The sequence below is a fragment of the Xenopus tropicalis genome, chromosome 1 (genome assembly GCF_000004195.4).
Source record: "Xenopus tropicalis strain Nigerian chromosome 1, UCB_Xtro_10.0, whole genome shotgun sequence".
NCBI lineage: Eukaryota > Metazoa > Chordata > Amphibia > Anura > Pipidae > Xenopus > Xenopus tropicalis.
The window spans coordinates 35,556,119-35,628,207 of NC_030677.2; the positions used below are offsets into that span (position 1 = coordinate 35,556,119).

Here is a 72,089-nt window from a genome sequence, read left to right on the forward strand (position 1 = left end):
AAAAAAAAAACACCTGCCCAGGTTCTAGTCTCTAAAATTACTGTGCTGCCATCTTGTTTCTACCAGCATTCAATGTGGTGCTGTCAAATCTCATTTAATGCATAGCACCCTGGGATTTGCTGCCTTTTTTCTTTTGCTTGGCCACCTTTCGTTTGCCAGCTTTTTAGGACAGGTCATTTACAGTTGGGTTTTGCCAACTGCTTAGTTGACTTGTTTATAGAAAATATATATATATATATATAGAGTATAGAATATATATATTCTATACTAGTTTATAGAATCGGCATCTCATTTGTATTATGTTCCTAGAATCGTTTCATTTGGATTTTCAAAAATAATGTTTTAGTTTTTATGACTCAATGTCAAAGATTTAGTATTTTTCTTATCATAATAAACCTAAAGGGGACCTGTCACCCTGACATACAAACCTGTATAATAAAAGTTCTTTACAAATTAAACATGAAACTCAAATGCTTTTTTTTTATTAAAACAACCATACAAGTTATAAATGTATTTAAAAATCAAAGCTGTCAATCATATGCCTGAGGCATGGAGGCGGGGCAGTCAATTACTTTCACTTTCCATTCAGCACTTCCTCAATGTCACTGCACTCCACTATAATTGTGTAACCTGCGCATAGACATGGGCATTCGTTTGTGGCGCTTGTGCTGCAACACTTGCCATAATAAACAGTGGCCACAAAATGGCACCGGTCTGATTGCAGTAAATGTAAAATGTAAAAATGTAGTAAATTCCATGACTGAAGAAAACAAGATTTCAATAATTTGCAAAGTAAAGTTTATTTTGCTCACTTTACATAATTGAAAAGGATTTGGAATTAATTCTTAGGGTGACAGGTCCCCTAAACTTTATATAAAAAATACAATTTTTGTCCCCCAGAATGATATGTTGTATAGGGTGCCTTCTGCTGCGTAAAATGAGGGTCTTACATTATGGTAAAGTTGAAAACTAGCTTTTTAGATCATTAGTCGCAGCAGCACATTAATGTCTGTAATGAAGCAATACAACAGGAAGAGGTTTTCTTTAAAAAAAAAAAAAAGGTGATTTAACCCTCTTAATCTATTTTTTTGAAAGGAAATGTAAACAATAAGTGGACATATTGTTTAATATAAGTATCAGCTGCATTATGTGTGTGCAATGCTGTTTAGACCCAATATATACAGTGCAGGAATCCATTTTGTTCCTTTTTCGGTATAAGATCTTTTAACATCTGGTGTCCAGATTTTGGGCAGTACAGTGGTTTGTTCCAGAGGAAGTGTTGCTTCATTTACTGAACACGCCTGCAAGTTTAGTATCGGATTAAGGGGAAGCTATAGTTAAAGTACCTGCTGACAGAGTATTTTGGAATATTCATGCTATTATGTAAACATGTATATATACATTTTCTTGTTATTTCAGAACTTCTAAACATACTTCCTTTTTTCACATGTTGAAAAATTTCTGAAAATAAAGTGCTCTAACCAACGCTCAATATAGATGACAGACTGTAAGACTCAAGACTTCCTCTCTTGTAACTCATGGAGCCACCAGATCCCAAACAGCCTATTGTGTGAATACCCAACTGTGGGGGCAAAGGAGATTGCTGCTTGCCAGTGTTGGCCTACAGAGTCTAGAGATATGGGGGCTAAAGAGTCCTGACTATGGCAGAGATGGGCAGAAACACCAAAAGAAAGTCCATGCATGTTTATCATACATAGTAATATGCACCAGAAATCTCCCAACTGCACTGTGTAGGCCAGTGATCCCCAAGCAGTGGCTCAGAAGCAACATGTTGCTCACCAACCCCTTGGATGTTTCTCCCAGTGACCTCAAAGTTGGTGCCCATTTTTGTATTTCTGTCTTAGAGGCAAGTTACATGTATTTTTTTTTATTGTTTAAACCAACAAATAAAGCCTAACCATAAGTACAAAACATATATAGTCACGTGTGGTATGTACATAGATTTAAGCTGGGACAAAGAAGATATATGAGCAAGTGCATTAAGTAATACATATATACAGTATGTACATATATATGTAATAACAGTGCTTACTGTTAGAGGGTGCGGCTATTCCTAACCCCCTGCCATGGGTACTTAGTGCCAATATAACAACCAGTATTCCCAAGCCCTGCTACTGAATTTTGGGTTCTTGTAAATCATTGATGAAGTATTTCAGATAAACCAATCTTCTTCCATAGGATGGAGCTGTGAGATAATCCATTCTTCTAACTTGTTCTATTTTATGTATTTAGTCCTATAGGGAGGGTGTGAAAGGGTCCTTCCGGCCTGCAGCTATTAAGCATCTCTTTGCTATGAAAATACAGTTTAAGATTTTTTGTGTTCTTTTTCCTACCCCATGGATGGGCACAGAGACACAGTTTTACTCCTGCAGATCAGGAGTCCACATGGGCCTACCAAATAGCCAATCACAGCCCTTATTTGGCATCCCCAAATAAACTTTTTCATGCTTCTGTGTCTCACCAACACTTACATCTGAGTGTGGCTCACAAGTAAAAAAGGTTGATGGTGTCAACATTATTTCCTTTCTTACTAACCTTGTTTTCAAAACTCTGATAGCCTTCACTCGTTAAACAGAAAGACGTAACACCACTGCCTAATATCTGTCTAATATTGCCCCAATTTATTAGCTAAGATACAACTAAAACACTCACAGGTATCCACTCCCTGTTTATTTCCCACCTAGTCTACTGCAACATGGCCCATTCCACTCTACTGCCATTTTCCACTTCAGTCTTTGTGAAATACTGGCAGCATGGAAGGTCCTAGCCAAATATTCCCAAAAACCTTATACATGGAAATTCGAATAAACAAGCAAATAAATAAATAAACAGTGAATTCACATTGGTAAAATGTACTCAGTATAATAGTGCAGAAAGCAGGTTCTTTAAATTATTCAACTTTTTTTGCATTGGCCTGTCATGAGTGTAAATCATCCGATTTTTATTTTTTTTTATTATTTTGGGCTCCTCTAAAATTCTTAGATAAATAAGCTCAAGGAGTTTGAGATTTTTCTTTTAATTAAAACCTTCTGCTATGTCATGCTTCTCTCCAACATTTTCAGATAAAAAGCACATATGCCTAGTAGCGTTTTCCAATGACCTAATGTGATGCTCATATCTAGGGAGATATCTGAATGTTGGCATCTGGGTTATTGCCTTTACTCGTGTCACTTAAGGGCAGCCACAGACAAATGAGTCACAGAATCATATAACTGATGTGGGAAAATAAGTTGCATGTATGCTGCTCCAGGGATCCCTAATAGGAATTCCTACACAGGGAAGTAATGGGGTTCCGCAGAGTGAGAAAAGTCAATGGGAATTCCTGCACTCAATACTTCTAAGTAGCAGTGTGGTGCTAGCATTGCATAAACATCTAGCTGGGTGTCACCAGCAACAGCAAAGCAATTAAAATAGTGATTGAACACGTAATGTATTACCATGCCCTTTGCCTATTTATTGGTGCCATGGAAGTGATCGAAGAGAGGGCTTGTCTCTTTAAATGTTGGTTTTCTTATGTGGTTCATTCATAACACAATAAGTAGACACAGGACCCTGCAATATAAAGTTTATGAAGATGCCCAAATATTTTTCTATTTGCTTTTGTTAAAATATAACTTTACAACCCCCCCCCCCCCCCGGCTGGTAAGGTTTGAATTAGAGGACAATTTTGCCATTTTATATTTATTTAATAAAGTATTTAAAGTATTTTAGGTTGAGGTGCCAGCTTAAATATGAATGACAGAAAAGACAAGTGGCAGTGTTTGTTCCTATTATGCCCTTGAATTAGACAGTGAGACATATCCATTTGAAAGATTTTATTTCATATATTGACCCCATGTTGGGTTCTGATAAAAGAAGAATTTGCAGATTTATGGCTGGTTTAGTTGGTTTTGATAGAATGGGCCCATGTGTATTGGACTGACCCCCACTGCCCCACTGAGGCAACAGGAAGCCATAAAATGTTCCTACAGTTCTACCATAAAATCCTTCTTTTAGCACATATTCAATTATCTAGCCCAAGGGCTGGTTTGACTATGAACATGTGACACAACCCAATGGCCCATGCATGGCCCACAGGAGATAGTATCCACCAGTGTTTTTCAGCTGTTGACGTGCCCAAGTCTAGAGAGAAGCCTGCCATTCATTTTAGTTTTAATCATGTGACTCACTCACGTGACCTGCCTCTGGCAATTATGGTGTCTCTATACCAGTGGAATATCCCTTAAGGAGTAATGGATTTATTAAAATGTGAGATCACATAAAAAATCAATTTTCAATTCATTCCTATGTTATTTTTAGATGCAGATTTATCAGATGGTGAACTCTATCTTTCCCCCATTGATAAATAATGCTTCTAAAATCCCATAGGAATGAATAGAATGTGGGTACATTTTTCTGTGGTGATTTCTAATCTCACATTTTGATAAATCTGTCTCTGAGGCTCCTGGAAGATTTAAATAATTGTGTGAAAATATTTTCTTTTAACATACTTTTTTTTTTTTTTTTACTATTAGCTGATGTATATATATATATATATATATTTATACATGTATAAATATATAACCCTTTAGTATATGAATGTTGTTGATAAGGTAAATAACATAGGAACGAAAGCACCAAATCAACCAAATTTGGACCCTTATTTGCTTTTATGAAAATGAGAAAAAACATAATTTTAGAATGAAATTTGGTCACCTTAAGTTGTCCAGAGTTTTAAAATGGCACATTTAACTTTCTGTTTGGCTGGACACACATTTTCCAGAGACTAAAGACAATGGCGCAAGTATTTTGATTTGTGTTTTTTTTAATAGTTTGTACTTATCCTGTAATCTAGCCATACAATGAGCCAGCTTTCTGCTGCCATCTCGGTCTGGAATAGCCATGTATGGGATCCAAAATGGCAGCGTCCTTGACTGATATATCAGGGATTGGAAGATATTTATTAGTCAATACCAAATTTAAACTGTACAAGGGTTGCATTATGCCATTGATATTGTCCTTTCCCTGAAGTCTGCATAGACCCCTATTATGGTCTAGTCTGATATTTGGCCTGGGGCTAAAAAAGTGGATCAATCTGATTTGACTTCCAGCCTGGGTGAGCAGATCAGGGTTACAAGTTGATATTCCTGTGTATGGCAAAGAGAAAGCAAAATGGGCACAATCAATATACAGTATATGGTTGTTACGTTCTGGCCTCTATACATTTTTTACACAAATAAAGAGAGAGGCCAACCAATCAGTTGGTGTCTGGACTGCTACTGTGGGTGTATGAGAGAGTGGGGGTAAATTGGGGTGACACCATAAAAAATAGGGTGAGTTCACATGTCTGAGATGACTAAATATTCAGTATTGCCAAGGCAGCATGTTATTGTTGCTGGGAAAGGCTGGCACCAATAAACAAGTGTCACGCTTGACATCCCTCTATTTGATAGCAATTTGGCTACAGCTAAAAAGGGCACTTCCTGGTATTTTCAGAAACTTCTCCAGGCAATGAAACATTGCGTGAATGCCTACCGTCGGGAGCCCAGCCTTAGCCACAATAAAACTATGTAAATACCATCTGGCTTCATTGAAATAAAACCATGTTATCACAGAACTAAGACAAGTAGTCACGAAGACAAAGAAAACATGTTTTAAAAAGATTAACCAGATTTCTTATCTTATATACACATTAGCGTGCCAACGTTTATGGGTGGAGTATGTGTTTGTCACTAGCAACCACAAGCACATTTCACTGATGTGATAAAGACACTGTGTCCCACTCCTAGTATAGACCTGCTATGGCTTGTGAATTATTTAGTCTATGTCATCAAAGTCTCACTGGTTACTTCCCCTTTGTAGTCAATGAGATATAAGGGACTGAATTGGTAAACTATAAATCTTATGCCTATAAATTTAACTCCTTCTCTGATTTTGGTAAATATCATGTTATTATTTTAGGCAAATAAATTCAGTAATTAGTCACTGCAGAGGAATATACAGCTAAACACCAAGAGATCTGGGTAACGTTCACAAGCAAGCAGCACTGCCCTGTGTTTATTGTTGGTTTAGGTTGATCCAACAGACGGGGCCCTGATACTTTTCAGTATAATATACCACCAGTTGTAAGAGTACAGCATTCCCTCTTCTTAATGGACATTGAAACAGACTATATCCAATAAGTCCTTGCTGGTAGACTTACTTAGGGGCCCATTTACAAAACCTTGATTAAGTATTTATGAGATAAAATCGTATTTTTTCTAACTTATCGAGCATTTTGTAAAGTCCACGAAAATGTAGTTAAAATTTCAAATTTTTTTCATGGTTTTCGCTAACTTCCACAAAAAAGTCATACTTTTCACAATGACTACGACCATTTTGGAATTCATTCAAGCTTCCTTATCGTGACTCTCTTTTCGCCACGTTGGATCTGTTGAGTGCCATTGAGCCCTATGGGAGGCTTCCAAAACCAGACATTGAAGGCCTCAAAGGCAGAAAGATTTTCGTGGTTGAACGAATTTTTCGGTAAGAAAATATTGTGACTTTCGGAACTCAATATTTTTGTACAACCGATAAAAGCATTTTTGGGACATTTTGGCTGGTTTGGGTTACTCTTGTGTCCAAAATGTCAGAGCTTATCCACCCCACTCTCCTTACCTGGGTATTTGTGCTTCCTGTTGCAGACTTTATCTACACTCATCTGTGAAAGAAGCTCATGCATTTGGAATGGACTAGTAAAAATTGCACACAATGCACAGTAAAAATTAAATGTTCATTTTGCCTTCATATGAGAAAGTCATATCCAAAACAGCTGTAATGTAGCCAGAAACTTTTGGGCACTGTACAAATTATTTATATGGGGCCCCCATGAACACAATGCACAGTACCAACATTTTGGCAACGCCCCTTGTGTGTGCATAATAAACAACTAATGTTACTCTATAATAAGAGTTTAATTAATTAATGTGATAATTAGAGGCAGTTCATTAACACTCAGTGGAGTTTGCCCTTAGTTTAACCCCTTCCCACCTACCTGCCCTTGTTCTGCTCTGTCATTGCTTGATATGGAAGTTTTTGCACAGGTTATGTTAATTGCATAGATTTATGGCCCCAATAGCTAGCCAGTAGTAGTTCATAAAAAAAGGTAAAAATATAGTAAAAAATAAAGGATCAGTTGAGTTTATACGTAAGTTACGGAAGTTTTTTCTTTAAAGTAACGTACGTTTTGGCACAAGTTACATAAATTGCATAAGTGTAGGGGCCCAATGATGTTGCTGTGGCCTAATAAACAGTCATTCCCCTGCTGAAACTTCATATAGGAGACACTGATATAATTCAGTAAATAAATCCCAATATAAACAGCTGGTGTTTCACCATAATAAACAGTTCATATAAATAGTTAAAATGAATAATAAATGTGATAATAAGTCTTACTTTAAGTTGTAATTCATTGGTGGTCAATGGAATTTGCCTCTGTCTGTCCCTTCTCTGCTTTTATCTTTTACTTGTACGCTAATTTCCTAAGATTCTCGGCAAGTTACGTCAGTTTATTGCCAAAGTTAATTTGCGCAAGATTTGGCGTAACATCATACGTAACTTACACAATTTGTGTAACTTTTGGCGAGGCGGCCGGAGCCCCCTTCCCAAGCTGATTTTCATGGGGCCCGGCACAAGTGTAACCCTCACCCCCCTTGATAGCGGCCCTGAATGTAGCGTTAAAAGATTTTTTTTGCTGAAGTAGCCACTTGGCATGGGGAACAATGGGTCCTGTTAAGCCTCAACAGGTTTGAAAGCAGAGTGACTGGCCTCAAAGCCTGAGAAAGCATGAAGTAAGGATGCAGCTGTGAGGTCTTTGTATACCAGGCTTTAGCCATTTATCAATCCCCATTCATTTACTGTAAAGTTCCCAAGATTGATAGACCTTGGTTTATACAATATCTGTTCATGTAAAATGGAAAAATCAACATGAACCAAATCAGCTGGCGCTAAACAACTTGCACATAACTAGAATCTGACTTCTGACATTAATTTACATAGGGATTTCCAATAAAATGATCCTATGAAATACCATATTCATTGCATGCCCATAGAAGTAGAATAGGTACAATGAAAACTGAAATTTCTTAAATAAGTGCCACTCATACTCATGAGAATCAGAGAGACATAAATCCAGTTTAACAATCAGTGTGCCTCCCCCTTAATAACAGGGTTGTGCAAAGATAAAATAGCAATGTAGGTTCCTGCGAGGTTAATATATATTGCTAATATATTCTAAACAATTACAGCCATTACAGTTTAATCCACTGGGTGTGAGGTTTGGCACCCAGCTTTGGCCAAGGATTCCTGTGAGAGTACTCACATTCTTTAGCAACAGCATGTTTTTAATGGTGTATAATAGAGCAATATTATTTCTTATGCAACGAGCAGCACTTTGTAATACAGTCGCCAGATGTCAAATGTAAATTACAATAACTAATTCTCTTCATCTGGCTTGGTGGAAATATGGGTGAAATTAGAAAAGCGACAGACCTGTAGCAGCACAAGTAAAAGTTCTCTCCTACTCCAGTAGCACATATCCACTGAGCAACATATCATTCCTAACGCTAGAGTTAATTGCTATGTATCACTGGGCAGGGGCAAATACTGTAATTGTCCATGAATGTGCGAATGTGGGAGTGAAAGACAGAACTCTGTCCATTAATTGGCTGATGGGACCTAACATGTACTGTATGTGTGCTCTTGGTTTGTTTGTGCACTGTGAATCCTATGATCCCAGGGGTGGCCTTTAGTAAAATGGCAATTTTCTATTTACTATTACCCAATGGCACATACTACTAAAAAAGTATATTTTTATAAAAATGGTTTCTTTAGATGAAGCAGGGTTTTATATATGAGTTCTTTTATGCAAGATATTTTTATAGAGACCTGCATTGATTGAGGGTATAGTTTTTCTTTTAACAGATGAGATATCCCTTTAAAGTTATCAAATGTATCCTGTCTTGTACAGATAAACATTTTTTTGCACGTTCAATAAATGTCTATTGTCAGTGTAGGGATGTGAGGCAAAGTAATTCATTGATTCTATCAATGAGTATAAATATCCTTACAACCTGTATTCATTATGACTTCTCTCTGGACAGTGAACATCTATAGTTGCTCATTTTGTTTTTACCTCTCACCGTGCCCATGGCCTGGCCGCTTTCTGCCTGGGCAGTGAATGGGGCACCTGAGGTTTCCTGTAACACTTATTGCAGGGTTTATCTAACTAAACTGCAATTTGTCCAGGAGTCTTGTGTCCATTTAGTTTAGATAAAGCCAAGTAGATCACCCTTTATCAGAGGTAAATAGAGGACTACAGTCTACATTTGCTCTATCATATCACTTGTTTCAATAGAGGACCTGGCCCTAACCTGGTAGATCTATCAGTAAAACTCCCCTACTGATGCTGCTGATAATCTCCCTGCATGATGGACCCCTGCATATCTGTGCCCTGGGAATCTTATAATCTAGTTTTCATGGAGTAGCTTCAGATTCTCTGTATTAAAGCTGGCCATACACACATCGATACTATCATACTCATTTCATACGATATTCAGTGCATGTATGTCGTCTTGTCGATCGGGCGGGTTAAAAGTTTTGACGTCGTCCACGCAAAATCTACGTTTAGGGCTGAATCGACTGGTGGAGGTAGAATACTTGTTGTTTCTACCTCCATATCTGGCAATTCAGCCCTCAATGTCAGTGGGGAACCAAACCAATGGTCGCAGGAAAGATTGTGTGGCCACCTTAACTCAAAAGCAAAAAGTATGTTATTAGCCCAAGCCCTTTTCATTGCACACATGTAGAACAAAGGGGTATACTGTCCCTTTGCAGATAAATGTATTCTTATCAAGGATCAGTATGGCAAGACTTACCTGTTCCACTAATCTCATTGTGGAAAATATCAGCAAACACATACTAAAAACCGTGACTCTAAAAACAAACTTGTTATTTCAAAATGTTCTGGCTGTAAATATATAATAATGAAAGGAGGAAAAGAAGCAGAAGAAGAATCAAAAACATGCCAGAAGCCATTAGGAATAAGTCATGCTGTTCTAGTTAGTGTGTGCGCCAGCCTAAACCTCTTTCCATCATCCTTTCGGGCTTGACTAAGAACTGGGTCTTCTCCTCTGACCTGATGAATACTTGGAAAATGTGACATGAAAAAAAAAGAAAAAAAAACATTAAACTTTCCATTTAAAAAAGTGTGAAAATAAAGCAGAACCAGGGAAAGAGGAGGGAAGCCACGCAGAGTCCAATATGTCATTTTACATTTCCTTTGGCTGCAGCAGCAGGAAATAATATACCCTTTATTGGGAGGTTTCTGCTTTTAAAGTAGGAAGGTGATGAATTCATTCTCGTGTTTTCCTGAACTAACAGAAAAAAGAGGAGGATTGCATTAAATGGTTTTTTCAGATCCATCTATGAAGGCTCCAAGTTAGCTATTTAACAGAGCGGATGACTTAATTCCAAAATTAAGGAAAAAAGATTCCAATCAGAATAGTTTAAAGCAGTGATCCCCAACCAGTGGCTCGGGGGCAACATGTTTCTCCCCAACCCCTTGGATGTTGCTCTCAGTGCCCCCAAACCAGGGAGTTATTTTTGAATTCCTGACTTGGGGGCAAGCTTTGGTTGAATAAAAACAAGATTTACTACCAAATAAAGCCCCCTGTAAGCTGATAGTGTGCATAGAAGCCCCTAATAGCCAATCTTAGCCCTTATTTGGCTCCTCCATGAACTTTTATGGTGCTTGTGTTGCTCTCCAAGTGTTTTTACATTTGACTGTGGCTCACGAGTAAGAAAGGTTGAGGATCCCTGGTTTAAAAGGTATATTTACCCTATTAGTATACACCAGTCCAGGTGCTCTAGCCTCAAAAACCTTCAGCCCACAGGATACTCCAACACAAAATATCTTAAAAATGAGAAAACACTAAGCTGGCACTAAAAGTGCGCGCAACATTTTCGCTGTTTTGCAAATCTTTTCAAAAACAAATTTTTCAGTGAAACCGGACAGATTCACTCATCACTACCTAATAGCTGAAGGAGGAGTGCGTATTTTGTCCCCATGCACAGCTATTTTCAAATGTTTGCTTTCATTTTTCTCTGGGTTGCTAGACTGGGATATACCAGCCCATGTTCCTATATAGCCTGTATCAGCTAAACTGAGTTGCAAAAGAAGAGGAGGAAAAATCTCATGAAACTCTAAAACTGTCAATTTACTGGGATAAAACTGGCTGGTTATGGTAAAGCTAACAAATCATATTATACCATGATGGGGTAAAATTTAGTTTTGGAACCTTTAAGCCATATCTTTGTAATATATCTGTATTAATATTTAAAGCATACCTATGGGACAGATTCATCAAAGTACGAGTTCGAATCCTGAAATGGGTAAAATTCAGATTAGATACAATAATTTCTGATGATCGGAAATGTCCCGAAAATGCTTATGAAAAAATCGTATTAGTCACGATAATATCGTATTGTCGATCCGAAAGTCACAAAATTTTCGTATCCGAATGATCGTAAGCAGCGGGAAAACCTTTCTGACTTTGATCCTTCTGTGCATGATTTTGGAAGCCTCCCATAGGGCTCAATGGCACTCTGCAGCTCCAACCTGGCCCAAGGAAAGTCTCCCATAGGGCTCAATGGCACTCTGCAGCTCCAACCCGGCCCAAGGAAAGTCTCCCATAGGGCTCAATGGCACTCTGCAGCTCCAACCTGGCCCAAGGAAAGTCTCCCATAGGGCTCAATGGCACTCTGCAGCTCCAACCTGGCTCAAGGAAAGTCTCCCATAGGGCTCAATGGCACTCTGCAGCTCCAACCCGGCCCAAGGAAAATCTCCCATAGGGCTCAATGGCACTCTGCAGCTCCAACCTGGCCCAAGGAAAGTCTCCCATAGGGCTCAATGGCACTCTGCAGCTCCAACCTGGCCCAAGGAAAGTCTCCCATAGGGCTCAATGGCACTCTGCAGCTCCAACCCGGCCCAAGAAAAGTCTCCCATAGGGCTCAATGGCACTCTGCAGCTCCAACCTGGCCCAAGGAAAGTCTCCCATAGGGCTCAATGGCACTCTGCAGCTCCAACCTGGCCCAAGGAAAGTCTCCCATAGGGCTCAATGGCACTCTGCAGCTCCAACCTGGCCCAAGGAAAGTCTCCCATAGGGCTCAATGGCACTCTGCAGCTCCAACCCGGCCCAAGGAAAGTCTCCCATAGGGCTCAATGGCACTCTGCAGCTCCAACCTGGCCCAAGGAAAGTCTCCCATAGGGCTCAATGGCACTCTGCAGCTCCAACCCGGCCCAAGAAAAGTCTCCCATAGGGCTCAATGGCACTCTGCAGCTCCAACCTGGCCCAAGGAAAGTCTCCCATAGGGCTCAATGGCACTCTGCAGCTCCAACCTGGCCCAAGGAAAGTCTCCCATGGGGCTCAATGGCACTCTGCAGCTCCAACCCGGCCCAAGGAAAGTCTCCCATAGGGCTCAATGGCACTCTGCAGCTCCAACCTGGCCCAAGGAAAGTCTCCCATAGGGCTCAATGGCACTCTGCAGCTCCAACCTGGCCCAAGGAAAGTCTCCCATGGGGCTCAATGGCACTCTGCAGCTCCAACCCGGCCCAAGGAAAGTCTCCCATGGGGCTCAATGGCACTCTGCAGCTCCAACCCGGCCCAAGGAAAGTCTCCCATAGGGCTCAATGGCACTCTGCAGCTCCAACCTGGCCCAAGGAAAGTCTCCCATAGGGCTCAATGGCACTCTGCAGCTCCAACCTGGCCCAAGTAAAGTCTCCCATAGGGCTCAATGGCACTCTGCAGCTCCAACCCGGCCCAAGGAAAGTCTCCCATAGGGCTCAATGGCGCTCTGCAGCTCCAACCTGGCCCAAGGAAAGTAATGATACTGAAGCTTGAATGAATCCAAAACCTTCGTACTCAATACGATTTTGCCGCAAAGTACAAAAGAGTCGAGCAACTTCACAGAAAAAAACGCAGAAAATACTCACAGTTCTATACATTAGAAAAAATAAGAATTTTTTGTATTCGGAAGCAATCATACTTAAATAAATGATAAATGTGCCCCTACGAGTTTCAAATGTTGTATTTGTTTTTGCATAATCAAGTAGATATATATTTAAATAAGAATAGATAAACCATCACACCTACTATCCAATATAAACATCAGTTCAACACAATAAAATAAAAATAATATAACATAGAATAAAATCATTTGTCCCTCTCAAACTAGAATATGAAAAGGGGGGGGGCTCACATACATAAATTGGTATCGAAAGTGAATGGCAGACACCATATAAAATCTGCACATACAGTAAATATATAGATAATGTCAGTAAGGAGCAGGTTTATCAAAATGTGAGATTAGAGTTCACTGTAAAAAAATTCATCCTCTTTGTGTTCATTCCTAAGGGATTTTAGAAGTATATTTATCAAATGGTAAACTTTTACTTCCACCTAGTAATAAATATGAATGAATAGAAAATGGGTGATTTTTTTCTGTGGTGAACTCTAATCTCACATTTTGAGAAATCTGCTCCTTAAGGTGGCCATACACCAGCAGATCCGCTCGCTTGGCGATGTCGCCAAGCGAGCGGATCTTCCCCCGATATCCCCACCTACGGGTGGGCGATATCGGGGACCATTTAGGTAAAAAAAAAAATAATCCGATCGTTTGGCCCTGGGGCCAGACGATCGGATTATGTGGGCGGCAATGGGGCAGTCGGATCGGGGACCGCATCAACGAGCCGATGCGGTCCCCGATCCGACCAGATTTTCTAACCTGGCCGATCGAGATCTGGCCAATTTCAGGCCAGATATCGGTCGGCCAGGCCGCTCTGCTCTCCCCATACACGGGCCGATTAGCTGCCGAATCGGTCCAAGGGACCGATATCGGCAGCTATAGTCGGCCCGTGTATGGCCACCTTTAGTCTAGAAGGGCAAACTGAGGTGTTAACTTAAATCTCTTTTTAATATTCACAGCTCTGTTAGATTCTAACTGACTCCATAAAATAACAAATGGTTTGACCATAAACGGTAGAAAACATCAATGCTTAATTCTCTACATTTAAGACTAACAGGCTCAGAAGAGGACATTTTTTAGATAAGATTTCTGGTATCCAAGGGCGACGCATTCTAAACTGTTGATCTCTCCAATTCTCAGTATAAATATTTATTAAAATGATTTTAGGATAGTAATAGTTGTTTGATAGTGATTGGTACCTACCTTTTTAAAGGGGATGGATATCGGAAGTAGATCTCCTAAAAAAAGATATAAGAAATTTTAGAAGGTTTATTTATGTCTGGTTCCTCAATTATCTGGTAACTTTCAAACAATGTTCATTTATGGCCCAAATATTCTTTAGTTGAAATGATGGAGAATAGATACATCTATCATTTTCTCTAAGATCATATAAAGATCTAATAGAATGCCTAACAAAAGTTATAGAATCTCTGGAGTCTCTTGGAGTCTATGGGGCTGATTTATTAATCCACGAATCCGAATGGGTATTTTTTGTGATTTTTTCGTCGCCATTACGTCTTTTTCGTAAATTGTCGCGACTTTTTCGTAGCCGTTACGACTTGCGCGAATTGTCGCAACTTTTTCGTAGCCGTTACGATTTGCTCGTATATTGTCTCCCATAGGGCTCAATGGCACTCTGCAGCTCCAACCTGGCCCAAGGAAAGTCTCCCATAGGGCTCAATGGCACTCTGCATCTCCAACCCGGCCCAAGGAAAGCCTCCCATAGGGCTCAATGGCACTCTGCAGCTCCAACCTGGCCCAAGGAAAGTCTCCCATAGGGCTCAATGGCACTCTGCAGCTCCAACCTGGGCCAAGGAAAGTCTCCCATAGGGCTCAATGGCACTCTGCAGCTCCAACCTGGCCCAAGGAAAGTCTCCCATAGGGCTCAATGGCACTCTGCAGCTCCAACCTGGCCCAAGGAAAGTCTCCCATAGGGCTCAATGGCACTCTGCAGCTCCAACCTGGCCCAAGGAAAGTCTCCCATAGGGCTCAATGGCACTCTGCAGCTCCAACCTGGCCCAAGGAAAGTCTCCCATAGGGCTCAATGGCACTCTGCAGCTCCAACCTGGCCCAAGGAGACTCTCCCATAGGGCTCAATGGCATTCTGCAGCTCCAACCCGGCCCAAGGAAAGTCTCCCATAGGGCTCAATGGCACTCTGCAGCTCCAACCCGGCCCAAGGAAAGTCTCCCATAGGGCTCAATGGCACTCTGCAGCTCCAACCCGGCCCAAGGAAAGTCTCCCATAGGGCTCAATGGCACTCTGCAGCTCCAACCTGGCCCAAGGAAAGTCACGATACTGAAGCTTGAATGAATCCGAAACTTTCGTACTCGGCGCGATGGCTACGAAAAAGTCGCAACAATTCGCGCAAGTCATAACGCTACGAAAAAGTCGCGACAATTTACGAAAAAGTCGTAACGGCTACGAAAAAGTCGCAAAATACTGATCATTACGAAAAAACGCATTCGGACGCTTTTCGGACGTTCGTGGATTAGTAAATGTGCCCCTATGTCTTGATTCATATATTTATATTTTCCTTTTTCCAAAAACAGGATATATGAATGTCTGTGAAGGTTCTCATTCATCCAGGTCATGGTATATCTCTATTAATAAATCAAATCAACTGGACTTGCTGTATTTTTTCTCTTGAAGATGTTTTGCTAGGTATCCGACAGGCTCAATTCAGAACAACTTGTACAGAGATCTTGCTGGAGTTACCTCCAGAAAAATATATAAATCCTTACAGAATCAGGGAATACATTAACATACTTATGTACATCAGGTGAGTATCTAATCTCAAAGCAATAAATCCACCAGTGACTGTCAGATTGTAGCTGCAAGGTGTGCAAAACTGACAGAAATGTGACACCGCACTTCATAAATAATCTGCTGAAGAATTTCTTTACAAAGTGTGTTGGTTTTAGGTTAATCTTTTTGTATCCAGTATAAAAGTATTACCTGTATATAGCTATACACCAATATACAGACTTATAAGGTGTGCCTATGATATAACCCCTAGAGTAGAGCTTTTCTAGAGTTGTGGGTTCAAGAGCTCCTGCATACCAGGAACATTGCGCTTTCAGCCTGCCTCAGCGTTCCCGAGTAGCCCCACTGTAAAAGCCAGCATCTTTCCATTATTTAATGAGGAAATAAGAGTTCATACCATATTACATTGTAAGTAGCCTTTAGACTGCACTCCATCTTCTGCTTTTGCTAGATACACAAACAAAAGTGTGTGAATTTCATAAAATTCCAGTTAAACAACCAGTATAACCAGTTTGGACCTCTAATGTAGAGTCCACAAAATAAGAATTTATTACTACAAGTGTACAACATGCCATTCCCACTACTTTAGTTTACAGTTTTAACCTCTGGCACATTGGGCTTCTTGGAGGCTCTGCTTGGAGTGAAACTGTGTCTCTGAGCTTCCAAAACTTGCCTCCAAGCCAGAAATGTAAAAATGGCACCTACTTTGAGGCCACCGGGAGCAACATCAAAGGGGGTGGGGAGCAACCTGTTGCTCACAAACCACTAGTTGGGGATCACTAGTTTAAAGAGAAGCAATTATCCAATTATGCAAATATGGTTCAGTCCCACAGATACATGCATGGGATCCATTATCCAGAAACCTGTAATCCAGAAAGCTCTGAATTACCAGTAGGCTATCTCCCATAGACTTTATTTAATCAAATAACTCAAAACTTTTAAATGATTTCCTATTTTTCTGTAATAATAAAAACAGTACCTTGTACTTAATCCTCATTGGAAGCAAAACAATCCTATTGGTTTTAAATAATTTCGAAACGATTTTTTAGTAGACTTAAGGTATGGAGATGCAAATTAGAGGAAGACCCCTTATCTGGATAACATAAGTCACGAGAAAATACCCCTAAATTAATTGGCAGGGAAGCTGTGCGCAGCTGTTGATGTACACCAGTTATGCAACTCTCAATAAAATTAATAATAAAAAAAACAACAAAACACAAATACAAGAGTATTGTAGAAATGATACCTATATTGGCTAACAATAAAAATACATTGCAAGCTTTCGGAGCTCTAAGGCCCCTTCATCAGGCAAAATACAAATGAGAACTGAAATGGCACAACATTTATACTTCTCTCTGATCTATCAGTATAAATGTTGTGCCATTTCAGTTCTCATTTGTATTTTGCCTGATGAAGGGGCCTTAGAGCTCCGAAAGCTTGCAATGTATTTTTATTGTTAGCCAATATAGGTATAATTTCTACAATACTCTTGTATTTGTGTTTTGTTGTTTTTTTATTATTATTTTTGACACTGGCTAACACGGTACTACAGTTTTTGTTTTGTCAATAAAATTAGAAACTAAATATACAACTGAAAAAACTCAAAATAAGCGTCTAAATTAAAACAAAATAAAGTGGAACAAGTTTGACAGAAGGAATGGTTTACAAAAGCTTCACACTGCAGCCCCACCCTGCCCTCAGAGCATCTAACGTTTCTGGTGTGGCCTCCCTAGGCACTTCGTACTACAAACCTTCAGCTTGATCAAGCAAGATACCAGCACCACAGATATGCACAAATACCCTTCTTACACACACTCTGGCAAGATTCCAGTTCAAAGAATCTTAGCGGTTAAAGAACTTGCCTTGGGGTCTGCAGTGATCATTTTGCCTCGTTTCAGGAAATAAGACTTGTGAAATACTTTATTGTATATTTTATGCAAACAACACAAATGATGGTATTCTTTGAATGGAGATTAAGGGCTAGATTTACTAATCCCTAGAAAAATTCAACAAAACTTCCTGACTAGGGTGATAGCAATTCTGTCTCACAATGTTGGGCTCTTGGACTTAATTCCAGCCTGAACACTATTCTGTATGTTAACTTGTGTGGTTTATGTCTCAGAATTGCCCCTGCTCCTTTCCATGGTCCAAAAACATGTTGGTAAGTTTAATGGCTTCTGATCAACCTGATTTAAAGAACTTCATAAAAAGATTTAATACAAAAGGTTATGCTTTATACCTGGCCATATGTCACTAGCATTCTCAAGCATGCCCAACTCCCTGCCCCTTATTCATGTTCAATTATATTATACATATAATTTAAATAAAGACTCCTTCCTGAGTTTTTGTGTCAAATAAAATGGGGGGTCATTTTAATTATTTACAAGATTTACCACAATGAGTCCCAAACCCCTAAATATGACCTTCCCCCTATTGGGTGCCATTCCCAAGGCTTCCCACAAGGTTATAGGGGCTTGTCCACACCAGACACACAACCCCCCTTTTACCTCAGTAGCCCTATGCTGCTGCTGCTGAAAGAAATCCTGATTTCCAACTTGTTGGCACTACAGGAGTCCTGTTTCTCCACTCCATGGCCAAGGGCCACTTAGATGGAAGCTGTACTTTTCAATGCAGATAAATGGAGCGGAACGGATCTGCTTCTCTGCACCTGCAGAAAAAAGTTCAATTCTCCGTGTGCCCATGGCCTGAGAGAGAGCAAGTTCACTATAATTTGGCATGCCTCTACTTAGGGTTAGGACAGACTGGGCTGTAATATCCTTCCCTGAGAACTTCTCTGATCCAAATCACACACAGAGATAAGGCTGAAAGGTTTATTTGCAGGATACTGTACCATTATATTAAGTGCATACATACAGCCTACCAGCCAGGAGTAACTTCACATAATGTTACAGATTGGTTGGTCTCTTAGCTGGTGGGGATCCGCACTTATGTGGAAGTTTCTTTAGAGTCCTGAGAACCCTTTGGCTTCCGTGCCCTAAAAGATCATGCTTTGCTCTTCAGAGTACACTTTTCTGCCACTGAGGTTCCCTACAAAAATTCAGCACAGTAAGGGATCTTAGAGCACAGGACAACTCCTCCTTCCAGCACAGAGACAACACAGAGGATGAGACAGGTATTCACAGCATCCTTATATCTCCACACAGAACAACCCTTTCAATGGCTTGACTATGACCTTTCAGCTAGGCCAACCCTTGTTCCCTATGGGGAAGGCTACATGCACCCTTCTAGGAGGAAACACTGTGCCCGAGAGTGACCCCCTATTGCCACCCACAGTTGAACGCATAGGATATCTGCCCTTTATAAAATTCGGATAAAGAGATATGAAGTACAGGATTAAGACTGGGATAGGTGGGGTTGTCAATGCAATACAAGAAAAAGAAAAATGAAAAAGACCTCCCTAACACATTCTGTGCTTAGCTGGAAAGGTACCAAACCTAATGAAGGGACAGGAACTGAGTCATTTGATGTGACATAGCATACTGACAATATAATTATCAAAATCATATGGGTCATCATTTTTCCTGTGGTTTAGATAATCTAACCCTTTTGTGAATATTAAGCGTATTTCCTGAAACCCTGAAGGCAGATTACAAAGCTATAAAGAGAAAAATATGTAAGTTTGGCAATAACTACATAACAATTTAGTAAGCCAGCCGAAGGTTAGAAACATATATGCCCTTAGGTACCCAGAGGGGCGGCAACATTGTGTAACTTTGTAGTACAGGTATGGGATACTTTATCTGGAAACTCATTACCCATAAAGCTCCATATTACAGAAAGGACATCTCCCATAGACTGCATTTTAACCAAATTTTTAAAAATTATATTTTTTTAAATTATTTCCTTTTTTCCTGTAATAATAAAACAGTACCTTGTACTTGATCCCAACTAAGATATAATTACCCCTTATTGGGGGCAGAACAGCCCTATTGGGTTTATTTAATGGTTAAATGATTCCCTTTTCTCTGTAATAATAAAACAGTACCTGTACTTGATCCCAACTAAGATATAATTACCCCTTATTGGGGGCAGAACAGCCCTATTGGGTTTATTTAATGGTTAAATGATTCCCTTTTCTCTGTAATAATAAAACAGTACCTGTACTTGATCCCAACTAAGATATAATTACCCCTTATTGGGGGCAGAACAGCCCTATTGGGTTTATTTAATGGTTAAATGATTCCCTTTTCTCTGTAATAATAAAACAGTACCTGTACTTGATCCCAACTAAGATATAATTACCCCTTATTGGGGGCAGAACAGCCCTATTGGGTTTATTTAATGGTTAAATGATTCCCTTTTCTCTGTAATAATAAAACAGTACCTGTACTTGATCCCAAATAAGATATAATTATTCCTTATTGGAGGCAAAACAATCCTATTGGGTGAGAAAGTGGTCATAGTCACACATACTGTATAAATATTCATTCCATTTGCAATTCAGTGCTAAGTTGGTTCAAAAGAGATAAGAGCAAAGACCTATTTAAAAGGAGGATTGTCTATTTGCCTACATATCTACATGTCTATATGTCTGGTTTCAGCTCATTGGTTTCAATGCTGCAGTTTAGACATAGTATTGTTTTAGTATACCTACTAGTCAGTGTCAATATTACTACATATACTATATGTCTATTATCTTTCTAATGTGCAGTAGTGTCCACTATTTCCTCAGTGCTTTTGTTGACTTTTTAAATATATGTGCACTTTGGTAATCTTGTTAATCAATAGCCATGGTCATGCCATGTCATATACTTTCTGGCAATAATATGCCCTGACTTGGGACTTCTAAACATGGTCTGAGTGCTTCTTTCAAGTTGTCCATTGAAGCCAACAGTTCCCAGAACCTCATTCAACCTAGAAATAGCTTGGGAGGTCCCCAGACAGGTCTCCCAATAACTGTCAAATACAGGATAGTACAACTATACATAGTGACACAATAGCTTTCCCTTAGCTGAAGTCCTCCCTTGTCTGTACAGAGCGGCAGGAAGGGAATGGGCTAGGTGTGGTTGCTTGATGACTCCCCTGAATTACACAAAATCATTCTTTTTCCTATCTCAGCCTGCTTCCTTTTGCCCAAGGCTTTAAATCCACAGTTTGTTCTTGGAACCATTCAACAATGTAGTCAGTGTTGACTTAATTACACTAAACCTGTTCTAACTTTCAATTAATTTTGTTGCATGCCAGTGAAGTAAACACAAAATGATTATGCTACCTACGCACAACTGATCCAGCTATGTCCATGGGCAGGAATTAATTAGATGGATTCATTTTTCACCTCAATATGACATTGCCCTCACATGCTTTGTTTATCATTGCTTTTTGGGTCAGGGGTGTCTTCAGGGGGCCAGTTGTTTCTAAGTGAAAAAAATGATACAAACATGCTCCAGTATGGTGAAGACACTGGTGAAGAACATCCATTCTAAAGGCATAGCTGACTAAATATTAAGATAATGCAATATGTGAGGAGATGCTCAGTTCATTCAGACAGATTCACTGTACCTTTGCTCCTACATTTGCACTATGTTTATAGATGAACCTCACTGAGTTTGGTTAGAACTTTCCAGCTATGAGCTGGCACAAAGAGTAGTGTTAAGTAGAGCTATGAGAAAATAATGGGTCCATTATTATATACAGTACCTAGAATGGTTCCTGTAGTTTTATGTGTAGTAACAAGGGAAATATTTTGCAGAGTCTGTGTTATAAATGAATCATAATAATAATAATAAGATCTTTATTTCTTCATTCATAAACCTGCATGCATGTCATTTAGCGATCAGCTGTCAAAATAGTGCCACTGAAGCCAAATCAATGATAAATGCACAGTGGAAGATAAAGTAGAGTAAGTATAAGTCAATCAAGTTCAACCCCTATAAAACCTCAGTGCACATATCTACACATACTTGCACAGACCTTATCATACACACATACGTATATAATTATATATACCAATACCTAAACTAACTAACTGTAGATCTTAAGATCACAATAGCCTTGGATATTTAATTCATCCAAGCCCCTCTTAACGGCATTAATAGAAACTGCCATCACAACATCACTAGGAAGGGCATTCCCCAACCTCACTGCCCTCACCGTGATAAACCCCCTACGCTGCTTCAAATGGAAGCTCTGTTCCTCTAATCTAAAGGGGGGGCTCTGGTGCGCTGATCATTTTTATGGGGAAAAAGAACACCCCCTATCTGCCTATAATCCCCTCTAATGTACTTGTACAGAGTAATCATGTCCCCTCGCAAGCACCATTTTTCCAGGGAAAACAACCCCAACCTCGACAGTCTAACCTCATAGTTTAAATCTTCCATCCCCTTTACCAGTTTCTCTCTCCAGCTCATAAATATCCTTCTAAAGGACTGGAGCCCAAAACTGCACTGCATACTCAAGGTGAGGCCTTACCAGAGGCAAAAGTATGTTTTCACCCCTCGATTTAATGCCCTTTTATGAAAGACAGTACTTTTTTTTGCTTTAGTAGCCACTGCCTAGAGTTATACATCTTTTTTCCACAAAAATTCCCAGATCCTTCTCTTTTAAAGGAACAGTAACACCAACAAATGAAAGTGTTTTAAAGTAATTAAAATATAATGTACTGTTACCCTGCACTTGTAAAACTGGTGTGTTTATACAGAAATGCTACTGTAGTTTATATAAATACCCAGCTGTGTAGCCATGGGGGCAGCCATTCAAACTGGGAAAAAAGGAGAAAAGGCACAAGTTACATAGCAGATAATGGATAAGTTCTGTAGAGTAGAATGCTAAGTAATCTGTGCCTTTTCTCCTTTGAATGGCTGCCCCCATGTGCAACAGCAGCTGTGTTTATATAGTCAAACACACCAGTTGTACCAGTGCAGAGCAACAGTACATTATACTGTAATTACTTTTATACACTTTTGGTGTTACTGTTCCTTTTAGGACAGAATTTTTTTCTGCGGTGGATTTTTGCGCCCGTTTCACGAAGAAATCCGCCAATGGGGAAACACTGAAATTCACTGCAAATTCGTGCCTGGGAAAACATTTCACTTATCACTGCACATAAGCTGATACACTGAGCATTGGTTCTAGCAAGCAATATATATATGTTTTTTATATAATAAAATGCACCACATCATTAATCACTGCTCCTAATATAATAATTGAGTTGTAATTGTCTAGTTAAGAGTAATTTTCTTTGAAAGTTAAAAGCAATGTGTTTAAGAACTTTATTAGAGGCTACTCCCATAAGGCCTTGGGAAAAATGTGCACATTCTCAGTATTAAAAACTTGAGGCAACAAAACACTATATTATGCAATAAAAACAATGAGGTCACCAAACAGTGAGTTAAACAATTTCTAGCATGTTTTCAGCATCATCTCTTTTGTTTTTTAACTATGACTTATTTTTTCATGGAACAGAAAGACACAACTAGTAAATGCTGCCTATTGATTCACTGCACACAGTAAACATTACCCCCATTATTACAGAATTAGAGTTGATTACCAGAGATTGCAGAGGTAATTTTGTATACATTGTGCTTATAGGGCATGGCAGAGGGGAGACACTCCTCGAAAATCAGAGTGACCATCTTGGCCTAAAAACATAATAGGGTTGTTTCACTAAAGTGCGATAACGCATATCGCATGCTTTTTTGCGTTAAAATTGCTGCAAAAACGCGCAATTCACTAAAGTATTAATGCATGCGTGCGTTAAATCTCGCACTACCGCATGCGTTAATTTTAACGCATGTGTTAATTTACGCGCCGAAATAACACTAACGCATGATTCACAAACACTTAGACGCGCTAAATATCGCATTAGTCTATGCGAAAACTAACACCTACTTGGGGCAGGCGGTAATTATAGAAAAGTACAGTTAATGAGCTTTTGGCAACACAATATGGACTTTGCAGTGGGATTTATTCAAGTCTGTGTTGGCCCTAGAGTGATGCAGCCGCCAGTTTGCAGGGATATAGTCATTTTTAGTACAGTAATTTTCCGAAAGTAATGGCATGTATGGCTAACATGGCGTGCTTTTTTTTGCACGCGGCGATTATTTGTGCGCAATGCGTTGATTAGCACACGTTCCATCAAATACCGCACGAAAATAGTCTTCACGACTAAAATAACGCAAGCAGCATCGCGTGTAAATTAACGCAAGTATCCTTTTAGTGAATCGAGCGTTAATTCGCGAAAAATTAGATGCTAAATTTTTTTTAACGCATGCTATAAATAGCGCACGTTTTATCGACCTTTAGTGAATCGCCCCTAATGTTTCTTACAGTGAAATGTGTGCACTATATAATGGGAAGGTTGGACTGTATCGGGGTATGGGAAAAGGTGCATGTATGAAATCCTCTGAACTAATGTTTTGTTTATTTCAGAGCTAAAAGTGTGTGAGTACCAGTGGCAATGGAATTAGCCTTTAATAATCATATGGGACAGACTGTTAAATTTTAAGTAAAATGTAATTCATGGGAAGGAGGGGTCAATTTGCTAGTCAACCCCCATTGAATACAACCACAAAATATACAATTCTACTATACAGCACATGAGCTCAATCATGGGCAGATGTGAGAGGTTGCTGGAAATGGCAGTAACAGTGATACCAGGTCAGTGCTTGGTTTAGTGAAGAGAAGCACAATAAATTGTTTGCACTGGAGGCAGGCCCAGACCAAAAGATGGCTACTATTTTTTTCTTGGAGGTGCATTATTTATATGATATGAATGATCTACCCTTAAATACCAGTGTAATAGCTTTACATGTATACCAGTGCCTTCCCCATATGATATATATATATAAAGAGATGTTCTTTGGGTTTATGCTTTGGGTTTATGCACTAGCCCAAGGCTACCATATCATTTTAGCAGTAAAGATCTGTGACACAAAGTGACTTGACTTGAAAATTACTACCAAACTGAGGGGGGGGGGGGGGGTGAACTGTTCCTCGGCCAACAACTAAAATGCCTGTAGTCTCTTTTGTTATAGACCCTACTTGGCCCATGACTGATTTAATCATATTCTCCTTAGCCAGACTCTACTTTCTTCAGCAGTATTCTTTGTGGTGGGATCTCTTACTGATAATGTCTTATCTACCAAATCTGTGGTATTCCTGCCACAAGAATAGAGGTCTTATGGATCGGTGCTTGTTATAGAAGGTTACATTGTGATGCTAGGGATAGAAATTGTCTATGTGGGTCTACCGTAAAATTGTACATTATGTTTCATTATCCCTATAAACTCATAAAATGAGCTTAAATTCAACTGGTACACAAGTCAGTCAATACAGATGCTTTGATGAAAGATTACAGTCAATACCCATTTCTAAGGCCATTTAACACTATAGTCTGAAATAAATGGCCCATGAGAACAATGTGTAATGTTTAACTAAATTAAACTGAAATATTCAATATTCTATATTATATAATATAAAGTGCAAAGTTTGCTACATTTCAATTACATCACCCATAGCAAACAATCAGCAGGTAGCATTTCCTGGTCACCTGTTTAAAAGTTAAAATCAAATTAATCGCTATGGGTTACTGCTCCTGGGCAAACTTTGGGCCTTTTATTACATATTGGGGACAGTCTTATAGAAGAAAATTACTTTTATTTATAAAAATGTTTAGTACAGGTATGGGACCTGTTATCCAGAATGCTCGGGACCTGGGGTTTTCCGGATAAGGAGTCTTTCCGTAATTTGGATCTCCACAATTTAATGATGCTAAAAATAATTTAAATACTGAATAAACCCAATGGGATTAAATCTTAGTTGGGATCAAGTACAGGTACTGTTTTTTTATTATAGAGAAAAGGGAATCATTTAACCATTAAATAAACCCAATAGGACTGTTCTGCCCCCAATAAGGGGTAATTATATCTTAGTTGGGATCAAGTACAGGTACTGTTTTATTATTACAGAGAAAAGGGAATCATTTAACCATTAAATAAACCCAATAGGACTGTTCTGCCCCCAATAAGGGGTAATTATATCTTAGTTGGGATCAAGTACAGGTACTGTTTTATTATTACAGAGAAAAGGGAATAATTTAACCATTAAATAAACCCAATAGGGCTGTTCTGCCCCCAATAAGGGGTAATTATATCTTAGTTGGGATCAAGTACAGGTACTGTTTTATTATTACAGAGAAAAGGGAATCATTTAACCATTAAATAAACCCAATAGGGCTGTTCTGCCCCCAATAAGGGGTAATTATATCTTAGTTGGGATCAAGTACAGGTACTGTTTTATTATTACAGAGAAAAGGGAAATCATTTTTGAAACTCAGAATTATTTGCTTATAATGGAGTCTATGGGTGACGGGCTTTTTGTAATTCGGAACTTTCTGGATAACGGGTTTCCGGGGATCCCATACCTGTAGTTCTCTTGCTCCCCGGATCTCTGGCTAATCAACCTGAATCACTAAGCTTTATCAGAAACCATCTGACGCCTTAAGAAGTTTGGCTGAACACCATGTGAACCCCATTCCTATTACTATTCTTGTCTAAATACTTTCCCTTTTTTCTTGTATAAAAACAAACCATCAGGTACATAAATATACTTGCAAGAAAACTGCCAGAAACCTGCAATATCAAATAGAAACTTAGGTATACCTTTATTTTTAAATCTGTGTTTCAGTTAGCTAAAATTTGTGAAAGAATAGGTTTCTTGCTATTGTAAACAATCATTCATATGGCTAACCTGTGGTTATGGATTTTTCAAAAGAAAAAAATGTGCTGAAAATCAAAATTAGGCTAATTGTTGTGACACCTTCATATCACTATGCATAAGGGTTAATTATGTATTAAAATACCAAACAGGTATTCACAAAGATCCTTAAGGAGTTGCCCTGTCTCCTCCTTGCATCAATACACAACTCCACCTATTGCCTCCAGGGAAAAGGAGGGTAAACCAGAATCCAAACACACACACCCAGTGACTTTGCAACATTATATGACAATTTTAAGTCTCGGGGTTATTCTTCGGTCACAGAAATAAAATACCTTAAAAAACCCGTGGGTTGAAAACAGGACTTCACAAACTGAAACATGAAGCAGTGTTTATAGATCCTGTGTTTCATTGTGGATGTTCTTCAGGTATCTTACTGCTGTTATTTAATAAGAACTGCAAACATGGGAAAGGTTTAATACATAAGAGTGTAGCCTTATTTTTATACTCAGTAGAGATTTGTATGCTTCAGTAGGAGAATCAGTTTAGCCCTCAATTAAATCTAAGTAGGTAGTATTTCAGGGGTACCCACTTCGTATTACCGTATATACTCGAGTATAAGCTGATCCGAATATAAGCCGAGGTACCTAATTTTAAACTGGAAAAACTTATTGACTTGAGTATAAGCCTAGGGTGGGAAATGCAGGAGCTACTGCTAAGTTTCAATAATCAAATTATTTAATAAAATGACACTCAGCATGACCCCCTGTGAATTCTACATAAATATATAATGTTGGCAGCTGCAGATTAAGAGCAATCCAATGTGATTATTTCTTTATGCCTTTAAATACACATCAATGGTGTATGAACACTGAATGAATTAAACTGTGTCTGTTCAGAATTTAGAGCAGTAAAAATAATGGCATCCATTTTGTTGAACACACCTGCACACTAGCTTGTGCCCGAGTAGTTAGGGCAGTGCCGTATTATTTGTTCTACTGGCTCATGTTGTGTTTTTCTGTTATATGGACATGCTCTCTGGACTCGCACAATGCTCCCTACAAAGACGGAACACATGCTCGCTTCTGCTTCTGAGAACATTAAGGAATACACGTCGCGCACGGCGGATGCTCCGGTAAGACAGGTAATCAGCCATTGCACTTACTACTTGACTCGAGTATAAGCCGAGGATTCCTTTTTTAGCACATTTTGCGTGCTGGAAAACTCGGTTTATACTCGAGTATATACGGTACATAGAATTTCATAAAATGATCAGACTAAGGTATAAAAATACTTGTTTGTGTGAATTAAATAGCATTTACTTGAAAAATATTTCTATTGTGAAGCAGCTATTGAATCAGGTGCATTCAGCCACCTTGTAGCTATTCTCTAAATCAGGGATCCCCAACCAAAGTGTTGGTGAGCCGCACAAGCATGAAAAAAATTATTTGGTGGTGCCAAATAAGGGCTGTGATTGGCTATTTGGTAGCCCCATGTGACTGCTAGGCTGCAGTAGGCTCTTCTTGGAGTAGAACTGTGCCTCTATGCTTCTAAAACTTGACAGAAATTAAAAAATGGGCATCTACTTTAGGCCAGTGGGAGGAATATGTTGCTCATGAGCCTTTGGTTGGGGATCACCGGTCTAAACAAACACCTGGTTTCTAGTGATGAATAGAGCCCAGGTGAGTTCTTACACTCTCTGTAAGAGAGTTTGCCCATGGGCCAGACAGTTGCCTATTCTACACTGACCGTAACTAGAGGATGTAGGGGAGGAGACCTAAGATTCAGGAAATGTGGGCAGGCCTAAATGAATGCTGGGATGACAAGTGCTATAGAAGAGACACACCTACTTTCAGATTCTGTAAATGCCTGGTTTGGAGAACAATTAGAAATGAGTGATAAGTAAAGGTTTTTAACATACAACATTAATGCAATTTGGTATAGATGTTATTGTACTAATGGAATTTATTATAATAGTGAGAAAAATGGTAGGGTTTATATTTCATGACAGTTCTCCTATAAAGGAAAGCTATACTCCTGAACAATGTAGGTATCTATAAAAATATATTGCGAAAAACAGCTCAAATGTAAAACCCTGCCCCTATTTGTATTTCCATACAAATATACTTTTTTAGTATTATGTGCCATTGGGTACTCATAAATAGAAAATTGCTATATGATTCACAGAGCACACAAACAAACCAAGGCACACATACAGGTCCCACCAGCCAATTACTGGACAGAGTTCTGCCTTTTGCTCCCACACTACTTCCTGTTACAGTTAGAGCTGCATTATTTCCTGTCAGCTGATCTCTGACGGAGCACACATCACTAAATGGCGGCTCAAGGGAAAATGTAAAAGGGCAATATTTACTGATATATTTATTCCAGTTTGGTAAGATTTTTAATAGGTCCCGTGATATAATATAAACTATCTGTGAGTTAAGTATTCATTCTGGGGGTTTTGTTCTTCATTTTATTGTATTGTTCCTCATATAAAAAAACCTTTTATATGAAGCCTTTGTGATAATATTTACTCATCTCAGTTGTGTTTATTGAACATTTTTATCTGGCAATAAATATCTCAAACCAAAATGTGTAACCAATACTATGGTGTGAAATGTATAACATATTTATGTCAAATTTGTTTGTACAGGTAAAGCAATAACTTTTGAACAAAAGGCAAATCCATCAGCAGTAACACTGCTTAAATTATTTTACTATTATCCAGTGGGAGATAAAAGGGCTCCTTTTCTTGCCCCCTGTAGCCCTCCTTTATCATGGGCAGGTAAATGAGTGCATGTTTCAAGGCCTGGATTTAGACATGGCCTTCGTATAACATTATCTCAGTTAGTAACAGAATGTTTTCCAGCTCCAAACCACAGCTGCCTTTCCCTGGCTGGGTACTAAGGGCTATCCCAAACCTGAGACAAATGGTACAAGTATACTTTAATGATCCCATTTACAGGTAAGAAAAATATGGTTTAATGCTTTGGTTTAAGACATGTGATCTATAGAAATGGACGGCCCTAAACAAACAGATGAGCTAAATTCAGCTGCATATGTTCTTCTGGAGTTCTTCTATTTATTCTTTAATATGAAATCTTACTACAATATGGCATGGAAGGCAGTGGGGGTTGGTGGTTTATGCTCTGTTTCTTATTGTGAGTGCTTTGCACGTGCCGGTAAAGCTGCACAGAGGAGGCATAGTTATACTGAATGGATGACTAATAGAAGATAAGATAATATCGAGGTATCCTGATGAAAGATGAGGATGATTGATTGTACAGTAGAATTGAGCTACAGGATGCCCTGTGAGATAAGCATATGGGGTCCATACTCAGCACTACTGCACACAGCCACTGGCTGATAACTAACCTTGATTAGTTTTCTATATGATTGCTCTCAAAACATTCTTCACACCCTTTGATGGGTACCTCTACAGGCCATACCTGAAATGCAATAACTATAGTGCAACTATACAGAAGCGCATGGAGCATGTTTGGTTGCAAGAACCTTTAATAAATGGCGTCAAAATATGGAATATTTGTGGCCATTATAGTGTGACAACACGTGTGGCTGCGTTTCTAAATGGTGCTTAAAAAGAGTATATTAGCTTTTACATGGGAACAGAAATAAATGGTATGCTTCTATAACAGTGTTTGACACAATATTGAGAAATGGCTTTGTATTATTTTTCATTTCAAATTTTGGTTCTGTACGACTTGTTATCAGGAAAGCTTCCACTATTACAACATTAAATAACAGGGTCAAAAAGGGAATATTATTGAAGAGGTTTTTTTAGTTAATCTAAATGTATTTGATTTGTTCCATATTTTGGACACATCAAATAAACACCTTCAGTTTACCTAAAACTTTCATTAACAATATAATTGTCACCATATATATAATATAATATAATTGTTAGACCCTAACTAACTCTGAGGAACCCTCATACCCTCAAGTGGCTGTAACTTATGAGATAATCAGTTATAAGGATGATGTGAGGTTTAGAAAAAAAATTACAATGCTTTTTGGTTTCCTATTACTGGTTTAACTGGAAATGAACTGTGGTTTGCTTTAGTGTCGATTACAACTTCAGCATAAAACATTGTTTTTTTATTTTATTTGTTTACAGCTCATGAAACTAAATGTGGTGCTACCTTGGTCACACAAATGTATATAATTTACTATAACCAACAATTTCTTCATGTTAAAAACAGTCTTTTATTTGGCTAAAAGCACAAGTAATTGTTGGAGGACCCAGAAGGCCTATGTATAATTAGAGCTCACCACAGTCCACCAAAATGAAATTTTGTGCAGACAAGTTTGGTGCAAGGTATATAGCACAGTGTCAGGAGGTATGGGTCTGCCCTGTTCTTACTGCTTGCCATAAAGAAGACTTATGATCCCAGTGGTGGGAACTACTAAAAGAGAAAATTCATAGAGAGACTGGTGATCCCAGTAGTGTCCAATAAAAGCGCAACAATTTAGGAGTTTTAACTTTCAAAGCAAGCAAGTTGCAGGTCCCTGTTAAAACATATAATGAATCTCTATGTCTTAGAGGCCCATTTATCAATATTCTGATTTTAGTAACTTTGAAACTACAAAAAAAAATTCCACTAAAACCAGGAATGTCTAGTTACGTATTAAAAGATGCAAATTGAGGAAGCTCAAACAAATTAAAACGCAAAACAAAAAGAGTTTTTTTCCGTTTTGTAATACATTTTTGTGTGCCTACAAACAAAAAACCCCAGAAAACCTCTAAAACCACAATAACATAGTTCCAATATGCCTAGCGCGGCTCCCACTGACTTCTACGCAACCTCAACAGCTTAAGTAGCGTATGTTTGTCCTTTTTGTGTGTTTTTTTCACTTAATAAATCACAGATTTTTCACATTTTTGTATAATTAGTATAATCCACTTATTTTTACGATTCGTTGTCCAATATATATTGATAAAGTGTAAGTGCAGTGGCCTCTTGTCTCTGCTTGATGGTAACTAAGCTACATGAATCCATACTGATGCCAAAACAATCCTTCTGGGTTTATTTCATGTTTAAGGGGCTCATTTTTTTTAGCAGTTTTTTTAGCACTAAAACTTACAAAATTCGAATCAAGGTACAAAAACTCAAATATCTGATAATTATTAAGTGCAAAAAACACAAAACCTCGAATGTAGAACTTAGACATCTAAAAGCTTGCCAGTTTATGTAGAAGTTAATTGCAGTCATATGTTTAAGTTTTTTAAGTTTTATTCAAGTTTATTTTATTCAAATGAGTTTTCCATATCAATAATTAAGCAAGCATTAAGTTTTTTTTAGGAAAACACTCTTGATGTCAGGAGCAGCCACAGGTGGGTGGCTGGCAGGTAGGAGCCTATATGCTGTGAAATATGGATATAACGGGTACTGTTGTATATAGGCAGAAGGCATATTGAGATGCAGAGACATTTATTAAGGATTCAGCAAGAAATAAAAGTCCATAAAACAGGCCAGTGGTCAGAGGCAGGCGGCAAAACAATACAAGTCCGTTAAGCAGGCAGAGGGTCAGGACTGGCAGCAGGCAAGGAGGGTCCGAATAACAAGCAGTGGTCTGGGGCAGGCTGAAGACAGAGAGCAGTCAAATAAACAGGCCGAGGTCAAATACCGGGAGATCCAACTGAAGTCAGGGACAGGAGACGAGGAACGGAACCAGGCAGGAGTCAGGCAGGAATGGTCACAGGAACACGGGCAGGTACGGACACAGGAATCACAAAAAGGGCTTAATGAACAAGCAACCAGGGGTTGCTTCTAACTGGTTTATAAAGCCTGATAATTGTCCAATTACAATCACCTGGGCTTACTAAGGGAGGAGGAGGCGACAAGTCTGAACAATGGAGCAAAGAGGGGTGAATATAATGTTTAGGGCTGGATGCCCAAGGTCTCAAGTGGCTCAGCGAGGTAATGCAGAACCTGCCTAAAATAGAGTCCAGAGTTCGAGTACAGGCAGGTCCTGACACTTGAACTCAAAAATTGATAAATCAGCCCATAAATGTTTTTAGCATACATCAAAATTACAGAAAAACCCATCTCCAAAGCATTCTAGACCATCTAAGCCTAGAGGTTCAAGATAAAAGCCCCTTTAAAGCTAAAGTCACTGCACTAGAAGTGTAGTTGCTCTTGTTATTTTATACAATGCCTCAATCAAAGTATTGCATATCCTGCTTGTAAATATCCCTCTGCACATAAGGAATGCTCCTTGCACACAGGAAATGCCCTCACATTGTTTGTAAATTTAAGAAAAATGGAAAATAAAATCTACTTGTTACTATAAGTATGCTAAGTTTATTTTTTAAAGGAATACTGTCATGGGAAATGTGTTTTTTTCAAAACCCATCAGTTAATAGAGCTTCTCCAGCAGAATCCTGCATTGAAATCAAAACACAAACAGATTTTTTTTTTTATATATTTAATTTTGAAATTTCACATGGGGCTAGCCATATACTTCATTTCCCAGGGTGCCACAGCCATGTGACCTGTGCTCTGATAAACTTCAGTCACACTTTACTGCTGCACTGCAAGTTGGAGTGATATCACCCCCCTCCCAGCAGCCGATCAGCAGAACAATGGGAAGGGAGCAAGATAGCAGCACCCAGTAGGTATCAGAATAGCACTCAATAGTAAAAAATCCAAGTCCGGCTTGGGACTCCTCCAGTTACATGGGAGTAGGAGAAACAATAGGTTACCTGAAAGCAGTTCTAATGTGTAGCGCTGGCTCCTTCTGAAAGCTCAGACTCAGGCACAATGCACTGACATGGCGCCTACACACCAGTGAATTATTTGCTATGTAAACAGTTTAATTCAGAAATAAAAAGTACCCCATAAAAATCATGACAGAATGACAGAATCCCTATAAAGACTTGTTAATAATGTTTTTTCATACATTTCTTGGTTCACTAAAGGTATGGGATCCATTATCTAGAAAGCTTTGAAATGGGGGAAGACTATCTCCCATAGAGCAAGTCATTCTAATTTTTAAAAATGATGTTCTTTTTCTCTGTAATAATTAAACCGTACCTTGTACTTGATGGTAACTGAGCTGCATGAATCTATATTGGAGTCAAAACATTCCTATTGGGTTAATTTAGTGTTTAAATGACTTTTAGCAGACGTATGACCCCTTATCTGGAAAACCCCAGGTCACAAGCATTACAAAAAATAGATCTTTTGCCCGTATTTTATTTTGTACCTTTCATGCTGCTCAAACCATCAAGCAAAATAAACTAGGTCAGCATCTGTGGGTTTATCAGTTCTTAAGATTTACTTACTACAATATATCACTGCTTTACGAGGCTTTCTCCATATGCCTAATAAAATCATTTAATCCCTGATCGAGCAAGTACAAATACACCCCATAAACCGATGAATTAGCTCCAGTTTTACTTTAAAAATATTCTTAATTAAAATGCTTTTTTTTTTAAAAAAAAGTTTTATAATACTCCTGGCACATAAGTAAGTGATCTGTAAAGACAGGAATGTGTAAAAAGTCCAAAAGCAAAATAGCACAGACCATCTCCCTGGATTTCAAATGGAAAAAGTGACTTAAACTCATATTACGTATCACAGATGGCTATGAAACAGGAAATAGGAATCGCAAATTGGCAAATGAGACCAGTATTCATAATTATTAACACACAACATCTGTCCTTTTCAGACTATTTTTAGGCATTTTACAGTAGGTCGATAGGTGCATTAATCACATTCATTTTATATGTATAGAACTATACAGCTTATAATCATCCCCTGCTCTTCTCAGAATAACAGAAAATGCACCGTGTGCAGAAAAATGTCTCCCTGTCAATTGTCCCTGTCTTTTAGAAGGAAGTGTCTGCTGGGCTTCAGCATTAAATGTCTATAGTGGCTCCATGGAGTTACCGGAAGTCCCCACTCAGTAACCTATACCCTGCGGGAGGGAGGCACTCCCATTAGCCCAGGAGCAGTTTCGCCGCTACTAGTTCCCTAGTGTTTGAAAGTCTCTTCTATGGACTCCATCTTAGCAGGGAGGTGGCAATTAAACTATTTAAAGTGATACTGACATGAAAAAACAACTTTTTAAAATATAAATCTACATAAAAAGTTACCGATAGTGATCCTTTATCACTGATAGGGCTGCTTTTGTAAGTAATTGTTACTTGAAGTCCCTAAATCTGACTGTTTTGCCAACCTGACTGTCCCTTCTCAGCCTGACAGTTATAGCTTCTAATGCTAAGGGCCTCCTGCTGCACAAATATGGCCGCCCCCTCATAGAGGAACATGGGGGATCAGATAGGGAATGTAAAAGCTTATTATAAATAGCATGCACAGACAATGTTATGACAGATGTAAAAATGGTTTCATTTCTGGTGTCAGTATTACTTTAAGTTTATTCCTAAAAATTAGGAATGCATCAAATCCACTTTTTTTGCATTCGGGACGAACCTGAATCCCTCGTAAAGGATTTGGCCGAATACTTAACCAAATCTGAATTTACACAAGTAAATTAGGATATGGAAGGGTTAAAGATTTGCCTGTGGCGGAAAATTTTCAACTTCCGTGTTTATGTGACAACATGTCACGTGATTTAATGATTCGGATTCGGTTCAGCCAGGAGCATGGATTTGGCCGAATCCTGCTGAAAAAGCCTGAATCTTGGCTGAATCTCAAAATGAATCATGGATTTGGTGCATCCCTATTAAAAATGCTAGCAATGGGGGGGGGGGGGATTTGATTAAGAAAAAAAATTACAATTTACTGCATGACTGTTTTTTGCAGTCATGTTACAAACAAGAACAAAAACTGATATATATCGGCCTTCTGGTGCTGAGCTAAACTAAATTGAGTTTAGTTGCACGATAGCCGCATTTCGCAATTTTTTTTCACCGTTTCATGATTTTTTTCACAGTTTCGTGAATTTTTCCTCAGGGTTGAACAGGACAGATTCGCTCATCACTAATTATATTGTCCCAAAAAAACAAAAGGGTTAGTTTGGTACACAACAAATCTATGGATCAGGGCTGGAACTAGGGGGAGGCAGAAGAGGCACGTGCCTAAGGCGCAATGGTGAGGGGGTGCAAGACACGTACCTCTTCTTTTGCCTACCTCTAGTTCCGTGCCATTTTTCCCCTTACGGTGGGCTGCCTCCCTCCCCTATCTTCAACGCCACCAGCAACCTGGCAGTGCTCCTCGCCATCCCCCTGTGTGCGCACCCCTGTGCGTTCATTCGCACTTTCACACACATGGGGGGGGCAGGGATAGGAGGCTGACTGGGTTGCCTAGGGTGCCCGGCCGGCTTGGCCTGGCGCTGCTATGAATATCATTAACATTCTAATACTTATATAATTGTCATTAATATACATCATCAGCTGAACCTATTATTTACATAAATGTTGCAGCGTCCAACTCCCAAACCAAAATTGGAATCTAACATTGTATTTAAAGTTTCATATACAAAAAAAAAAACAGCCCATGTTGTGGGTTTATGGCTTATGACAGTCATTTTCTTGTTTATGATGTGATAAATTGCTGTGCTTATATAATTATTCTCAGAAGGCTCTGTATTGTGTTTGGCTTAAATTGCTTTATGTTATGCTATTATTAAAGGAAGGTGTGGCACATATTTTATGGGTGTGGCTAGGGTGGAGAGCCTCAGTCAATTTAAACTCAAAAAAATTTGTCTGACCAGGATAGTAATTATTGTTTTTCTGCATACTGACAGTGTCTAACGCTGCTAATTTATGAGTTTAAGTGCTGTTACTTTTCTTTGAAGATAAAAGGAAATAGTTGACTGTGCTTGGAGCTCTAGGGGGTGTTTTTGCCAGTCTGAATGGTAATTTAAATTGGCAACATGTAGTTTTTGGATTCCAGGTCTGATATAGGACAGGTGGGTTATGGAGCCTTAACATTTTTCCTAAAAACAATGAAAGCTATTTATTGTTACTGTACTTTTGATCAGGGGATCAAAGAGAAATATATTACAGCAGAGTGAAGTTTTACGGAACCCAACATCACACTGTATGATATTGGATTTATTTGTATCTAAAACATAAGAGGGGGGGTTTACTCGGATTTCTTTGTGTTTTTTGTGCCAAAATATGATTTTGTCACAGAAAAAGGCAATTTTTTTGTAATTTAATATGCGAAAAAACCGTGACAAATCCAAAAGTCAGTAGCAGATGTCCCTTTTACAAATGGAAGATCTTTCTTGGCTTTGTGGTTTTAGAGGTTTTTGGGTTTTTTTTTACACTGTCATTTATGTAATGAAAAAGTCACAGTTTTTGTTTGAAAATACAAGTATTTTTATCGTTCACACTTTTTCAATATGGATTTTTTAATAAATGACTGACGTTTGTGGAAATGAGTTTAGTTATGGTTTCAAAAAACTCTAATATCACGAAAATCAGAATGTTAATAAACCTGCCCTCATAGGTGTTGTGTGTTCTTGGCAGAGAAAAGCCCAAGTATAAATAGTGACTGGCCCTGCAGAACACCTACAAGTTGGGCTATTTTCATATATTCTTGTATGTTTTCTTTCCTTCTACATAACGTTTGGCATAAAACAAGGCTAGTAATAATTGACTGAATCTGCCTATTGATCAAAGCTCAGATATAAATAGCAACCTTATTGGGCACAGAAATAATATATAGATTAAATAGATTAAACATTATACCATCTACTAAGGGCAATGGCACAATGAGTCATGGGAAAATGGGAAAGGAGGCAATTTGCTGCAATTAAGCTAGATTGCCACAAGTTATATGTTTTACTCGTGGCAATCCTAAAGTTATGCAATCGCTTTACTATTTGTTTGTTCGGGGGCTCACAGTCCTTCCCACTGCAAATATATGAAAGAAGCTAATCTATACTTCAATTAGTTCTTATCTCACCAAATTAGGTTGTAGGTTCAGGTGCTTATGCCCCGAACCCTTCGCTTATTAGTTTTTTCGTTCTTCATTCTGAAGAATATAAAACCATGTGTAAATGCAAAATTCAGGATGTTCACTCACTGCTTCCTTCTAACGGCCCGGGTGCCATGCCCCAGACCCGCAGCATAGGGAGATTCAATTTCAATAGCCAGCACAAAACAGCATGCACTCGGACTCCAGGACAGCGGGTAAAATTTAAAAAATGCTTTATTAGTGGGTTTATTAGTGGGTTTATTAGTACGTTTCGTGTGACTGCATACGTATTCAAGTTATGCAATGGCAAAGCATTTTTGGCAGATTTATTGCCTATGCTAGTACAGATTTACCAATCTTGCTCTAATAGTACATGGGTATGAAAATTATGTTGTATTGCATAGAAACATCCCAGCTTCTGGCTTCTTATTTAAATAACTAATGGGTCAGTTTGTTGGTGTTCTCTTGGCCCTGGAGTGTGATTCCAAGTAGAGGGGCACCCTGGTGCTGTTTTGTCAGCCTGATGCGTCCCTAATGTGCATGTCCTGAACTAGGTTTGTACCCAGCTACACTCTAATCATCTATTCATGAGATAATGGGAGTAAAGGTGGCTATATATATATACACAGGCAGATTTCAGCTGCCGATTCGGATCCTTCTGACCAATTTGGCAGCTTATCTGCCCATGTATGGGCACCCCAAAGGGTCTACTAACCTATTAGGAGGATCTTGATCGGCAGGTTTGAATTTTTGTCAGATTGGGCACTGCATCGGCCAATTGATGCAGTCCTTGGTCCAACGCTTCCCATGCTTGTTATTTTAGTTTTGATAAATAATTGGCTCAAGGAGAGAGGCTATAAGGATTAATTAGTCAAAAGGTCAGAAAATTAACTTTGAAAACTAGACATCAAATTTACTGAGAAATAAATCAAATAAAGAAGGGAAAAACAAGAGATAGTCTTTTCTACTACATAACTACATATAATGCAGCAGCTAAGGACAAGATTGGGATATTTTAAGATGCAATGAGGAACTCCAAAGGATCCTCCCTCCACAACCTAAACTAGTTTTTAGATCGAACAACAAAAATCGTTACTAAAAACCATCTACTCACATCTAGGATTAGATTAAAAAAGCCAGACACAATGTGGGCAGGATTATATGAATAATACAGAAAAAGCGTTGAAAAAACGGGCCTCATTTGCAATGTCCCATGCAGTGTGCAAAGTGCAAAAAAGGCCCAAATTAAATACTGTATATGTTCCTAATAATATTCATGACTATATTAAAGCTAAGGGTAACATACCGTATATACTCGAGTATAAGCCGATCCAAATATAAATCGAGGTACCTAATTTTACCTAAGAAAACTGGAAAAACGTATTGACTCGAGTATAAGCCTAGGGTGGGAAATGCAGCAGCTACTGCTAAGTTTCAATAATCAAAATAAAAACCAGTAAATTACATAAATTGAGGCATCAGTGGGGTATATGTTTTTCAATATTTATTTAAAAGAAAAACAGTAAACTAGCTCTGTAAGTGGAGAAGAGGGTCAACAAAAACAATATGAGTACTACCCCACGCTCATCGCACATTGGCAAACTGGCAGCAGACCCAGTCCCGGAGGGATGTAAGGGGAAATAAGTATTGCTAGTGGGAGCCTAGGCCAGGGCACTGGAGGGTCTGGTTGCAGGTGGCCTAATTTGCACACAAAGGACATAGGGTGCTAGTCTGCAGGGACCCATGGCAAGTATAAGCCGAGGGGGACTTTTTCAGCACATCCTACTTTCATGCTCAACAGAGTTATCAGCAGAGTCTGACCCACACCCAAACCCAAAATAGTAGCCAAAATTTCAACCCAAACCCGCCCGACACATATACATATATAACTTTGAAAGACTGTTGTGGCTGAAATTTTGCTGAGATATATACACTTTTTAAATAATTTCCAACTGAGAACTAATGAACTATTGGGCACTAGTTTCTTGCCGTTTTCACTGAAATTTGTTTTTATAGATAACCTAGACAACCAGTTATTTTTCAAGATTATACTTGGTTTTAATAAACCGATTTAAAAAGAAAGAGATTGTGAGATTTCTAAACTATAAAACTCACAATCTTTTTTCCACTGGCGATTGTATCACTAAATCATTTGGTGGTTTCACAAAACCTAACCTATTAAATTCCCTCAACAGAAGAATTGTGTTACACAAAGGAAAATTGGTTCGCATTGTGCATATTTTTCCTGTTAACAGCTTTATTACATTCCCCCCACTAGTATGGTATGGAGAACAGGGCCAGATTAAATGCCTTCAGGACCTGGCAAGTCACTGATTTCTATTTCCTTTGATAATTATTCTAATTATAGTATGCACATTGGAAACCAGTTCTCTGTAATTTTAATTCTCTGGTTTATACACCTATGCTCTTGCCCATATAGTCATTTACAGCTGTTTAACTGGTATTGTGCTTTGATGGTACTATGGAGGTACACTACTGCATTGTGTTTAATGGCACACTGGTGGGGGGTTTGATGTAATAAAAATCATAAGGTTTATACCGGGTCCAATAACAATTGAGATGTTTGCTTTCAAGCAAGGCAGCAACAGTTTGCTAGCGGTTACTAGAACTGATCCTATTACTCCAGTAAAGTGTCAGTAAGTTGCACTAAAACAGCTACAGGACTAAAGGCTGGTCGTCCCTATGACTCTATTAAAATTGTTTTGTCAAGATTGCTATATTTTGGAGCGAAGGTTCTAAATTGGGTGTGGTACTATGCTTTTCTATTTAACACATTTACCAGCACTGGGGCAAGTTGCTTCATTAGTTTAGACAGTGCTTCTCTATGGTTCTTATATACACTGCTCAAAAAATAAAGGGAACACAAAAATAAGACATCCTAGATCCATATGAATGAAATATTCTCTTCGTTCTTTACATAGTTGAATGTGCTGACAACAAAATGGAGGTCTGGATTTGGAGTCACACTCAAAATTAAAGTGGAAAAAAACACTACAGGCTGATCCAACTTTGATGTAATGTCCTTAAAACAAGTCAACATGAGGTTCAGTGGTGTGTGTGTGGCCTCCATGTGCCTGTATGTGTATCCACCAACTCCTGGACAGTCTGTGGTGCAACGTGGTGTTGGTGGATGGAGCGAGACATGATGTCCCAGATGTGCTCAGTTGGATCCAGGTCTGGGGCACTGGCGGGCCAGTCCATAGCATCAATGCCTTTATCTTGCAGGAACTGCTGACACACTCCAGCCACATGAGGTCTAGTATTGTCTTGCATTAGGAGGAACCCAGGGCCAACCGCACCAGCATATGGTCACACAAGGGGTCTGAGGATCTCATCTCGGTACCTAATGGCAGGCAGGCTACCTCTGGCGAGCACATGGAGGGCTGTGTGGCCCCCCAAAGAAATGCCACCCCACACCATTACTGACCTACTGCCAAACCGGTCATGCTGGAGGATGTTGCAGGCAGCAGAATGTTCTCCACGGCGTCTCCAGACTCTGTCACTTCTGTCACATGTGCTCAGTGTGAACCTGCTTTCATTTGTGAAGAGCACAGGGCGCCAGTGGCGAATTTGCCAATCTTGGTGTTCTCTGGCAAATGCCAAACGTCCTGCACTGTGTATATATAACAACTAAAATCTATTGCAAACCGACAGATAATAAGGTTGCGCTGAACTATAACAGTCACCTTCCTAGACATCTAATTGACTCTTTACCTAAATCGCATGGTCTACAAATTTGAAGGATAACTAAGGATGCAGATATTAGAGAAAGAGAATTAACCTCCCATAAAAAATGTCAGGTAGCTAAGGTTGATAAAGCACAAACACAAGAGAAAATGTTAACTAACAATATTTATTTTGTCAGCACCTATAATCACACGTCTAAAGCAGTAGGGCAAGTCATCAAATTCAAATGGAATATGCTTTCAACAGACCAAAAAATTGGGAACTGGTTGAAGAGTCTCCTTGCTTCAGCTATCGTAGGGGTAGAACCCTGAGTGACATCATAGGTCCAGATCCTGTGAGTAAATACAACCAAACCAAACAGACATGGCTAACCCCCAAATCCGGTGTCTTTAAATGTAACGGCTGCATTAATTGTAAAAACCTCCGAGACACTATTATTCAACCTCATACTGGAAAGACTTTTCAAATGAAACAGCATCTAACTTGTGCCACAGAAGGAGTAACATACCTTATACAATTTGAATGTGGATTAAATTATTTCAGAAAAACTGAAGGGATATTTAGAGTCAGAATGACACAGAATAAATCTCAGATTAAACAGGCACTGGGATCTGGATCAGCACAATTGTCTATTGCTAAACTTACTTAGAGAAAAGACACACTTAAGCTTCCATTAAATGTATGCCACTAGAGCAGATTATACAAAATCCACGGGGAGGAGATAAAAATTTAAAGATATTGGATCCACAAGATGGCCTGCGTGGCCCCTCAGGGCCTAAATACGTATTTTTCTTTAACATGTTTTCTAAGATATTTGGTAGGAAATCTTGTTTTTATTCAACCAAACTTGCTCCCAAGTCAGGAATTTAACAATAACTACTCGGTCTGGGGGCAATGAGAGCAACATCCAAGGGGTTGGGGAGCAACATGTTGCCCCCTGAGCCACTGGTTGGGGATCACTGGTCTAGACATACAGAGGTGAAAAACAATGTTAAAAACACATTGATTTTGATGTGAAAATAATCGGCACAAGTACAGTGTATTTAAAGGGAGCTATGGAAATACACTGCATTAAAGATTCATTTCTGTATATATTTAATAGAAACACAGGCCATTATCTGCAATCTTACACCAAGCATTCAATCCTATTCCACACCCAAAGATATGAAATAGAGTTATTTATGGCATGACATTTGCATTTGATTCTAGATTTCTATATATACTGAGCTATATATATGGTTTACATTTTCATAATTTCTTGGAAACTCTCCAAATACTTCTATTTTTTATTCTTTTTACTTTTGTTCCGAAAAATATCAGATATTTTGTCAGTTGTCATGTCAGTTTGAATTTACAAGATGTCCTCTTAGAGGTTTCTCAGTGCTCTAGGCCAGTAAGATAATGTCAATTTCTGCTACAATTTGGTTCTTAGTGTAAAAATGTAATGGAAGAATTTAATCCCATGATGTCAAGATGAACACACGGCTAATGTACTTACTTGTGAGTATATTTCACACTATTTGCATCATGTATAAAGAGGCAATGCTTCTGTATGCCTGTTCTTATAAGAAGTAGACTTTTTTGTGATTTTGAATTCCATAAGATCAATGCAAAGCACAGTTTGGACGGTATGTGATACAAGAAGTAAAAATAATAAAAAATCTAATTTTTTCAATTTAATTATGTTTATTACATTATGAATTTTAATTATACATTGTGCATTTCAAATACCTGCTTGAATGTCACATTTGGGGAAGAATATGCACAATGTACACAATAAAATGTCATAATGAAAATCTATTTTTTTTCTGTATGCCCCAAAATGTATGATAATATGGGGCCGATTCACTAAAGTGCGATAAAACATGCGCTATTTATAGCACGCGGTAAAAATTTTATCGCGTCCTAATTTCCGCGACTTTTCGAACGATTCACTATAAGCATACTTGCGCTATTTTACGCGCAGTATTTCATGCAATATTTTTGTCGCGATAAATAGCGTTCGCGGTATTTTTCGCATGCACGCTATTTATTGCATGCGCTAATTGTCACGACATTACGCACGCGACAATCGGCAGCATAAAACTGGCAACATTTTGCCCTGGGAGAGCACAGAGTGTTAGAGAGGTGCTGTATAAAACCCCAAAAAACAATAAAAATATAAGTAAGAAAAAAAAGAAGTGCTAGAGTTATCACACTCGGCAGAAAATACGCTACGTACTAATTTTGAAAGATCCCCGAAACGGCAAAAATGTTGTGCGGGCAAAAAAATTGTTGCCCGCGACTATTATTTTTTGAAGCCTGTGTCGATTTTTGGACGTGTGGGGAATTTTCGTGTGGCAAATTTTTTAATGTGTTTTGTCATTGGTGAATTGTTTTGCAAAACGCATGAAAAAATTGGCTTCGGAAAAATTCGCCGCACGTCCAAAAATTTGCTGCGAATCCATGCCTGGCGAAACATTTCATCACTTATAGCCGCATATAAATAGTCGTGCAAATGAACGCACACCATACACGCCAATACTTTCGACTTTTTCGTAGCTGTTACGACTTGCGCAAATTGTCGCAACTTTTTCGTAGCCGTCACTAGAAAATCGGACAATTCGCGCAAGTCGTAACAGCTACGAAAAAGTCGCGACAATTCACAAAAAAGTTGCAACGGTGATGAAACAAATACGAAAAAGTCACGAAATATTCGTTTCCAATCCGATTTTTTCCCATTCGGATTTGTGGATTAGTAAATCAGCCCCTAAGTGTCTGTCCACTCCCAGAGAAAGGAAAACGGAAGAGTAAGGAAGATCAAGATGACAAGCATCTACAGAAATACCCTGGGCTGGTGAAGCTTTTTGCTAATAGGACCAGTTAACCTTTGCCCCCCTCCCCAGTGATTTTGAAGTTAGTTCTCCTTTAAAGTCAATTTTTTTATTTTTTTGATTTTCATAATTAACTGCTAGGTGTCTTCCCCAACACATGTACTCACACCTGTACATTGGATTCACTAAGATTTTGGCATGGGCCTACAAACAAATGGGTAATGTTTTTCATATAATCAGCCAAGTTCAAAGACTGATATTACTGTACAAGGCCCCAATCATTGTTCAACATAAACATTTTTTTTGCAGTCTACAAGTGCTAAAAGCATATATAATATGTATTGCGCATTAATAAGATACTGTCTCCTAATAATATACTGTTTCCTAATTAATAAAAAGGTTTGTCCGAATCATTCATCACTGCTTGCTATTTGGAGGAGTGTTGTTAGAGCTCAGAGCAACTACTCAGCTTTAACACCCCATTGGGCAGCAGTCAAACACAGTTTGAAGAACTGAGGCATTCATCAGCTATGATATATACATGACATTGATAAACACTTCCTTGACTTCCCTGATTAGTAGGATTAGTAATTATGCTGAAATTGGAACTGCTGGGAATTCTTCAGTTCAAATTTCATCAAATCTGCCCCTAAGGTGCATTCTTAATTACACACCCAAAAATTTGTAAAAATGGATTGAAAATGAACTGCATATTTATGGAGCTGCTGAGTTTAAAAGATCAACACCTAAAATCTCCAGTTTGCCTATTTATACAAGTGTTTGCCAGAATTGCACCAAAGTTTATGCAGTTATGCTGCAACTGAGTCTGCTGAATGCAGCAAGAACAAAGTAAAAAGAAAAGGCAGAGAGTAAAAAGACCAATGTTACCATTTACACATCTATATTACACTAGCTCTAACCCATGGCTATACCACTGATACACAGCTTTGGATTAAAATTATGAAAATGCCTGGAATGACAAAAGAACTGCGAAGTAAAGCTGGAGAACCACTGTGCTTTTTCAACACAAAACCATCCATACACTTGGTCAGTTTCACCTTTTGTGTGCTTACTCTACAAACAATGGGCCAGATTTAATTTATTGAGAAAAAGTTATCTCATGGATTTATCAAGTAAAAACTTATAAACAAGATTCAATTCTGTTCCAGTTTTTTTCCCATAGACCTCAATAGAGTTGTCCTGTGATAAACTATGAGATACGTTTTTCTGAACTGAATCTCAAATTGAATCTTGCCAGTAGGTTTTCATGTGACAAACCTTTTTCTCCCTGAATCCAATCTGGCCCAATGTGTGGAATGAATTGTTATTTTAACATATAGAACTTGCATAAATACGACTTATGGGGTTGATTCACTAAAGTGCGATAAAAATTGCGATATTTATAGCATAGATATTTATACCGCTTCTTCTTTTTTGCGGCTTAACACACGATTCACTAAAAGGATACTTGCGTTAATTTAGACACGATGTTGTTCGCGTTATTTAAGTTGTGATGAGCGTTTTTCTCGTGTAATTTTCCACGTGTGCGTTAATTCCTGCTGCACACGATATATTTCGCCGCTTGCTATATTAGTGCACGATTTAACGCACGTAACCATTACGTTCGTAAAACTACTTTAATGAAAATGACCATTTCCCTGCAAACTGGAGGCTGCATCACTCTAGGGCCAACACAGACTTGAAAAAATCCCACTGCAAAGTCCATATTGTGTTGCCAAGAGCTCACCAACCACAATTTTCTTTAAGTACCGCCTGCCCCAAGTAGGTGTTAATATTCACACGGACTAATGTGATATTTAGCACGTTTAATGCTTCATACGTGTTTGTGAATCATGCGTTAGTATTATTTCTACGAGCGATTTAACGCATGCAAAATTACTTTGACAAATCGGTCGTTATTTATCGCGTCAATTTGAACACAAAAAAATGTGCGATAACGTTTATCGACCTTTAGTGAATCAACCCCTATAGGTCTTACATGAATAAATGTGCACACAGAAAGGATCATATCTCTTCTATATCTTGTTCTGCCCCTTTTCTGTATTGCCCTCACTGCCCTATCCTTGTATCTATTCCTAGACAGGTTCTTGGACTCTTATTTTCTTATCCAAAAAAAACTTTCTAACCTAACTGTAACATCTCTTTAAACTTTGCACAAGTCTATTCTCTAACATAAGTCTCTTCTCTAACATAAGTCTCTTCTCTAACATAAGTCTATTCTCTAACATAAGTCTCTTCTCTAACATAAGTCTCTTCTCTAACATAAGTCTCTTCTCTAACATAAGTCTCTTCTCTAACATAAGTCTCTTCTATAACCTTTCATTCCCATTTCTTTTATAGAATATTCTACAGGCCCCACCCAAATGATTCCTTCCCCAGTCCCCACAATTCTGCACATAAATCCTCTCTCTCTGCTCCTCTCATATGCTAGTTTCTACAACATACTACTACATATGCTGCTACTCCTAAACATATTTATTTTCCAGACCTACAGATAACCCTCTTTACCATATCTCACAAATATGCTGCTCTCCTCACTATGACATATAACTCCTATTTTCTCACCTCCAAATACATCTTTATCCAGAACTACATGCAAATCCCCTCTACACCCTCACACCTTCTTCTCTACATCCCACTCCCAATCCCAACCCCTTAAACGCCCAAATCTCTCTCTTTAATTCAATCCTAAATAAAACTCCAGTCTATACTTATACACATATATCCATTACAGTCCTGCATAAAACACTAGTCTCCATTTCACATGCTTCTGCCTTAATCCCACTCCTACATATTACTGCACTCTTCACCTCTCACAAACCTGTCTTCATTATAATATTACATATAACTCTTACCTCCATCCTTCACATAACCCTTCTCCCTCCTACATATACTATAGCTTCTTTCTCATCCCTTTACATATATGTTTTTAAGTTTCTCATCCCCCACCTCTACATGTGGACCTTTTTTACAGTTATACTCCTTTATCCCCATCATACATATTTCTCTTCTCTCCACATCACAAATTGTCTCCTCTTGTTGCCCTTTGTACATATGACCCCACCGTCTGCCTATTCAGCCTACTCTATATACTATATTGCTCTCTGCATCCCTCCTAAACCTCCCTTCTACTAATTCATATACATATCTATTTCTCATCCTTTCAAAACTTTCTACATCACACAGTCTAGCGAATATAAAACATTTGAAGTTCAAAACTTGCCTGAATTATTATAGAAGAAATATTTAAACAAAATGTTGGTGAATAATCAAAGCCCTAGAAGTGTTGCAATAAGTTGTATATTTTCCTTATCTAACACAAAATGAGGAACATATACAAAAAAAAACATACACTGCAAAAAATGTAAAATTGTTATTTATGTTGAAAAGCAAGCTGTTAGAAGGAAGAATTTAGGTAGTGTGTTTTCTAAGCACTATGTCTTTGAATACAAGCTCTCATGCATGCCACATCTAGTCCAAGCACAGCTTGCTTTGTACATCAGAAATACTGACTTGATAAGATCACTTTTACTCTATGTAAAGTGACACATCACTGAACAGAGAAGTTGCTAAGGGCCTAGGGCGTGGCAGAGTGCAATCAATCACTGACAAAACAGAAAGAATAGAAGTGACACTGACAGTTTCTAAAGTTAAGATGGTGTAACTTATAACCCAGCATTCTTATACTAGAGTTCGAAAATATATACAAAGCATAGACATGCTCTTCTAAAATGCTCCTTATTTGCTAATCCGTGATTACAGAGTAGCTTGAGGAGTGGGCTAACAGGCTGTTTGAGTAAAATGTAGAACCAACATAATTTGTCTGTAATTTAACACCAGGAGAAGTTATGGTATATGAGACTTTCTGATTATTAATAAGCCTCCATTAGAAAGAGTGTTAGCTGGTCCTCACTAATGAATGTTTTGTGCTGGACATTAACTTTGCTTGCAGCTCTCGCAGTCTCACAATTTATATTTAAATATTGCCAACCTCTCCCTTTATTAATGCACAGGAAATCAGAATCCCATCAGCCATCCCATGCTCTGTGCCTCAAGCCGTCCCTCCAAGTCTGATTGGCCAGTAGTGCAGCAGCTAGTGGCTGTATGGTCAAACGTTTGAAGGAGATATTCATCAAAGGAACAATTCTGTGGTCAGTGATATCTTAAGACAAATCTGAAGCTTTTGCTGGTATATTTTTTGTGGTTTTGCATGTATTTATCATTTTTTTCTGCAGAACCACAGTTTGGATATAAACTATGACCATGTTGTTAGTGTCAAAGCAACCAGGTGGTGGTTTAAATGTCAATCTGGAAGATGTATAGGTGTAGCAGAAACCTCATAATTCAAAAACCCACTATCTTACTTATATGTGTAACTATATATAGCCATATATATCTCATTGGTAAGGCAACATCTTGTGTTGCTAAATGTCCCCTGTTTGTTCGATTAGTTGTATTTGGATATTGGCATCTTTTGCTCACTTCTGGTATCTTACCCTCTGCCGGTACTATTTCTTGGATTTTCTTTTCTTGTGTTCACCCTGGATTCCTAATGCAGTTCGATTGAAAACTGCTTCTTTAACAACGTTATGCTCCTCCTTGTCTCCTAATTTGTGACATTTATATAGCAACATGGGCTTTCATTATATTAACTACACTAGACCAGTATTGTTACAATATATTTATAACTACACTAGACCAGTATTGTTACAATATATTTATAAGGCTGTTACACAGCCCTGTAACACGGGTTAAAAAAACTCACAAGTTGCTAGGGGTTACCGGACCAGGGCACAATTTAGTTTTTAGTGAGGTTGATCTCTGGGAAATTATTATCTTGGTATCTGCTTGCATAGAGAAGACTATTTCTTGGTAGTCATGTTACTTGATCTATTTACTCCTTGTAAAAACATGTTTTATTACTGAGATTCTTAGTTCATGACAAAACCTGACAGCAAGGATGACAGAACAGAATGAAGTTAAAGTCTGAGAGAATGAATTGGTCAATGACAATTTATTGGATTCTGACAGAAGTCTAAACACCAGTGTGACCCATAACTAGGTTTGCTGTGTTTTATTCTCAGACATTGTCCAAATATACAAAGAAACTAATTCACAAATGTGAAATCCACATGAGTTGTACCATTCTAAGCATCAAGTGCACACAAAACATGTCTCATAGACTTCAGAAGAGAAAACACCCACACACGTGTCCCACTAGGCTGATGGACTGACAGATCTTTACTCTCTATGTTGAAGGTAGGTGGTATTTCATCACCCCATCCCATAGAATAGAAGCCCACACAATAGCAACACTGATATGTGCACAGGAGAATTTGCCTTAGGGGGTATGCTTCAATTCCTGGATCTTAATAGCATGAGGAAAAGTCTGAGAAATCTGCTAAATAGTCCTAAGGCATCTTAATAGGACATGAGAAAAAGTCTGAGAAATCTGCTACATTGTCCTAAGGCCAGTGGCTTAGGTCTTCTTGATCATGTCCCAATTTGTTGGATAGCCCCCGATCCCTCAATATGTTGGATAGTCCCCTAGCAGAAAGGCATAATCTGGACCATGGCCAGCTAAACAAAGCAATACGTGGATTGAGCCACAGCAGGGAAAGTTCCACAAGTTTTTCTAATTGCCAATACAGAACGATATCATGAAACCACGCCCGCATGGGGTTCTTATTCTGCAGGAAAAGGTACCTGGTTTGGGCATCTAATTTAACAAAGTAGAAGTTGGTCATTGTTGCGTAAAGTAAAAGAAAAGATGCTGTTGTGCTGATATTATAAACAACTACACCTCTTCCTGCTATTAAGAGATGTGAAAACCATGCGCTTCAGGGCACATCTGAACTTATAAGCCACCCACCTCATTTAGATACTGGGTGTGAATATCAACAAAGCTTTTGCTTTTCACGCACACTACACAGGTGTGTTGGCTTCAAAGCAGTGATGGGAGCCAGAGTGTTTTCAATCTCTGAAAAATAAAGAGAAAACAGAAGGGTTGAACCAAAACCTCTAAACGTGTGCAAAACAAATACCTACAGCTACAGAATATGTTACATACACACAATGGGCAATATAAATACTTACTGTGCAATTGATATTTATATAAATCACATATAATACATGCACAGGTTTGGGACCTGTTAGCCAGAATGCTTGGGACCTGGGGTTTTCCGGATAAGGGGTCTTTCCATAATCTGGATCACCATACTATAAGTTAACTAATGATTTAAACATAAAATAATAGGATTATTTTGACTCCAATAAGGATTAATTATGTCTTATTTTATAATTACAGTGAAACATTAAATATGTTTTAAAATTTTGAATTATTTGAATAAAATGGAATCTATGGGGAACGGCCTTCCTGTAATTTGGAAATTCTAATTGGTGAATCCTGACAACCAGAGAAGGACAGTGCTGAGCTCTAACACCCTCCGAATCATTAACTCCTAATGCAAGTGGATATTATGGATTCGGACAAGTCTTTCCTGCTCTAAAAGTATTAGTTCCAGCTTCCAAATGAGATTGGTTAATGCAAACTGATTGGTAACCATTGTTACTAACCAGTAAACAATGAAGACGGATAATAAATCATGCTCAAAGAATTTGAGTTCTTTAGCTTTAAACGTGTGTATTACTATTCATGTACTGGGAACACATTTCTAGGAAGACCCTTAACAGCTGCCTATATGGTTTCTTCCTGTGTATACTTGCTGAATGGATAATATCAGTATGACAAAGTAGACAGGAGTTCCCTGAAGCATATTTTGAAGTTTATTTGCTTTCTTATATCAGATCTCCCTTTAAATAATTTTAAAATTAGTTTTTGCCCAATACATGAAAACATAATTCCAAGCAACTTTCCAATGTGAATTCATTGAAAATTTTTAGTGCTTTAAAAGTTATTTATAAATGTAATTGCTATAGAAAGCAGCATTTGCTTGACTTGGGCAGGGCCAAATACCTGCCCTCCTTTTGCCCCAAGCTACTGGCCTAGAAATAATCACCACTTACAGCTTGTCCTTCAATTGGAAAATGTATTGGCCCCAGCTTTATTACATAACATAAGCAATAAAATACATAAACATAAATATAAATAACAAGTAAATAGTAACATTATTAACAAGTATATTAACAAATACTAAACAGTAATCCTTCCAGCTCTGAAGTCCCTGGCAATGGGCCAAACTAAGTGCATGACAACCGTACCGGCTACCAGCCTCTCGTGCCTTCCAGCATGGTGGGTACGCAGGGTTGCATGCTTCAACCAAGGTATCAATATAACGTAACACCTCCCAGAGACCCATCGCTCTTAGAGAGGAAACTTCCATAACCATGTCCCATTGAACAAGTGGGAACTCGGCACTGCCAACAAAATTTATCTCCATTGCCAGGGACACGCCGCCCGGCTGTGACAACGGGCCTTCCTCCCTTAGCTTCTTGCTTCGCCATATCCCCAAAATACTCACCTTCTTGGGTCAACTTAACCTGTATCCCATTACCCAGGCCACATTTGTGACAACTAACACAAAGGGTAACAATGGGAGGGCAGGTGGGACTCCGTTTTCTCTTTCCAAAATGGATACCCTCTTTAACCGCGCCTGCTTCAAATCCCATATGCTCCACCCACCAAATGCTAGATACTAAGCCCCAACTATTAACCCCTGTCTGGCAGTTTGTCCCGCCCAGTCATGAGCCCTTTTTTCAGCAATTGCTGCTGTATCGGGCTTCCCTGAACTCCTGGTTGTTACTTTTTAAACAATGTTGCAAAGGTCAGTCTCCTCCAGCAATACAGGTCTGTCACTCTGCTGCCTTGTGTTACATTGTTTCAAATGCAAGTGCCCCTGGGGCAGAGAACAGAACAGGACTGGAAAACACCACTTCCAATATCAATTATATATACAAATAAGTCAAAAACCATTGCAAAGTTGCCTAAAATTATGTTGTCTTTTAGGAGGCAAAAAATATATTTTGGGTTGACTTGTCCTTTAATGTAAAAGATAAATGTGTGGAAAGGTTTAATTAGGCCAATTTAATGTAGAATGTTTAAAAGACAAGGAAAGATACAATCACGGGGGGGATTCTAATTGTTCTAGCTATCCTTATTGCTTGCTTCAGACCCCGGGCTGCTGTTCTTCTATTACAAATGCACTCACAAGGGTACTTTTTGTTCCATCATACCCTCTCAGTGTCCCAGCATCCTCTATCAGAAATGTTTCACATTTTGCATAACAGACAGAGCTCCTATCTGCATACAGCTGCCCTATATGTACATGGCGTTACTGATAACTGTACTTTATATGGAAGATTTTGCATACATTGCATGTGATCAGTGCATATTTCTGAGACACCTATCCATCATGTTAAGAAATTTGTAAAAAGGCTATTTTTAGGTGTACAGAGCAGCACTGATAGGTACTGATAATCTTGCCAGGAGCGTGCTGCTCAGTAACTGGAGCTTTAGGCCATGTCACACCAGATGTTTCTCCACTGGCATAGCTACACAGGATCTGCTTCCTTATGCCCCAACATCAGATGGGGCAGATTTCAGTGCGGACACATAACAGCTTGCATTTTCACCCCAAGATCCACCATGTATGTGCACTAACTAACAGGCCAGTGCTGTGCTTGTAGTACACAGTGATGTTTGGGCGTCAGTGAGCGGATCAGCGTTTTCTCCCCCATCGTATATATATGCCAGCAGAGAAAACACCTGGTGTGACATGGACCTTACAGTGTGAAGAATTTCAGGGTGTGAAGAGGTAGCTAACAAGTTTACAGTTATTTAGTTTAATTGTGTATATCAAATCATTTGCCACCACCTGAGCAGGGAGCAATGGGTTCACCTTGACGGCCTTAAATCTAAACACAGGTTGATCCAACATTAGAAAAAAACATCTTTTACTATTCAGAAATACAAGCAGTACTGAATAAACTGCAATACTAGAATGGAAGCCAAAATAATTCACATTGCATGAATACCTGCTACACACTGGAGTCATTTTTTCTTACAGTGCAAGGACTTGTCTTGTGGACGTGTTGACCCAGCTGTATCAGTGACACAGAACTCAATGCGGCAGTTGGTAGGAGTGAGCAGGGGAGATTATGGTGAGACACACTTTTCAGGTGTTGATGTCCCTAAAGACCCATCACATCGCCCATATCACTGTATGGATATTAAAACATTTTGTGCTAAGTAACTGTCCTCCTCTTTGAACAAAACAGAGGTTGTCTGTCCATATACTGCCAAAGTCTTCACCTGACCTAAATCCACTTTTATCTGATTTATTAGGGCAACTCCACTCAAAAAATATTTTGTATAGGAAAATGTACTTCCAAGCTACTTTCTTATATGCATGAATTAAACATTTGAAAGTTTTTTCTTTTCCCCCATAATTCCAGTATAAATGCCGGCATACTCCTAGTGGCACCACAGTTGCACCCAGAGTACCCAAATGGATGAAAGTTTTGTCTAGCATTTTCAGAATGAGGGTTGTGTCACTTCCAGAGCATATGTTAAAAACAGTGTTTGTATCTAATTCACTGGGCGCAAGTCTGTGCTGTCCACTACATCTATTTCAGAACACCCACACATGCTAATGTATCCATAACTTACCCTAACATAGAAGTTAGTTCTCCTCCAGGAGACAAATGGGGAATGCTGGGAATCCTTTGGTATTTAAAATAATACTGGAAAAAAAGTTTTTTTCTCAAAAGGCATCAGTTAATAGAGCTTGTCCAGCAGAATCCTGCATTGAAATCTGTTTTTTAAAAGCGCAAACAGATTTTCTTATATTTAATTTTTAAATTTCACATGGGGCTAGCCATATTCTTCATTTCCCAGGGTGCCACAGCAATGTGACCTGTGCTCTGATAAACTTCAGTCACACTTTACTGCTGAGCTGCAAGTTGGAGTTATATCACCCCCCTCTCAGCAGCCGATCAGCAGAACAATGGGAAGGGAGCAAGATAGCAGCTGCCAGTAGGTATCAGAATAGCACTCAATAGTTAGAAATCCAAGTCCGGCTTGGGACTCCTCTGGTTACATGGGAGTAGGAGAAACAATAGGTTAGCTGAAAGCAGTTCTAATGTGTAGCGCTGGCTCCTTCTAAAAGCTCAGACTCAGGCACAATGCACTGAGAAGGCACCTACACACCAATATTACAACTAAAAAAAAAATACATTTGTTGGTTCAAGAACAAAATTTTAAATGGTAGAGTGAATTATTTGCTATGTAAACAGTGTAATTTAGAAATAAAAATACCCCATATAAAACATGACAGAATGACAGAATCACTTGAAGTACATGATGCTCTGATCATAAATCCTTTAACCTAAGTAATTTAGCAACTACAACATGAATAAAAGTGCATTTTTTGGCCACCCTTATACAGAAATGTAGCTCCAAACATTATAGTGTTTACATTTCGGCGGTCAAATAAGCAGATCAGCCCTATGTGGCCCAGCAGATATATGTGTATGTGGGAATATGCAAGCAGAATATTGGTTATTACCTTTTCTAAGAATAAAGTAAACCCAATGTTACTGTCATTCCCTATACACCATATGCATAGTTTCCTGTTTTGTCTGTCAATCTAAAGATATCACATATTGCAGTAGATTATTTATTAAGTCCCTTGAAAAGACGCAAAGAGCACCATGAAACATGCAGAGTTTGAAATATAAAAAGAAACAAATATATTCACAAATAACTCAGGATGCAGTGCCTTATAAACTGGTTATAACTCGGCACACCCTTAGCAACCAAGAGACTGTGCAGTTTCAGTCAATGGATTTCTTGTTTATGTGCCAGTAATTCTATCACATGGGAAGTAAAGTGAAAAGGTTACCTAACCCAGCATTAAAATTATAATGTGATCGTATGACTACAGGTGATACAGGAAAAATATGTTTTATCAGCAGAGAGTGAAAATTTACATTCTTTTGTGGCTTTACAAGAATTATACAAAAGTGAATGGGGTTATACAGTCACTTAAGTATTTATATAACTTTCTCTGTGAGAAGAAACAGTAATGTTGCAGCACAGAGCTGTAATGCCTACATACCCAAACTGCATCAGGGCACTGACACTCACTATCCTGGTTGAATATGAAACAGTCTGGAAGTAGGGGAAATATTCACTAGACTTGGCTGGCACATACAGGGTATTGGCACTGACCCAGCCATTAGCATACCTCCCAACATTTGAAAAACACAAAGAGAAACAAAAAGAAATGCTGTGCCAAGCACGGGAAAAATTGTTTTGCAGTGCCCATTTTTGTGACCACACCCCCTAAATACCACTCCCATATTACACATTTCTGGGGGTTTGGGGGTCTTGTTTTATGTTTTATTACAGTTTTGCTGATGAAGGTGAAATTTCCCTATTCTGGTCTCTCTACCAAAGCTACTTATCCAATTAAGTTTGAGAATCTTTGTATCATTTTTAGTGTTCAGTGTATGAGATCAAAGGGAAATGATACATTTTTCAATAAGAATCCGGGCTGCGGGCTGAGTTGTTAAAAATGGGACTGTCAAGCGAAAATCGGGACAATTGGGAGGTATTCATTAGCCCTTCCTTCCACTATTCTCACCATGTCCTGTATAAGTTCTAGTTTGAATAGAGAATGCTCTTTGGACTTTGTGAGTTCTTGGCAATTGGCTGTGTCCAGAGTTTCCTCCTGTCCAGTTTTGAACAGGATAGTCCTGTCCAGTTCTAGAAAGATTATCCATTTTTCAAAAGTCTGAAAACAAGACACAAGAAAACTACTAGCTCTGAGAAAATGCCCCCAAATGTGTACGGTAGATGAACATTTCCTTTTGTGGATACTGTTTTTGTGTGGGCTATCTTATTGTATAATTTAAGGCAGTGATCCCAAACCAGAGGCTCGGGGGCAGCATATTGCTCACCAACCCCTTGGATGTTGCTCTCAGTGCCCCCAAACCAGGGAGTTATTTTTGAATTCCTGACTTGGGGGCAAGTTTTGGTTGAATAAAAACAAGATTTACTACCAAATAAAGCCCCCTGTAAGCTGATAGTGTGCATAGAGGCTGCCTAATAGCCCTTATTTGGCATATCCATTAACTAACATCTTTTTACATTTGACTGTGGCTCACGAGTAAGAAAGTTTGGGGACCCCTGATTTAAGGACAGAGTATGGGATCTGGAATTTTGGTGACAGTATGTTAATTATTGCAAAGGTTGAAATCAAGGAATCAGGCAATTAAATACACATTATTTTATAAAAGATATAAGAAATTTCTTTTAATGTGGTTTTGTTAAGTTAGTAAATCTCATTTGCCACACTGATTTTACCACAGTTGGTTTTGGCATTAGCAATTAGTAGTGTTTTTTTTTTTCAATAATTGAGTAGGTTTTGGTTTCATTTATTCAACACTTGATTCAGACCTTAGCAAAAATTGGTGTAATCATTTGCCCATAAAGAGACAATCTAACCTTTATTGGCATATTTTTTTGGTGTACAAATGGTATACTAACTACTTTCAGCAGGCAAACCCTCAGTATTCACAAAATAATCCCAGGCCCTTAGACCATGCAACCAGCTAACACAAAAACAGAGCTATGTCATGAATAGTGGCCAGAATCCTAAACAGGGCGTTCTACCATAAGCGTTTTTGAATTGTCTCTTAGGTAGCTCAGGTGTCAGACGAGGCAGTTTTAAACATCTGGAAAAATCAGCTTTGTTTCATTCAGACACAGTATGTCCTTCATTGGGAAGAAGAAAAAGATTTTTTTCTTGGGAAATAAATGAAGGTAGCCCTGACCTCCACCACTTATTCTAGAAGGGACGGGGTTTTTTCTCCAGGGTAATCATGCATTCTATCTCCCCTGCCCTACCCATGCACCCCTCCCAAAGCTTAATACCCAAGGTGTAGAAACTATTGAACAAAAAAAAAAAATGATCCAATCCTTATTTAACAATATCCACCCATTTATATTTTCTGGGTTGGATGAAAATATATAAAAGAATACACCCTTACTACATGCTAAAAATAAAACCCTGTTTATTCTATCCACACCTATTTAGCCTTTGGCAAAGGAATCTAAAAATAGAATTCTGAATGAGAAAATAAACTTAAATCACCATATCAGATATAAACTAGACATGTAACACACAAACACTGAAACTCTGCTCTGCCCAGCACTGGATTTAAATCTTTTCACTTTTCAGAAATGGGTGACAGCACTAGACGATCCTTTGTGATGGTAAAGTTCTAACAGAGACCTCCAAGCTGGCAGATAGAATAATTGCCAATGTCTCATACGCAGGCTTGGAAGTGAAACCATAGGAATTGAATTCACAAACAAGTTAGACTTTCACAGTGCTGCTATCCTAAAGGAATACAATACTTACAGTAAACCGAAATCTAGGTCTTGTGTATGATATAAAAAACTTGATAAAATCCAGCTCAGTAGCAAAAAAGTGAAAAGAGAAAATTAGGAACATGTTGCATTTTAGGGAACCAATGTAGAACTTACAGATTAACCCAACTAACCCTTTCCCTTTGTCTCTCTCATTCTCTCACCTTAAAGGAGAACTAAAGCCTAACTAAAGAAGTAAGTCAGAAATGTTGTACATTGTGTTTGGTGCTTCTGTACCAGCCCAAGGCAACCGCAGCCCTTTAGCAGGGAAGATCTGTGCCCCAAAGATGCCCCAGTAGCCAACCATCTTCTTTTCTGCTGATTCCCTGCCCATGCTCTGTGCTGCTGTCAGTTACTGATCTTAAGTACCGACTCACAATATATTGTATATATAGAATATACATGTCCCAATATTGAGCTGCAAGTTAGTAATTTATTCAGATTTACATTAGATGGCAGCTCTGAAACCTGTGCAATTAGCATCAGAATGTAATAATCAGCCCTATAGCATCAGCTTATATAACAGGCCAACCTCATTTTCTGCTTGATATTTTGCGACGACCCCTAAGCTTAGCTTCCCAACAGCTGCCCAGAGCCCACTGAGCATGGGAATGTCTCTGACTATTCTAACAAAATTCAAGATGGAGAGCTCCTGTGACAACTGTAAAGACCTTGATCATTACTGCTATAGAGATGCTGAAGCTTTAGGCTGATGCAGTTTTTAGAGATTAGTTCTCCTTTATGTGTTTAACCTTATTTGGTTTATCATTCTGATCCAGACAGTAGCTTTACATATATGAGCATGTATATATATATATATATAGTGATCCACTGGGTGAGAAATGCCTTTTTCTCTACTGGCTTTGTTGTGTCTTATGGATGTTTACATACCCTTATTTTACTTTTTAGTAAAAGAGTTTGTTCCCTTGTACCACACCTTTTGGATTTTGCTGCATTGCTAGAAGCAGTGGTCAAAGTCAACTTTTAAGTGCTGATATTTCTTGGAACACGGCAGCGTGTCTAGCCTGAACTTGTTTAGTCTGGCTGGTAATATGTTAGCTCTATGCCTGACATTCAACTGCATGTTTTATGATATTTATTGTTGGCTAAGTCTTGGCATATTTTAATACTCATTAAAAAAAATGTGTAATAAAGATTTCTGTGAATAATATGTATACCGTTTGTGTTGTGGAATCCCATATTGGGTTCTTCTAGGTACAAGTTACTTTCAGCATTTTGGCTAATGTGGCAATTTGCCCCCCAAACCCCAATTAGATTTAGCAAAATCTAAATAAATTACATAAACTTCCTTGCTATGATATTGTTTAATATTGTTTTATACATACCTCCTAACAGATATAAAATAAATTAGCTTGGTATGGTAGCTTGGGTCTGTATTGTAATGTAGCTTGGTATGGTAACTTGGGTCTGTATTGTAATGTAGCTTGGTATGGTAGTTTGGGTCTGTATTGTAATGTAGCTTGGTATGGTAGTTTGGGTCTGTATTGTAATGTAGCTTGGTATGGTAGTTTGGGTCTGTATTGTAATGTAGCTTGGTATGGTAGTTTGGGTCTGTATTGTAATGTAGCTTGGTATGGTAGTTTGGGTCTGTATTGTAATGTAGCTTGGTATGGTAGCTTGGGTTTGTATTGTAATGTAGCTTGGTATGGTAGCTTGGGTTTGTATTGTAATGTAGCTTGGTATGGTAGTTTGGGTCTGTATTGTAATGTAGCTTGGTATGGTAGCTTGGGTTTGTATTGTAATGTAGCTTGGTATGGTAGTTTGGGTCTGTATTGTAATGTAGCTTGGTATGGTAGTTTGGGTCTGTATTGTAATGTAGCTTGGTATGGTAGTTTGGGTCTGTATTGTAATGTAGCTTGGTATGGTAGTTTGGGTCTGTATTGTAATGTAGCTTGGTATGGTAGTTTGGGTCTGTATTGTAATGTAGCTTGGTATGGTAGCTTGGGTCTGTATTGTAATGTAGCTTGGTATGGTAGTTTGGGTCTGTATTGTAATGTAGCTTGGTATGGTAGTTTGGGTCTGTATTGTAATGTAGCTTGGTATGGTAGTTTGGGTCTGTATTGTAATGTAGCTTGGTATGGTAGTTTGGGTCTGTATTGTAATGTAGCTTGGTATGGTAGTTTGGGTCTGTATTGTAATGTAGCTTGGTATGGTAGTTTGGGTCTGTATTGTAATGTAGCTTGGTATGGTAGTTTGGGTCTGTATTGTAATGTAGCTTGGTATGGTAGTTTGGGTCTGTATTGTAATGTAGCTTGGTATGGTAGCTTGGGTCTGTATTGTAATGTAGTTTAAAAATGTTTTTTCACCTTTTTCCAGTTACCTTGGATCACCACATGTAATATAGGTATGGGACCTATTATCCAGAATGCTCGGGACCTGGGGCTTTCCGGATAAGGGGGCTTTCTGTAATTTGGATCTCTGTGGCTTAAGTCTACTAAGAAATCATTTTAACATTAATTAAACCCAATAGGGTTGTTTTGCCTTTAATAAGGATTAATTATATTTTAGTTAGGATCAAGTACAATGTACTGTTTTATTATTAGAGAGAAAAAGGAAATCTTAAAATTAATTTTTAAAAAATTAGAATTATTTGCTTCTAATGGAATCTATGGGAGATGGCCTTTCCATAATTCAGAGCTTTCTGGATAACGGGTTTCCGGATAACGGATCCTATACCTGTACCAAGTTTTATGTGGCGATAAGTATTTTTGAGCACTTTGACAGCAGTGGTAGAGAAGATTTCCTGTCTTTGCTCTAATGCTGCCCACATGTGTAGATCTCATTATTGGAAACAATTACACAAATGACGAAATCTGTAGTAAGTTTAGCTGCATAAGTGAAAGCCCAAATGAACTTATAAACGCATTGATCCAATTGATTTAGTAGCTAAATATCCATTGGTGATGACAGCAGACAGAAGTTAATGTATCTGAAATACCTAAACTTCCTTTCTGTGTGGGCAGTTTGGGTGACAACTCTTAGTTTTCTATGGATGACCCCAATGCATTGTAGCTGGCCAGACACAATGGAAATTTAGTCAGGCAGTGACCACGACTGTCCAAGTAGGATAAATGACTCAATCACTTAGGGGGAGATTTATCAACAGCTGAGTTTGAGTTGTCTGGAACAACTAAAAAAACCCCAAAAACTCAAATGTAAAAAATTGCCATCTAAAAGCATGTTAGTTTCTATAGAAGTCAATGGGAGTTGTCCTAGGCAAAGTCAAGCCATATTTTCAATTCAAGATATTTGAGTTTTCGAGTTTTATTCAACTTTGTACATTTGAAAAAGAAAGGTTTACATATTTAATTTAAATATGTGAGCATTCGATATGTGAGTTTATTCGAATTGGAAAAGCAAACTTGAATTCACAAACAGAATCAGATCTTTTGGCTTATGATAAACAAAAGATGACAAGGGAATCATCATTCATGTAGCCACGCACAGTTTCTGTTATAATAGTAAATGTTCTAATATTAACACATAAAAGAGTTAAACCACTGTGGATACAGTACATGTGCATGTTCATGGGAAGGCCAAAAGACAATTTCCCAAAAAATCTCTGAAATATATACTCCCATGCCCAGGTTGCTTTTTTGTAAATATTTCTCAGGGAATTTTGTGGACTGTTGGCCTTTCACCCTGATAAATTAGCCCCTTGGCCAAACAATATGATGGATACAAGGGGTTCTTAAACCATCAATACCCCCAGTACCGATTTACAACAAAAATCTAGTAGCAATACATTTAATATACAGTCTCAAAGGAGTTATTAGTCATGAGAGTCTTCTGACATTTCTTTTGGAATAGAAATTCTGGTAAAAAAAACATTGCATTGTGGGAAGAAAACATGGCAATTGCACTCAGAATTGCCCTTTTTAATCAATGCTGTGCCACATGTTTACTAGCACCTAACAGCTGGCATATAAAAGGTTATAAAATCACCTGATACAAATTCATAATGCAGCTCATGGAATTTTACTAACTATATCTGTTTCTATGAAGGTTTCTATAAGTGGATTTTTGTTCCAATTTATTTCAATGGGGTTTGTAAATTCAGAGAGGGCTTCATACTTATGGCCTTTAATGGCACACTGGCAGGGAGGTGCTTGAGTGTGCATTTTCAAGGTAAATTTAGCCCTGTGTGCTCATTGACAGATGCCATACTTCAGTGCTGCTCACCATGGGGCAGTAAGTAGCAGATTGGTGGAGAAAACAAGTGTGCCATTAACCTTAGTCTGGGAGCTGGAGGAGAATAAGCCTGATCTTTTTGTTTTTAAGGATAAGGCAGGAAATGTTTGTAGCTTGCTATTCACACATTACTGTAATAACAGACATAACATATGCCAGTATTACCTTTAGCATGTAAGAATGAACATGTTTCTTGGTTCTTTTTTTTTGTTCTTTTTGTTGTTTATTTTAGAAGAAGAAACCTAGAATAAAACATGGTTCAATATGGCCAGAACAAAAGAATGCACATGTACTGTACTGCATAAGAATGTAAGGAAGGTGTGAACATTTATTAATTAGACATTAACGCCTATTTTCTCTACTGCCAGACACAAATATGTATTTTTTTTTACACATTGTAGTGTGACAGGTGCTTTTCACTCCATAAATAAAAGAAAATACCATCAATAAAGAGATAATCCCACAAATAAAAAGCTAATACCCTTAGGCAGCATTTGCAACAGCTCGTGTTTTCAGCAGATAAAACCCTTAAGTACAAAAGTAAAGCTTTATCTTAATTCCAGAGACCTTTGTAGAGAAATCAATAAGGGTTAATTATACAGTATTTTAGCTGGCATCAAGTACAAGGTACAGGTATGGGACCTGTTATCCAGAATGCTCGGGACCCGGGGTTTTCCGGATAAGGGATTTTTTCGTAATTTGGATCTCCATAACTTCAGTCTGCCAAAAATGATTTAAATATTAAAAAAAAAACCTATAGGTTTTTGCCTACAATAAGGATTATTTATACCTTAGTTGGGACAAAGTACAGGTACTGTTTTATTATTACAGAGAAAAAGGAAATCATTTTTAAAAATTTGAATTATTTGCTTATAATGGAGTCTATGGAAGATGGCCTTTCCGTAATTCTGAACTTTCTGGATAACGGGTTTCCGGATAAGGGATCCCATACCTGTACTGTTTTATTATTACTGGAAGAAAGAACATAATTTTAAAAAATGTGAATTATTTGATTAAAATAGAGTCTATGGGAGATGCCTTTCTGTAATTCAGAGCTTTCGGGACACCAGGTTTCCAGATAATGGATAAATGAAAGCACTAAGTGCACAAGAGCTGCTGATTGCTGCTAAATGAAGGGAAAACATTTATTGCTCATGATTTTAAGAAATCTTTCTATAGTTAATATAATCTGAAAAGTTTTTCATTATCAGTGTTGTATTTTGTATAACTATAGGGGAGTGACTGTCACCTCTAAAGAGTTTCTAGCAAATCTGCCAGGGGAAGGTACAGAAGGGTAGCTTTATAGAGAATTTAGTGTCAGGGGGCTGTTTCACCTCCAGATCTATAAAGTATCCCTATGGCAAAGGCAACCAAACAGACCCATTAAAAAAAAGTCTAAGTCAAAACCCAGACATGCTGTTGTTCGTTTCACTTTTGTTAAGTAATCAAACAATCTTCTAAGGGTTTTGACACCTTTAGTTGGCAGTTCACCATTTTGGAACATGTCTCCAGACTGTGGAATAACAAAGGAAAAAGCATATTTAAATTCCTGGCATGCATGCACAAAAAAATAGTTTATCAGATGTTAAAAATATTCTACCGCCCACTAAGCATGGGGTTCAGTCAGCCTGTGCATTATTCTTATTAGTTTGACCATTATGTGGAGCAGTTTCTTTCGTTAGATAGCTCCCCAACTTCAGTGGTCTGAATGACAGATTGGAAGATAGGAAAGTATCTGGAAAAAAAGATAACTAATAAAAGTATAGAACACTATAGAAGGAAAGCTTAATTCCCTGGTGGGGTGCCAGTATGATAAACACTGCCCACACCATTAAATCCAATTGCTAAGTTGGTGCTCCTTTTAGAAAATAAATTGTACAGGTCCAGGAAATAAACGTACACAACCCCACCATGTTTCCTTTCCAGGCATCCCTCACAATATGCACAAGTCTAAGGTAAGATGGCCGTGAAGCACTGCCATTCTATGTGGCATAATTACAGAGGAAGCAGAGCATACGGTCATAGGGGGGCCCAGGTGTGTTGATGACCCAGTAAGGCCCTAATTACTAAACAAATCCAATATATCTTGATATAATAGTTCAAAATACCAATATGATAGGCCCCTAACTTGTATTTTCTGTGGGGCCCAGTAACATTTAGTTACGTCACTGACCTCTCTCCTACTAGTGTATAGCAGTATGTTGTGATCAAGCAGTGGACATTCAGTCGAGGGCATCAGGGTAGTTGCTGTGACATTAACGCATCAAACAGACAATGAAACAGCGCAGTGACTCAAGGTTTTCAGTGTTTCTGTATAATTTGTCACACAAATTAACATGTACTATTGAGTATTGTGCTGTAAATACAAACATTATTTCACAATGGTAACTAATTAATAAATAAAGTAACTTATCTAAATTTATGGTCACATGTAGTCTGTAGTCATATTATATCTTTTACCTTGAGCCACCATTTTGTGATAAACACTCACTCACTGATCACCTGACAGGAAATAATGTGAGTTCCAACTGCTACAGGGACTAATGTGCAAGTACAAGAAATTAATCATTGTCTGATGTAACCTAGCTTGTATGTGTGCCCTTGGTTAGTGTGTGAGCTCGGTGCCTCATACATGACAATGCGGGTGAACATTAGTCCTTAAAATGATACCCATTAATAGAAAAGTGTATTTTTCATGAAAAGGCTTTATTTATATGAAACATTGTTATAAATATTAGCTGTTTTACATGGTATATTTTTTATAGAGACCTGAAATACTCAAAGCTATTGTGTGGTAGTGCCATTTGAAAAATGAATTGCTGGTAGGACCCCTGACATTGCATAATGTATGAGTTTTCTGCTATATATTGCACAGCGTGTAGGCTCCCATACAGTGTGATCAGTAACTTGTTAATAAAATTCAAAATGCTCCATATTGCAAACCTATATGGGTGTTCAATATGACATACATATTTGCTTCTGTAAATATACATTATTTACATGATTAGTAATGAGTAAAAAAAGTCACCCAATGTGTTGCTAATTTATGCCTTCTCACTAATGTTTTGGCAAATAAAACAGGACAGATTCACCCATCACTACACCTGATTTGTTGTTAGCAGTGCTCACGGCTTGACTCACCTATCATTTCCCCACATTCCCCTTAGGTAAAGAGTAAATATGTCAATGTTTTATATGGAATAAATTACTCTAAAGAGACCTGCCACACTAGTCATCTAATAAATCAAAGTGCAAAAATATGATACTGTCAGCATACCTGGGAATAGAGATACATGAATATCGTTGTACATGCCATTGAGTATGAATTGCAGGAATAGAAATTCAGGTAATGTGACTTCATTACAGCTCCATGACATATATTTATTATAACTCTACCATCAATCCACTGTGACTTCCGCTATCCCTATTATTTACAGCAGAGGCAGAATAATCCCATGTATATAACATAATATAGCATTGTAATCTAACATTCCAGTGGGAAAAGGGGTGGAGATCTGACTCTATTCATTATTCTTTAATTTGAAGTTTGCACTGCACTATCATCAATTCAAATTTAGTTTTATATACTAATATTTTGTGGTTTACTCATTTACACTAATTATTAGGGTCATTACTATACTGTGGAGTTGAATTATAGAAAACTTTGTGTGATTTATCCTTCATATGATGAAATAATTACTATATAAAAGCTAAGGGAAACAGAATCATATGTATAATTGGCATGCTTATGCTGACAAAGGCCAAGAGAAACATACAAAATACACACTTGTGTTAATGATATGCCTACATACATCTTGGCTACACCCAGCATAATTATAACGCAATGAACCACATACCTAATCGGCCTCTTTTAGTTAAATTCAAGGAACAGATTTAAAAGTTTACCATAGACTGGGGATAACATGAAACCCACAAAGCAAATCCCTCTGAAATACGGAGGACCAAAGTCAGAGGGAGGACTGCTAAGAGATTTATTTTAGCAATTGTTCAAGGTCACTGATTGAACACCCTGACATAAATACCAACCAAAATAATATTCCATATCATTTTTTCTTTATAAATGTTGAGGCTGCAAATTAACTCTTTACTATGACTTATTAAGGGACCCATGTTATGTGTCTTCTTTTGGCTTCCAAGAGTCCTTGTAAAGAGCTCACCAATTCAGGATTGCCTGTTGGGGTGTGAGGAAGGAGGAAAGTGGATCCCAGGTAGACTATATAGTTTGTGGGCCCCTGGAGGTCCATTACATTTCCCTCTTTGTCTAAGAATGTTTTTAGCTACTCAACCACCAGAAAAATGTATCCAGGATTAAACAAATCTGCTGTAATATAAAACAAGTTTCCTGTCAATATTTTTAGGCAAAGAGTATTTTGATTCAAACAAATGCTGTTAATTCATTTTTGCTTGAACGTTCCACATTGTCCTAGAAAGATATGGAGTTATACGTATACATATGTATATCTTTATATAGTCATTTTTTGTAAACCCATCGCTGTACATTCAGAGACCTTTTCAGTAAATGGTACCCTTTCCTATTTTCATACTCAGTGTTAAGCTGCCCATTCACACATCAATATAATTTTATTAAACGTAATTTTGTATTATTTTCAGACTGTGTATGGGCATGGAAAAAGGTTATTGCTCCCTGATGACAATTTTTTGTCAGTTTAACATATTTTTTCAAGCAACAGTAGAGGACAAAGTGAGACAGAGTTACATGCTGCTCAGTAAAAGGCTCTTGTCTCATAAAACATGACCTTTATTAAATTGAGTATTAGTCCTCTGCTGCTAGTATATAGAATCATCTCCATAATTATTATATAGCTGAGTAGAGGACAGGAGCATTTCCTTTCCACATGGCCCAGTGAGCCACAGCCACAGGCCCAGCTAGTAATGAAACATATAAAGCGTATATCACTTAACAGGTGCACTGAAAAACAGTGCATCAATTAGATAACTGTAAAAAAAATAGGTTTAATCAATCCAGCATATGCAAATAAAAATGGAACTTTTATTTCAACACATCAGAAAACACACAATATTAAAATACATTGATGACAATGTTTCACTGGTAGCCTGAAAGTGAGTTTTAAGTATTATGTTGGTGAGGACAGAATATGTTTATGAAGCTTAATAAGGTACTTCATAATGGGCACCTAAAGGTTGGAAGTCATTCAACATACTACTGAGAAAGCCTATTTCCTCATTGCTGTCTTTTTCCCAATTTCTTTTACTTTTAAAACAGCGTTAAGTTGGCCTATATGGTAAGATATGCTTCTTTAGCAAGATCATCAAACAAGCGGATCTTTACCTGATTTGGCCATCAATATAGACCAGGGGTCCCCAACCACATTAAAATGGAAAAAGTGCTAGGGAGCAACACAAGCATGTGAAAAAGTTCCTGGGGTGCCAAATAAGAATTATAATTGGTAATTTGGTAGCCCCTATGTGGACTGGCAGCCTACAGGAGGTTCTGTTTGGCATTATACTGGGTTTTTATGCAACCAAAACTTATTAAATTAAAAATAAGCACCTGCTAAGCTTTCATCTTGGTCTGGAGAGTTTTGCCCAATGTAACAGTATACAGTACTCCATCTATATATTAATCTGACAATAACATAAATATAGTGAATAAATATACTAATTTTCTAGTGTTGTGTGGCTTGGCTGAAGCTGCTGCACCATAGCACTGAATCCCAGGTCCTACCTACATCATGGAGAAGACTTTCCAATGTTCCCTGCAGCTGTGCAGCGGTTCTACCATGATCGGTACAAAAACTTCATCAATTGCAATTAATGTATTATATAAGGTAGCCCTAAGAAGAAAACCAGAAGATGAATATATCAAGTATTTGCTTAGCTGACCTGAACATGTTATTAGGTTATCGCCTTTGGCTTCACCACATATGCAGATACATGGAGAAATCTTCCCTTGATCTCTGACATGAAGTCACCATTTATATTATTTCTAACACAAGAACAATGCTGTACATGATAATGCTGGAAACCAGAATGCCATTTGCTGTCACTGAGCAGATACAGATGGGTGTTTGCTATTGTTTCCACTAGAAGTCATGGGTGCAGACTTCCTGTAGGGTGGGTCCACATAAACAGTAGTTTTTATCTACTACCTTATTTTGTTTTGATTCAGACAAATACCAATCTGTGCAGAGGAGTAAAAACAATCAATTATACAGTTTAAAAAAAACCCAGAAGTTTTATAAAAAGACAAATGAAAACAAGCTGATCTGTCTTCTGTCGTTCCCAATTTATATCAGTAACCAAATCAGAAAGTGATTATGTACTGAAACTTAAATATTCAAATATTGAAAAATATATATTGAAATACGTTCAATATATTGAAATTTCGTTTTTTAACATAGGAAATATAATATGTACAAACACATGCAGACAAAACTCTTGAAACTTAAAACTATTTTTTTTCTTTCTAGAGAAACTTACATTTTAAGCACCATACAAATAAAATGCTAATGTTTAATAGTGCATCTAAGCTCCATACAATGCCAGGCAATGACAAGCTCCATACAATGCCAGGCAATGACAGGCAGGGGTATTCAGCAATTCTCTACTTTCTGAAATACTCCAGCAGAAAAATGCTATGTGTTCCATAAGCCTAAGGCTCAACTCAGCTTTACTATAGCCTTACAAAAGTCTCTATTTTCTCAGGCTGGCTTTCCAGGAAGATATGTAGTTAAGCCTAAACAAAACCAACCACTTGTAAACTTGTATAAGAGATTGCTAAGAACAATTTTAGAGTATGGGGTTATAATAAAGTGTATAATAATAACAAGTGTATAATAAAAATATTAATTTGTGATCTCAAAGTCAAATAATAATTGCCACAATGGAGACAATAATTTCCTTTTTTTATGTTTTTTTTCATATTAGAACCTTCAACCAAGTGAAATGCTATGCTGATTCTTACATTTACCCTTGGCATATATATTTGGGCATGCTGACTGTGGTTGCACAGAATTTCTCACGGCTCCTGTAATTTCCAAGGGGCACTGCTGTCATTAGTCTAGGTGAGATCCTTGTCTCTCCTTCTGCTCTTGTAGGAGAGAAAAATTATACTCGCTACACTTGTGAACATGCACCCTGTGAACCTGGTATGAGGACAGTGAGGCAAGTAACAGATCTGTGCATGAATGTGATAGGGACCTTAGATTGTAAGCTCCATTGGGACAGAGATTGAATGATGTCTCTGTGCATGAATGTGATAGGGACCTTAGATTGTAAGCTCCATTGGGACAGGGACTGAATGATGAATCTCTGTAAATTGCTGTGAAAAGTGTGTGGCGTTATATATATACAGGGAATAAATATGGTGGGGGCAGGAGTAAAGACTACACTATACATGCAAAATGGAAGTCAATACAAAAAGTATTTATAAAAACAAACTATAACTAGATCCCAACAGGCATGGTTCATTAAAGGGATTCTGTCATGATTTTTATGGTTTAGGTTTTTATTACTAATCATTACAAATATTCTCATCTCAGTGCATTGTGTCTGATTCAGTGCTTTTAAAAGAGCTAAGACAACTGCTTTCAGCAACTGCTATTGTTTCTCTAACTGGAGGATTCCTTGGGGGGTAGTAAAGGGAAGTGATATCACTCCAACTTGCAGTAAAGCAGTAAAGAAAGACTAAAGTTTACGAGACAACAAGTCACATGACTAAGGGCACCTAGGAAAATAGAAGATGCCTAGCCCAACCTAAATTTTTTTTAAATAAAACATTAAAAAATCTGTTTGCTCTTTGGATTTTAATGCAGGACTCTGCTGGTGAAGCCCTATTAACTGATGTTTTTTGTAATGGCAGAATCCCTTTAATGATAACAGTGATAGCAATACAATTCAGTTGTCCCTAATATACCAAGTGTGTTATTTTAAAAGCAAACACATGTAATGTAAGTCTCATGCTACTCTTTCTTTTTTAACCTGCTATCAGTGGGATACATAAACCACTATTAGTTTCCAAACCAATAATATATACAAATATACTTTCATTGTACTGTGATTAAGGGTGACCAGGGTTCAATTTTATGTCGATTTAAGCATAGTTGGGAAAGTCAGTAAATTTCCCTGTGCCTCGGGCACCAAACATACATTGTAAGCTCTACAGGGCAGGGACATGCTGTGCTTAAAAACACTGCACATAATTAGAAGAGCGATATAAAGATAATCATGTTTTTATTGCTCTGTTGAAGAGATTCATTATAAAAGTCCTCTAGGCGCTCAGAAGGATGGTTTTAATGCTTGTGTACACTCTATATGAGCCATTATGAAACAAGGTAATTTTATTATGGCAACTGTCCAAATAACATCAGTTTGCATACATTTTTGTACATCTTAATCTGTAAGGTCCACCATAGTCTGCGTTTTTTCATGAAAATTATGTATAAGGCTTTTTAGTTGTTGGCAATTTATAAACAATGTGTAGCATTGCTTATGGCATTTACTATAAAAAGCATAGGGCTTTGATTTGCCCATTAAGCCCAAGATGGTACCTACTGATTCTTCCAGACCTTTTGTAGTCAAATGTGTTTCTTTAATATACTGTAGTAGGTGCCATTATATTTAATTAGGAATACACCGAGTGGCATGTGGTTTGATATTAAGCAGAAATCTAGGGCATTACAAACCCTAATCTACTTTCATAGAAAATGATTATGCTCCACCATAAAGCAAGTCAAGTGTATTAAGAAAATCAGGTTTCAGACCTGACAAGATATTCTTTTACATTTAGTAGGTATTTGGTCAACAATTTTGGCCTAAACCTGAAAAGTATGTAATGTATTTAGCTAAAAGAATGAATGCCCTTTTATCTGGCATCTTAAATCTATCTACTGGAAATTGAATAACTCAATAAATTAGAACTTCAATACAGCCCTTATATATTTTTTAATGGCTCAAACTATTTTAAAGTTGCTAAATAAGTAAATGTTATTCTCAAGTTTAATGTGTTTGTTACCTGCCATATTAAAGGGTCACTGTTGGTGTTGGTCAAATCTGTCCCCTTTGGCTTTGTTAAAAAATAAGCAAAACTGCTGGAAAATTCACAAAAAGGCTAAATTTCCAAAATATATTGAACTTTTTTTCACGATGACTTTTTCTGCGCAGAATACTTTGGAGTATACTATGGATGTTTTTTTGTCTTTGAGTGACTTTTCTGCGAGATATATGCTGATGGACTCCACACCTGTCAAAAATTCAGCATTTTCTCTTCTGGAAGAACAAATATCTCATGGCTTCAGTTTTTAATACTATTAAAAGAAGTGTATTATGGCTAATTTAGCAGTTGAGAGACATTTTCCTCTCAACTACAAGAGCAGTAGGCAACTTGTGCTCTTCCCCTCTGTACTTGCATCAAGTTGGGCTCTGTGCCACTTAGTCCTTCCTGCCTTCCATTCCAAACCAGGCGCTGCTGGACCTATTGACACAGGGGAACCATGGAGCTACCAACACCTCCTGACCAGGTGGTAGCTCCAGGCTCGACTCAATGCACACAGTACACTTGCACTAAAAGAAAAGGGTGCACACATCACTCACCAGAAATGCCAAACACCAGAAATGGCGCTAGGCAGACTTGAAAATATTTGGCACAACTCTACCTCATTTGTATCAAAGTGTGTGCAAAATTGCATCCATTTTGGTGAACTGGATGCAACTGCAGTAGGCACTGGGCAATTACGTCAATAGAATTGCCCTTTTGCATCCGCAATGATGCCGAAATTGGGAGAATAAATGGTGCATTGTTGGAAAAAACATGCCAATTGTGCTAAAAACTGTACTTTTTACACTGCTTCTAGGTAAGTTAATATATATTTGCTTTTAAAAAATGTAACGGAAAACTGGACCCCCAAACAATGTAGGTCTCTATAAAATATATTTCATAAAACAGCTCAAATGTAAAACACTACGTCATCTATTCTAAATAAATCATTTTCATAATAATATACTTTTTTAGTAGTGTGTGTAAATAGAAAATTAACCATCTACTAAGGGCTGCCCCCTGGGATTGTACAATTCATGGTGCACACAAACAAACCAAAAGTATTCATACATGTAATGGACACATTTCTTTTTTTTACTCCCACACTACTTCCTGTTACAGTTAGAGCTGCATTATTTCCTATCAGCTGATCTCTTAGGGAGCACACAGCCCATCACTAAATGGTGGCACAAGGGAAAGGATGTAAAAGGGCAATATTTATATATTTATATATATATCCAAAAAAAGACCAGCAACATCGAGTTATATTCCAAAAAGATTGTGTATTAAAAACGCATGAACAGCTGTTCATGAATATAACTCGGTGTTGCTGGTCTTTTTTTGGATATTTAAATCATTTACCTTGCACCCGAGGTAAGAGCTGAAGCAGAGTGCCACCCTGGGTTCACTATATATATATATATTCATTCCTGTTTCATAAGATTCTTTATTAGGTCACTTTATCTGCCGATCTGCTGGTTAAGTA

At 38.1% G+C, this 72,089-nt stretch overlaps 1 long non-coding RNA gene across 1 annotated transcript; it reads right to left on the reverse strand.

Annotated features, from left to right (window-relative positions):
- Positions 1 to 4,824: 4,824 nt before the first annotated feature.
- Positions 4,825 to 49,930, reverse strand: LOC116408291. Its single transcript, XR_004220849.1, has 3 exons — positions 49,831 to 49,930; positions 14,266 to 14,300; positions 4,825 to 5,147 (listed from the first exon to the last, which is right to left on the reverse strand). It is a non-coding gene; the product is annotated as an uncharacterized LOC116408291 (long non-coding RNA).
- Between the last annotated feature and the right edge of the window lie 22,159 nt (positions 49,931 to 72,089).